This window comes from Microcaecilia unicolor, chromosome 11 (assembly GCF_901765095.1).
Source record: "Microcaecilia unicolor chromosome 11, aMicUni1.1, whole genome shotgun sequence".
Classification (NCBI taxonomy): domain Eukaryota; kingdom Metazoa; phylum Chordata; class Amphibia; order Gymnophiona; family Siphonopidae; genus Microcaecilia; species Microcaecilia unicolor.
In genome coordinates this window covers 175,602,317-175,660,560 of record NC_044041.1, presented here as the reverse complement: position 1 = coordinate 175,660,560, position 58,244 = coordinate 175,602,317, and the positions used below count along the sequence as shown (strand labels likewise).

The 58,244-nt window shown below is 43.6% G+C and overlaps 1 protein-coding gene across 1 annotated transcript; it reads right to left on the bottom strand.

Annotated features, from left to right (window-relative positions):
* Positions 1 to 7,465: 7,465 nt before the first annotated feature.
* LOC115481010 (calpain-12-like) lies at positions 7,466 to 56,492 on the bottom strand. Its single transcript, XM_030219996.1, has 14 exons — positions 56,343 to 56,492; positions 55,938 to 56,007; positions 53,487 to 53,605; positions 53,217 to 53,350; positions 50,371 to 50,539; positions 48,350 to 48,430; positions 45,145 to 45,230; positions 44,859 to 44,933; positions 40,378 to 40,538; positions 37,332 to 37,474; positions 32,390 to 32,468; positions 31,692 to 31,844; positions 30,117 to 30,175; positions 7,466 to 7,564 (listed from the first exon to the last, which is right to left on the bottom strand). The coding sequence occupies exons 1-14, from the start codon at positions 56,490 to 56,492 to the stop codon at positions 7,466 to 7,468; spliced, it is 1,578 nt and encodes a 525-aa protein (XP_030075856.1).
* Positions 56,493 to 58,244: the final 1,752 nt, after the last annotated feature.

Sequence of the window (58,244 nt, the reverse complement as noted above, 5' to 3'; positions counted from 1 at the left end):
CACACACACAAACACACACAAACGCAAACACACACACACACAAACGCAAACACACACACAAACACACACACACACACAAACACACACAAACACACAAATGCAAACGCAAACACACACACACACACACACAAACACCCACACAAACACACAAATGCAAACGCACACACACACACACACACAAACACCCACACAAACACACAAGTGCAAACGCAAACACACACACACACAAACACACACACAAACACACACACACAGAAACAAACACACACACACAGAAACACACACAAACGGAAACACACACAAACACCCACACAAACACACAAATGCAAACGCAAACACACACACACACACAAACGCAAACACACAAACATACACACACATACAAACACACATACACAAACATACACACACACAAACACACAAACATACACACACAAACATACACACACAAACATACACGCACAAACACAAACACAAACATACACACACACAAACGCAAACACACACACACACAAACGCAAACACAAACGCAAACACACACGCAACACACACACACACACAAACACACAAATGCAAACGCAAACACACACACACAAACGCAAACACACAAATGCAAACACACAAACATACACACACATACAAACACACATACACAAACATACACACACACAAACACGCAAACACACACAAATGCAAACACACAAACATACACACATACAAACACACATACACAAACATACAAACATACACACACACAAACATACACGCACAAACATACAAACACAAACACACAAACATACACACACACAAACATACACAAACACACACACACACAAACGCAAACACACACACACACAAACGCAAACACACACACACACACAAACGCAAACACACAAACATACACACACATACAAACACACATACACAAACATACACACACACAAACACACAAACATACACACACAAACATACACACACAAACATACACGCACAAACACAAACACAAACATACACACACACAAACGCAAACACACACACACACAAACGCAAACACACATGCAAACACACACGCAAACACACACACATACACAAACACACAAATGCAAACGCAAACACACACACACAAACGCAAACACACAAATGCAAACACAAACATACACACACATACAAACACACATACACAAACATACACACACACAAACACGCAAACACACACAAATGCAAACACACAAACATACACACATACAAACACACATACACAAACATACAAACATACACACACACAAACATACACGCACAAACATACAAACACAAACACACAAACATACACACACACACAAACATACACAAACACACACACACACAAACACACACAAACGCAAACACACACACACACAAACGCAAACACACACACAAACACACACAAACGCAAACACACACACACACAAACGCAAACACACACACAACACACACACACACACAAACACACACAAACACACAAATGCAAACGCAAACACACACACACACACACACAAACACCCACACAAACACACAAATGCAAACGCACACACACACACACACAAACACCCACACAAACACACAAATGCAAACGCAAACACACACACACACAAACACACACACAAACACACACACACAGAAACAAACACACACACACAGAAACACACACAAACGGAAACACACACAAACACCCACACAAACACACAAATGCAAACGCAAACACACACACACACACAAACGCAAACACACAAACATACACACACATACAAACACACATACACAAACATACACACACACAAACACACAAACATACACACACACAAACATACACAAACACACACACACACAAACACACACAAACGCAAACACACACACACACAAACACAAACGCAAACACACACGCAAACACACAGACAAACACACACACACACACAAACACACAAATGCAAACGCAAGCACACACACACAAACGCAAACACACAAACGCAAACACACAAACATACACACACACACATAAAAACACACATACACAAACACACAGAAACACACAAACACAAAACACAAACACACACACACACACACACAAACATACACACACACAAGCACAAACACACACACAAACATACACACACAAACACACACATACATACAAACACACACACAAACATACACACACACAAGCACAAACAAATACACACAAACACACACATACACACACACAAGCACACACACAAACACACACAGAAACACAAAAACACACAAACACAAACACACACACACAAACAAACACACACACACACAACCACACACACACAAACACCCACACAAACACACAAATGCAAACGCAAACACACACACAAACGCAAACACACAAACATACACACACACACATACAAACACACATACACAAACATACACACATGCAAACACACAAACATACACACACAAACACCCACACAAACACACAAACGCAAACACAAACACACACACACAAACACACACACAAACACACACACACAAACATACACACACACAAACATACACACACACACACACATAAAAACACACATACACAAACACACACAAAAACACACAAACACAAAAACACAAAACACAAACACACACACACACAAACACACACACAAACGCAATCACACAAACACAAACACACAAACACATACACACACAAACATACATACAAACACACACAAACACACACACACACAAACACAAATGCAAACACACACACACAAACACACACAAAAACACCCACACAAACACACAAATGCAAACACAAACACACAAACATACACACACACATAAAAACACACATACACAAACACACACAGAAACACACACACACAAACATACACACACACATAAAAACACACATACACAAACACACACAGAAACACACACACACAAACATACACACACACAAACAAACATACACACACACACACAAACACAAACACACACACACACAAACACACAAATGTACACACACACACACAAGCACACACACAAACATACACACAAACAAACATACACACACACAAGCACACACACACAAACACACACATACAAACACACACACAAACATACACACACACACAAACATACACACACACAAGCAGAAACAAATATACACAAACACACACACATACACACACACAAGCACACACACACAGAAACACAAACACAAAAACACAAACACAAACACACACAAACACACAAACACACACACACAAGCACACACACAAACACACAGAAATGCAAACACACACACACAAACGCAAATACACAAACATACACACAAACAAACACAAACACACACACACACACACAAACACACACACACAAACACACAAACATACACACAAACATACACACACAAACAAACATACACACACACAAGCACACACACAAACACACACATACATACAAACACACAAACAAACACACACAAACATACACACACACAAACAAACACACACAAACATACACACACACAAGCACACACACACAAACACACACATACAAACACACAAACACACACAAACACACACACACAAACACACACAAACAGCCTCGACGGTGCATCTCTAAGTGCCCCCTTCCGCCGCATCGCCACAACAACCCGTGCAACGGGGCATCAGAAAGCCCCTACCCCTTCCCTTCTCGCCGCATCACCCAACCCCTCCCCCGCCGCTTCACCAAGCCCCTCTCCCCCCCACACATCGACTGCATCGCCACCCGCGACCGCTAATACAAACTCTGTCTGGCGGCTGCTGCTGCTTCTATTCAGCAGCAGCAGCAGCCCGTACATAAAGAAAACAAACGAACAAAAAAAGCAACCTCCTAAAACGCACCTCCGTGGAGAACCATCTCACATTGGCTGACGTCTCTGCAGCTGCTCCTCCTCTCCCATCAACGTCAGTGCCCCTGCCGGAAGACCCCGGAGAAACGCCGAGACGTCAGAGGGGAGAGGAGGAGCGCATGTTGAGACTACAGCCAATGTGAGATACTTCTCAACGGAGGTGCGTTTTAGGAGGATTTTTTTTTGTTTGTTTTCTTTATGTACGGGCTGCTGCTGCTGAATAACAGAAGCAGCAGCCACCGGACACAGTTTGTATTAGCGGTTGCGGGTGGCGAGGGGGTTGGTGAGGGGGAAGGGGCATGGTGATGTGCCACGGTGGGGGGGGTGTCGGGTGATGCGCGAAGGGGGGGACAAGGCTTTCTTTGGGTGCTGTGCCGGCTGGGGGGGGAAGGGGGGGTCTCGCTGGACATGAGTGGCTGGAAGGAAGCGGGGGGAGGGGAGGGGAGGGTCGCTGCACATGGGTGGCTGCAGGGGGGGCAGGGAACAGGGAGATGGGGATGGGGCTCCACACACCACATGGGTGGGTGCCTGCAAGGGGGACAGGGGATACAGGATGGACACTGCAGGGCGGGCAGGGGGACAGAAGGATTGGTGGTCATCAGGGGGGACAGGTGGGTCGATGGACATGGCTGGCCACAGGGGGGGAACAGGGATAAAGGAGAGGAGCATCCTCAGACATGGGTGGCTGCACAGGAGAGGAGGGTCGCTGGACATTGGTTGCTGCAGGGGGGAAGGGGGACAGAAGGGTCAGTGGACATGGCTGGCTGCAGGGGGTACAGGGGAGAGAGGAGGGACGCTGCACATGCGTGCCTGCAGGGGGACAGGAGGGATGCTGAGGGGGGAGCCTGAGACCACATGGGTGGCTGCAGGGGGAGCAGTGGAGACAGGAAGGACGCAGCAGGGGGACAGGGTGGTTGATGGGCATGGGTGGCTGCAGGGGGAACACGGGGAGAGGAGGGTCACTGCACATGCCTGGCTGCAAGGGGGCAGGGGAGAGGGAGGGGGTGAGGGGGTTCCTCACACCACACACGCAATCACTCATTCTCTGTCTGTCACATACACTCTCACTCACACACTCACTGTCTTTGTCCCTCTCTCTCACACAGTGTCACACAGAAACACAAACACTGTCTCTCTCACATTCTCTCTCTGACACACACGCTCCATCTCTCACACACGCTCTTTCTGAAACATACTTTCCAAGGAAAACCTTGCTAGCGCCCATTTCATGTCTATTAGATTGTAAGCTCTTTGAGCAGGGACTGTCTCTCTTTGTTAAATTGTACAGCGCTGCGTAACCCTAGTAGCGCTCTAGAAATGTTAAGTAGTAGTAGTAGTAACAGAAACGGGGCTTTTTTACTAGTGTCTAATAAAGGATAGGCCTTGTGGAAAATGGCAAGTTTATTTCACCTTCAGTTACTTTGATGCCAGTTTACTGGCAAGATCACTTTCAGGTGTTGGATTATTAATAGTCAGCGACAAACACAGAAGAAAACAAACCTTCACACTGGTAAAGCCAAAGCACAAAGTAACAGTGAAGGAGACAAGATGGATGATGTAAAGAAACTTCCACTGGACTTGAAAAAGTTCACAGCAAAAGTTTGTTAATAAAACCTGGACTTGACACGAGTCGTGTTTTGACCGCTCTGGCCTGCCTCAGGAGTTCCTAAAACAGTACATAACACATATAGAGTAAAACAATGAAAATGTTAGCAAAAGACTAAAATTAAACAAATGACATTGAAAATTGAACTTAATGCAATAAAAAAACGCACTTAATGCAAAGCCAAGACACAGACTAGTTAGTTATTAGGAAAAACAAGTGCATATATAAAATGATAAAACAGTAATAAAGTAAAAAAAATAATAATTTAAATATAATATTTCAGAATGTATATTATGTATAGCCTAATTGATATACAGAAAATAAACATTTGTATATGTGTGTGTCAATTTAGGAATGACTTCTACATACAACCCAATTAATATACAGAAATTAAAATTATCTAGGAATGACATTATAAAATTCAAAACAAAATCTATGCAAAATAGAATTCATATTATACACCTGTCCTATATGAAATCCAAAGTGTGATCCATAATAGAGATATCAAGGGTATGGTTCCTAATGGAACAGTGTTTTATTTTAACACTAATAATTATAATTTTGAGAAGTGGTCATACCAAAAGTTAGATGTAAAAATGATAGGTGTTTGAAATGAGTTTATCTAGCAGATAAAGACTTTGGAACCGGCAGTTAACTGTTAATGTTCTCACGTTCCTAATTCACTGTTATTGTTCTCTGGTTTCTTATCAGTTCCTGTCATCATTATTGGCTCCTGTCACTCTTGCTTTTTAGACATATATTTTTCACAAATACAAATATAGATTAATTTATTTATATCTGTATATCTTTTTACATTTCTTTACAAATACAGATATATATTTTTATTCATACCTATGTATTTGTTTTTACCATTTTTTAAATACTCATCTAAGCATTTGTTTTTCTTTTTTCCTTTTTCCTTGCTAGTTGTACATATTGTTTGAAGATTGTGTGTTTTTTCCAGAAAACACTATAGCAATAATATACAGGTAGGTACCATATTTTACATTTTCACATTTCCACTATATACTTTATCAGTTTTTTCTTCTCCCACCTTTTATTTTTTAAATGAGTTAGTCAATGAGTCTTTAACAAAAATGTTTTACATCTAACTTTTGGTATGACCACTTCTCAGCGGGAAGAACACTCAGAGGGAGGGAGGGAGACCCTGAAACTCGGAGGGAGGGGGAGACCCTGAAACTCGAAGGGAGGGGACGACCCTGAAACTCAGAGGGAGGGAGGGAGGGAGGAGATGACCCTGGAACTCGGATGGAGGGAGGGGATGACCTTGGAACTCAGAGGGAGGGAGGGGGGATGACCCTGGAACTGGGAGGGAGGGAGGCATGGAAGGAGGGGGGGAGACCCCACACTCTCATTCTCACACACACACTCTCTCTCACAGACACACTCGCACCCAGTCTCACTCTCTCTCTGTCACATACACACACACTCGCACATTCACTCTCTCTTTCTCACAGAGTCACTCTCACACACACTCTCTAAAACATACACACTCCGAGGAAAACCTTGCTAGCACCCATTTCATTTGTGTCAGAAACTGGCCTTTTTTACTAGTTATATTTATATTATTATTATTTGTACTTTATTACTGTTTTATCATTTATATACGCACTTCTTTTTCCTATTATCCTGAGAAAGCAACTAGTCTGTGTCTTGGCTTTGCATTAAGTTCCTTTTTTTTAGATTGCATTAAGTTCAATTTTCAATGTCATTTGTTTAATTTTAGTCTTTTGCTAACATTTTAATTGTTTTACTCTATATGTGTTATGTACTGTTTTAGGGACTCCTGAGGCAGGCCAGAGTGGCCGAAACACGACTCGTGTCGAGTCCAGGTTTTATTAATAAACTTTTGCTGTGAACTTTTTCAAGTCCAGTGGAAGTTTCTTTACATCATCCATCTTGTCTCCTTCACTGTTACTTTATGCTTTGGCTTTTTATTATTAATAGTCAACCAGGAAGACAGCATTACCTAAATTCCCCTGCAGGATATTAATATGACTCATGCCCTGGCAGATAAACTGAGGGAAATCACAGATCTCCTACAGAAAGAAAAAGAAAGTGTGTTTAAGTTTCATTTTCGCTTTTGGGGAAAGAAAACCATTTATAAAAACAATAAGCCAAGTCGAAAATTTCAGGTATCATTTAAAGGTGAAACCTGCTAAACTACACCAGCCCCCTGAATCATTTGCACTAGTAACAGACCTATCTTAGTGAAAACCAAACCAACAAATTGTACATTAATCAATATTTTATTCTTAAAGTGGACTAGTGGGGGAGGAGGGGTCACTGCCAGTGCAGTGCACTGAAGATCCCCGGTTCACACTGGGAATAGATTACGCACCTGAGGCCTTTTCCACTTTACTTCTACTTTATCCAACTTACACCCCAAGGATGCTGGGCAAGCTGGAAAGCATTCATCTTCAAATAGTAATCCTCGCTGCAGATATTCCTTCTTGAGCTCCACATAGCGCTGTTTGAGCCGGTCGGGCATCATCGTGGTGAGGCTAGTAGTGTCCCTCAGGAGATGAACAATGATCCCTGCCTGAGCTTTGCTGATCTATTTTGATCCACACACGTTCCAGGTACCTTTATCTCCAAATGAACTGGGAGTGGCCCAGGCAAGGGTAAACTTGGGCAGGTCCTAAAAAAAAACCAGTTCATCCTTTGCTGTATTAGTTATAAATTAACTTATATATTTTTAAGCTCTTATCAGAGAGCTTGGATTAAAACCCACTTTTATGGCGTGATTGTTGTGGCAAAAGCTTCCCGGATTTGAGAGCTGTGGTTGCGGTGAGGTAGGCTCTGTGAAGGAGCTGAAGAGAGAGGGAGCTGCTGGTTTTGGGGCCTGGTTCAGGAGTATATGCCAACAACGCAAAACAGAAGAACAAAGTCACTCGCAAAAAGCAATATAGCAAACACAGCAAAGGTGACACCAAAATAGAAAAGGCTAGATGATTGTTCATTATCAAGCTTATTTTCGAAAGTGATCGCCGGCCATTTCCTGACATAAATCGGGAGATGGCCGGCGATTTCTTAAAAGCAGCTAAATCGGTATAATTGAAAGTGGCATTTTTGACAGCATCGCCGCTTTCCCCGTTGCTTCACCGGCGAAAGTTCAAGGGGGCGTGTCGGCAGCTTAGCGAAGGCGGGACATGGGCGGGCATGGGCGTGGCTATCAGATGGCCGGCTTTCGCCGATAATGAAAAAAAAAAAAGCGGCATTAAGCAGTATTTTGCCGGCTTTACTTGGTCCTTTTATTTTCACGACCAAGCCTCAAAAAGGTGCCCCAACTGACCAGATGACCACTGGAAGGAATCGGGGATGACCTCCCCGTACTACCCCAGTGGTCACCAACCCCCTCCCACCCGACAAAACACAATTATAAACATATTTTGGCAGCCTCTATGCCAGGCTGAAATGCCATACCCACCTCCATGACAGCAAAATGTGTTCTATCCTCTGACAGCCTTTCCCTGGTTGTGATGTGGCTCTCGGGTGAGTGTGACACCTTTTCTGTTATGTGCACTGCAGAGTCACATCAGCAATGCATTGTGGTGGGTGTAGGGTAGTGGGCTGTACTCCCATGGTGCTTTTCCCCCTGCTAACTGGGTCAGAGTGTGCCCTGTTTTGTTTCCGGTAGTCCATGAGGTAGTGGCCATTTTTGTAAGCCAGTTTTAGATCCCTTTCATATGTTACCCATGTTAGAGAACTTAGTTCTTACCTTGAATGTTGCTGAAAAAGGGCATTGTACACCATTCTGCCAGCTCTGAACTACTGCTAATCTCAGTACCAGGGAGACTCTTTGCCAGTGGGGCACAACCTCTGATCTGCAGTTAACTGTGAGTAAACGTGCTTTTTCAAATAAAGGACTTTTTCAAAGAGATTAGTCTTTAGGTGTCAACTGGTGTGCCAAGGTTATACAGCAGCAACAAGTCCTAGAGGCCTGCGTGTATGCAGGTCCCTGGAGCACTGTTAGTGGGTACCGCACTTAAGGCAGGCGCACCCATGCCCATCCCCTCCCTACCTGTAACACTTGTGCTGGTAATGGGAGCCCTCCAAAACCCACTGTACCCACATGTAGTTGCCCCCATCCTCTTTCAATCTTCAACTGTGCTCCACTGCCCCCACTCACCAGAATGTCCACTCAGGGCCGCCGAGAGACTGGGCCAGGCCCAGGACAAGGCCACGTCTAGCTCCATCTCTACCTGTTTTCAAATCCATGCTGAAAACCCACCTTTTCACTGCTGCGTTTGGCTCCTAGCCTCTACTCATTTGCCCTCCCTTGTTCCTTCCTTCCTTCTCACCCAGTACTTCCTTCACCCGTAATTGTCTTGTCTGTCTGTATTATTTAGATTGCAAGCTCTTTTGAGCAGGGACTGTCTCTTTGTGTCAGGTGTTCAGCGCTGTGTGCATCTGGTAGCGCTATACAAATGCTAATAATAATAATAATGTATATATTTTGACTTAAATCATCTTTTCAATTTTCAAATGGTATGTTGAAATTAAACATGAAAAAATGTAATAAAAAAAAAAAATTAGCGATTAGTGACAGCGCTTAAGTGAAAGCTGGCAGAGTCAGCACTTGGCCAGTTAAGTGCCGATATTCAGCACTTAACTGTCCAGGGTAACAGCATAAATGGGACCGCATAAAACCCAGTCCTATCTTTAGGCTGCAACTTATGGTCGCTTAAGATCTGATTATCAACTTAAGCAGTCATGTGTTAGCCAGTGCCACATAAACCAGATTTTCAATGCCGAAGCCTGGACGTGGCCCGACATTGAATATCTGAGAATAAAACCAACTGCGGCAAGCAAAATGCTGACTACTGCTGGTTAAATATTTACCCCAACGTTGCTAGTAATTTATATTAATATATTTCTGCTTATTCTCACAGAAAGATTACTATATCTCAGTGACTCACACCTGCCCAGTCATCCAAATGATATTTCAATCCTGATCCCTGTCATAAATTCAACAACTCTCTTAAACATTACCATGAAAATATTTCTTTCTCTCCCCACTGCCCAGACTCTTAGCATTGGGACTCTGGCTTTTTCTCATGCATACATGAGCATCCGCATCTGTGCCCAGGGCAACCGAGAGGGGGGGCAGGGGGAACGAAATTCCCCGGGCCTCCAAGGGGAGTCCAGTGCTGCAGTCCCCGATCTCACCTGCCCTTGGCTCCGTTGACTGTCCGCCACCAGGCCAGTTCCCCCGCATTGAAATCATCACAGCGCCTCACCTATCACCTCCGTGACTGAAAGTTCAGCAGCAGCGGCACATCGGGTTCACCTCCCTTCGGGCCTTCCCTCCCTGTGTCCTGCCCTCGTCTGATGTAACCTCCACAAGGGCGGGACACAGGGAGGGAATGCCCGAAGGGAGGCGAACCCGATCTGCTGCTGTGCTTTCAGTCACGTAGCAAGGTGACAGGTGAGGCACAGTGATGATTTCAATGTAGGGGGCCCAGTGGTAGATGGAGAGGGGCGGGTGGGGACTGCTGCGCAGCGGCGTCGACCTCGGGGGGGGGGCGGGAACGGGGCCCAGGGGACGGCCCTGTCTGTACCAACATTCCCCATCTTAGGCCCTAAGCCAGTCACTTGATTTCTGGCTCCTTTCTGGAGCTTGCTGCCACTTTTCTGTTCCAGCCTCCGATGCTGCCTCTTGTCAGGTTCGGCAGTATTTGTCATACATGCGCATATATTTATTATTATTCACTATTTTTTACGTTAAGGTTTGCTATATTTATTATATTATTTTTATTGTTTTAGACTCCTGAAGCAGGCCGTTGTGGCCGAAACACGATTTGTGTCGGATCTTTGGATGTTTTAATTAAAATTTGTGTGTTTTGTTTATTTATTTATTGCATTTGTATCCCACATTTTCCCACCTATTTGCAGGCTCAATGTGGCTTACAATTTCCGTCATGACTTATGCCATGTCAGAGTACAGATACAATTGGTAATATATATAGAAACATGGATGATGTGGAGGGGCATAATCGAACGTCGCCGGCAATCTATTTTGGCGGCGGCGCTACAGCGGGCCGGAGCCGTATTATCGAAAAAGATGTCCGGCCATCTTTTTTTCGATAATACGGTTTAGCCCAGCCAAATGCCAGAGTTCGCCAGGGTTCAGATGGCCGGTTTTGTTTTTCAGCGATAATGGAAAAAAATGCTGGCGATCTCCAACCTGGCGACATCTAAGGCATTTGGTTGTGGGAGGAGCCAGCATTTGTAGTGCACTGGTCCCCCTCACATGCCAGGGACACCAACTGGGCACCCTAGGGGTCAGTGCGGTGGACTTCAGACAACGCTCCCACATGCATAGCTCCCTTACTTTGGGTGCTGAGCCCCCCAACCCCCCCCCCCCCAAACCTACTACCCACAAATGCACAACACTACCGTAGCTGGTTGTGCCGTGGCTGGTTAAATAGCACTTAGCTGGCTAAGCGCTAATATTCAGCATGAGATAGTAAGTTATCTCTGCTGGATATTAGTGCTTACCCCTGGATTCTATACAGCACGCCTACAACTACAGGTGTATTTTATAACTACGCACGTAGATTAATTGTTTTAACAAACTGTTAAGCATTAACAGCTCTTAACAAGCAATAACGAGCAATAATTGGCAAAAATGAGAAGGGCGACGAAGACGATTAAGGGGATGGGACGACTTTCCTATGAGGAAAGGCTAAAGCAGCTGGTGCTCTTCAGCTTGGAGAAAAGGCGGCTGAGGGGTGATATGATAGAGATATATAAAATAATGGAACAGATAGATGTGGAGTGTCTGTTTATGCTTTCCAAAAATACTAGGACAAGGGGGCATGCGATGAAGCTGGAGTGCAGTAAGTTTAAAACAAATAAGAGAAAAGTTTTCTTTACTCAGCGTGTAATTCGACTCTGGAATTCGTTGCTGGAGAATGTGGTTAAGGCGGTTAGCTTAGCAGAGTTTAAGAAAGGTTTGGACGGCTTCCTGAAGGAAAAGGCCATAGAATGTTATTAAATAGACGTAGGGAAAAATCCACCATTCCTGGGACAAGCAGTACAAAATGCTTTGCTCTGTGGATCTTGTCGGGTGATTGTGACCTGGATGGGCCACTGTTGGAGACAGGGTGCTGGGCTAGATGGACCTTTGGTCTGTCCCAGTGTGGCGATGCTTATGTCTTAGATTGCTAAGCATATTCTACAATGTACTGCGCCTAAACTCTAACAAGAACAGGCAAAAAGGGGCATGGAAATGGGTGTTTTGTGAGTGTTCCAAAATGTACGTATGTTGTTATAAAATATGGGCTAGTGTGTGTAAATCTATCTGCAGGGATTTACACCAGCTTTTCGTTGGCGTAAATGGATGTGCATACATTCAGTCGCATAAACTACACCTAAGCATATTCATATTTAGAATACGCTTAGGTGTAATCGCCTACCATGTGTTAATTTTAGGCGCCATATATATAGAATTGGGTCCTTAACTCTTAGAGCCAGATTCTATATATGGCATCTGAAAAATCCATGCAGAATAAATTCCGCCTTAGCGTATTCTGTAAGTCATGCCTAAATTTAGGTGTGGTAGACAGAATATGCTCAGCTGCCATCCCAGGCCTAGAATTACGTGCATCCATTTACACCAAGGAAAATTATTATTATTATTAACATTTGTATAGCGCTACCAGACGCACGCAGCGCTGAACACAGAGAGACATAAAAATTCCAGCGTGTAGATTTAAGCGCATAGGACCAAATTCTATAATAGTATGCATAAATGTTGGAATGTCCATGAAATGCCCATTTCCCCAACCCGCCGGGGCATTTCAAGAGATTTGCAGCAGCATTATCTGGATAGTGCTGAGGCATTAGGAAGAATTTCAGCAGTACTATCTGAATAGTGGAGGGCATTTATAGGGATTTTCAGCAGCACTATCTGGATAGTGCTGGGAATTTATAGGGATTTTCAGCAGCACTATCTGGATAGTGCTAAGGCATTTAGAGAGATTTTCAGCAGTACTATCTGGATAGTGCCGGGAATTTTGATGGATTTTCAGAGCACTATCTGGGTAGTGCCGGGAATTTAGATGGATTTTCAGCAGCACTATCTGGGTATGTCTGGGAATTTAGATGGATTTTCAGAAGCACTATCTGGATAGTGCAGGGCATTTATAGTGTTTTTCAGAAGTACTATCTGGATCAAAGGCTTTCTAACCACCAGAACTTATCAAGTAAAATCAAAGTCAAACATATCACCACCGTGGAAAGCAGTCTGCAGAGTACCTCAAGGATCACCATTATCACCAATACTCTTGAACATGATGATGATTCCACTGGCACAGTCCATATCTAACCGAGGCCTTAATCCATTCATTTATGCAGATGATGTTACAATATACCTCCCCTTCAGACATGATCTGACAGAAATAACCAACAAAATCAACGATAGTCTGAACATCATGGACTCCTGGGCAAACTCATTCCAACTGAAACTGAACACCGAAAAAACACATTGCCTCATCCTCTCCTCTCCTCTCCATATAACAAATACAAACCCATAACCATAAATACTCCAGGACATACCCTCCCTACCTCGGACAGTTTGAAAATACTCGGTGTCACACTCGATCGCAACCTTACCCTCAAGAGCCAAGTAAACTCTGTAACAAAGAAAATGTTCTATTCAATGTGGAAGCTCAAACGATGAGCAACTTTTTGATACCTAATACAATCAATGGTCCTAAGCCATACAGATTATTGCAACGGAATCTACGCGGGCTGCAAAGAACAACTCATCAAAAAACTCTAGCCCGCCCAAACTACAGCAGCCAGGCTGATATCTAGCAAAACACACTTCGAAAGTGCCAAACCCCTCCGAGAAAAGTTGCATTGGCTCCCAATCAAAGAACGGATCTTCAAAATCTGCACCTTAGTCCACAAAATCACGTACGGCATAGCCCCAGGATACATGACAGACCTTATAGACTTACCAATAAGAAACAAAGTCAGATCCTCAAGATCCTACCTAAAACTACACTACCCAAATTGCAAAGGACTGAAATACAAAACAACTTACGCAGCTGGCTTCTCCTATATAAACGCACAACTATGGAATGGGCTCCCAAAAGCTGTGAAAACAATCCACGACCACTTGAACTTCAGGAAATCACTAAAAACCTACCTCTTCAAAAAGGCCTACCCCAACGACCCCACGTAACCCTCATCACCAACACAGCATGACTATGATCGAACAGGATATCATGCAATCTTCATCAATGCCGACCCTCCACTTATACCTGTCACATATTCAAAGCAGGAACTAGGTTTGTGAGCCCTTGGGCCACTGCCGAGGAGTGGCAGCGGCAGGCAAAACCACCCTACACCAGAGACAGGGCAGAACTCTGACAAACAGTTAGGCTTCACCTGCACATGGCCACCTTTCACCAGGAGTTGAGCCCCTGGCTGCAGGCGGCCGGCAGGACTTATAGGACAGGGCAGGAACAGGATCCCAACTAGGCTGAACAGGGACTGAGGGTCAGAGGGGAAAGGAATCTACAGGGGAAGCAAGGCAGGGAAAGGATAAGCTAAAGGACAGGACTAAAAGCTGAAGCAGCCACTAAAACAGGGAACAAAACACTGATTAACAAGACACAGAACTGAAAGCTGCAGAGCAGCCACTAAGACACAAGCAGACAAGGACTAAACACAAAACAATAACCCAGAGACAAGACTAGAAAACAAACCACAACCTAATCTAACTACACACAGACTAACTGAAAACAGACAATAATTTCAGGCAAGAACCCACACAAAGCAGAAGTGCAACAAGCACCAACAAACCAGGGCCTAAGGCGATGCAAAGGCAAAGCAGAAAGGTTTCAAAATAGCTAATAAACCCAGCAGCAGCTGAAGCTCAGCTGCAGCAATCACCAGGCAACTACGGGTGCTGTGTAGGTTCAAATAAGCAAGTCTGGCAGCCCGGAAGATCCGGACTGGACTGGGCTGAAATCTGGAATGGGTGATAATAACCAGACCGTTCATTGCAGCCACCAGGTCTGGCCACCAGGTGGCGAGAAGAAGGAGAGCCCGAAACATGGGCACAACCGTGACAATACCTCAAACGATCACTATACAACTTTGTATTTGTTGTCCACTGACTGGGCAAACACCTTTGATGGTACTATGTAAGCCACATTGAGCCTGCAAATAGGTGGGAAAATGTGGGGTACAAATGCAACAAACAAATAAATAAATAAAATGTATTGGAAATTTTCAGCAGCACTATTTGGATAGTGCAGAGCATTCAGAGTTTTTCAGCTGTACTGTTGAGATACTGCAGGGCATTTAGAATGATTTTCATCAACTCTATCTGGACAGTACTGCTGAAAATCAGCGGATAGTATATTCATGCATTTAACTTTGGCTACAAACTTTTAAGTCCCTTTGAAAATTGGATGCAGTGATTGACAGTTCAAGCATCAGTGGGCACAGATTTCTTTAATATCATGTAGAAACCTGAAGTTCTGATTTTGACAGAGACATTAGTTTCAGAATTGTAATGTAAAATGCGGTTCAATATTATTTTGTTTACCTGAAGGGGGAAGCTCATTTCAGGCGTGTGTGTGTGTGTGTGTGGGGGGGGGGGGGGGGGGGGGGGGGGCTCAGGGTAGCCCAGAAATAGTCCACAATGGCACTGAGACCAGTATATAAGATAAATTGTTTACAAATGTTTTGATGGTTGTGTATGATTATAGAATTCAGGTGCCCAGAGGTCCTAAAGTGGTGCTGTGACCTTCTTTGAGGAAGTTTGATATGTAAAACACTTTAAATTGGGAGTTTCTCTTTGGGGGGGTTAAGAGAGGTTTAAAAGTGCAGATTTTCACATAATTCTCAAAGCATGGCTATAAGGTGTTGTATGATGTTAAAAGTGAAAATGAAAGGTTTCTTTGGAATAAAGTTTACTGTTTTAACTGTGTTTGAGTTATACAGAGTTCACTTTGGCAAGCAGTTTCCAAAAGACATTTGTGTATCTTGATCTGATTGGCTGCACAGCTCACCACAGAAACCACCTAATTCTGGGAAATTCTGTCGAGCCTCAAGGAAGGCCTTGGACACTGAACAGGCGAGGTGGATGTCTAAGAGTCTGGCAACAGATATACAATAACGACTGGACAACACAAACGGACTCCATTCACTATCTTTCAGTCTGGGACAAAAGATGCAGGTACATACTAGACACAATAGCACCCCTACAAACAAGAACCTCACGCAGACACAACTCGGTACCGTGGTTCAATGAAGAATTTAAATAAAAACACAATCAAGAAGACTAGAACGCGTATGGAAAAAAATAAAAGATGAACACACACTCAACGCATGGAAACAGATAGAAAGGAAATACAAATATGCAATAAGACAGACCAAAAGGTCATATTACAAAACCAAAATCGGGCCGGACTGCAACAACACGAAGAAACTATACCATCTCGTGAATGAGTTACTAGACACAACACTGGTCACCACAACCAACACAGACATCCCATCTGTAGACAATCTTGCTAAATATTTCAACAAAAAAATTATTAATCTATGCAAAACCCTACCTCTGGACAACATGGAAATAGAAAACTTCATAAATGGGCTGGACCCCACCCCTGGCGAATACCCGGCGGACCGATTATGGACAAACTTCGCTCTCCTCAGTGCCAACATAGTTACTCAGGCAATCAAAAAATACTCCAAAAGCCATTGTCAATTGGTCATCTGCCCCAGCTACCTAATACAGTCTGCCCCCCACCGCTTCATAACAGATCTCACATCCCATCTAAATTTCATGCTTCAGCGGGGTATTTTGCCTAAAGAAAAAGGCTCACCCCAATACCAAAAGACATCAAGAAAAAAAAAAAAAACGACATCACCAACTACTGCCCAGTAGCATCCATCCCATTAGTAGTCAAACTCATGGAAGGACTGGTAACCAAACAACTCAACGACCACATAAACAAATTCACTATACTACATGAGTCACAATCAGGATTCCGATCACAACATAGCACCGAAACAGTACTACTCACTCTCATATCCAAATTCAAACAGGAGATAGCTACAGGCAAAAGCATTCTCCTCCTTCAATTTGACATGTCCAGCGCATTCGACATGGTTAACCATAATATCTTGCTAAGACTCCTAGACTATTTTAGAATCGGTGGTAACACTCTTAACTGGATTAAGGGCTTTCTAACCACCAGAACATACCAAGTGAAATCAAGCACCAACATATCGTCACCCTGGAAACCAGACTGCGGAGTACCACAACGATCCCCACTATCGCCGATCCTTTTCAACCTCATGATGGTCCCACTAGCCAAAGCCTTATCTACACATGGCCTTAATCCATTCATTTACGCTGATGACATCACACTATACATCCCCTACAAACATGATTTAGCAGAAATCACCAATAAAAACAAGTTCAGTTTAAACATTATGAACACATGGGCAAATGCATTCCAACTAAAACTCAACACAGAAAAAGCACACTGTCTCATCATCTCATCCCAATACAACGCATACAAACCCACAAACATTAACACCCCAGGATACACCCTCCCTATTTCAGACAGCCTGAAAATTCTCAGAGTAGCAATCGACCGAAACCTCCAACTAGAGTCCCAAGCTAAATTCACCATAAAGAAAATGTTTCTCTCAATGTGGAAACTAAAACGTGTGAAACCATTCTTCCCGAGGAAAATATTTTGCAACCTTGTACAATCAATGGTACTAAGCCACACAAACTATTGTAACGGAATCCATGCGGGATGCTACTACTACTACTACTATTTAGCATTTCTATAGTGCTACAAAGCGTACGCAGCGCTGCAAAGCAATCATAAAGAAACTTCAAACCGCCCAAAACACAGCAGCACGGCTTATATATGGAAAAACATGTTTTGACAGTGCCAAACCACTCCGAGAAAAACTGCATTGGCTTCCAATTAAGGAACGTATCGCATTCAAAATCTGCATGACAGTTCACAAAATCATCTACGGCGAGGCACCGGGATACATGACAGACCTCATCGACCTACCACCCAGAAACACCATAAAATCAGCTCGATCATACCTAAACCTCCATTACCCAAGCAGCAAAGGAATCAAATACAAATCCACCTATGCTTCCAGCTTTTCCTACCTGAGCGCACAATTGTGGAATGCGCTACCAAAAGTAGTAAAAACCACACTCGACCACATGAATTTCTAGAAAGCACTAAAAACAGAACTGTTCAGAAGGGCATACCCCACCGACCCAACATAAAAAACCTGGACATCTGCGACACAACCAAATATCGTAACGGACATATCCTAATTCTTCCTTTCCCTCTAAGTTCTCCCCAATTGTCTTTACCATACATGTATCTCACTCTACCATAATATCACCTTGATATGAATCGCAACTTGCATTTGTTCATACCGAAATCTGTTAACGCTGTTTATGGTACCATGTAAGCCACATTGAGCCTGCAAAAAGGTGGGAAAATGTGGGATACAAATGCAATAAATAAATTATACATAAAGGAATATTGTGGTAAATACATCTTAAAACTATAAACAATAAAGGTTAGCAGCACCTATTCCTGTGTTGGATCGTCGTTTGGCCAGCCTCTACTTTCCAGCTCACAGGAGCTACACCTCCCCCACATTGTTGCAGTTTTCATTTTTGGCAAATAAGTCATCTAAGAAGAAACAAACAAGCACACACCTTGGGAATGTGCCAAGTCAAATTTCATCAGCAAATCTGACTAGATTGATTTGGGGAGAAATTGCTGCCTGAGATGCATACAATAATACTTATTCCCAAGCATTCTATGACCTCACATAGTCCTGGTAAGAGGCAACACTTCCCTTCAGGGAATCCTCCTTCACCTGAATGCTCTTCATGACTGCTTTCTCCCTGTCACATCCACAAGTACTTCAGGCTGCAAGCAATGTTGACAACAATTCCACATTCCTACTGTTACCATAATTTTTAAAAGAGAGTTCTGAAATGCTACTATCAAGGCATCCAATCTGACCCTCTACACAGCAACTAGTTTTCTCTGAAGTGCCCTCACCACCACATTCTCCATGCTGCTCTTGTCAGCATTCCCTCAATTCCCCTTCCCTGCTAGGGAAGAAGGGCAGGTCTTCGCCCATTACACCTCCACACCAAAATAAGCTATCTGAATAGGAAGGTAACTCAACCTTTTTTTTTCTGAAATTGACTAAATTCATAGCTCTGACGTCTGAGAAACTGCCCTCCCCCTCCAAACCAGGATGATTTCCAGTCCATCCAAAGAACTCCCAAATAACCTCTTTCATTACCCACTGAGCAAATACTACAGGATCATCAGCTTGGTTTGTGGAAGACATCTTTATTCAGACAGTATCCAAATGGTTAGACTTGTTTTGGGGACATGATGACATTGTTCCCTCATCTGTCAAGTTTGGCTATTTTAGATTATTCTAATAGTTACCTCAGAGACAATTAAGTTTAATGTGACCCCAGGGAAGAACAGTAAGTTATTAGATATTGTGAGGCGGAAAGTTTACCAGAGTTCCATGTTGATGAGCCAGGATACATAAAATTTAATTACAAATGCTTCATTATTACCTTAACCTGATAATCCAGTTAGCAGAGCTCTGATCCTCATTCAAATACTCTATAGTTGCAGCTACCTAATCTCATTTCATCCATAAAAGACTGTATTTTCCATTTTATAAAAACCACCTATGACACTTATGATACTACTGCCACAAAAACAAAAAATAAAAATAGATTGCATACAAAGTCCTAAGAACAAATAAATAATCCTTTTTGAAACAAATTTCACCCACTCATGGGCTGCCTCAGGGGTCAGTGCTAAAATGATGTGCAAATAATAAATATGTGTCTAAAATTATAAAGCTATCAATACATAAAAACATATAAAATGTGAGGGATCCAGTGATCAAATTATGCAAATTTACAAAGCGCTAACAAATTGAAAAACTTTGTGTATGTAATGTATCAGAAAACTTACAATGGCACATCTGTACGATATAATGTGCAATATTCCTGTATCCATTCCAAAATGCATCACTGTGCATACGTGGTAAGCTGTGTTCAAATGGCATGTTAAAGAATTAATTGTAAAGGGTGCATATTATCTGTAGTGTATATATCCACATGCAACTAACCAGTGCATAATAACAACTTGAAATAGCCCAAATTACATACCTAGTTAGGAAGGAAATAAAAATTAACACCTAACATAAGAGCCTAAGAACATAAGCATTGTCATACTAGGACAGACCGAAGGTTCATCAAGCCCAGTATCCTGTTTCCAACAGTGGCCAATCCAGGTCACAGTACCTGGCAAAGATCCCAGAACAGCAAAACAGATTCTATGCTGCTTATCCTAGAATATGCAGAGGATTTCCCCAAGTCCATCTTAATAATGGTTTATGGACTTTTAGGAAATTATCCAAACCTCTTTTAAACCCTGCTAAGCTAACTGCTTTTACCACATTCTCTGGCAACGGATTCCAGAGTTTAATTACTCGTTGAGTGACAAAATATTTTCTCTGATTTGTTTTAAATTTACTACTTAGTAGCTTCTTTGTGTGCCCCCTAGTCCTTCAGTTCAGAGACCAAAGAGATTAGTTTCTGGGCTGTGTTTGTAGACTGTTGAACAGTAATAGGTCTTTTTGACCTCCTTCACCTAGGCATCATGTCTATGTAAAGCTCTACACCTCTGATCAAAGTCTGGTGTGTGGCACTTCCGGCAAATATACTCCACTCTCCTAAGCTGCTTTTTCAAAAACTTAAGCCCATTGTGGTACCATCCATTACCCCGCTTGGGATGGGGGAACTTGCACTGTAGTGGAGTCATATAATTTAGAGGTTCTTTTACCAAGCTGCAGCAAAAAGGGCCCTGTGCTAACCTCTCAGCTGTCAAGAAAATGCTCAGCACTACTACAAGAAACCAGGGAACATTTAATATAAGACACAACTTGAAACAGCAGCTAAAAGCCTAGGGGGCCCTGTTTACTAAGGTGTGCTAGTGTAGATGCCCATATTACTACTACTACAAATCATTTCTACAGTGCTACTAGACGTACGCAGCGCTTTACAGTTGAACATGAAGAAAAGACAGTCCCTGCTCAAAAGAGCTTACAATCTAAATCAGGACAGACAGACAGGACAAATAAGGGAAAAGGGTAGGACAGACAGGAAAAGGGAACTATTGAAGAGAGGAAGACAAGATAAGGGTTAAGAGTAGGTGACAAGTTAGGAATTGAAAGCAGCATCAAACAGGTAGAGGCCTTTAGCCCGGATTTGAAGGAGGCCCATATGGATATTATGGGTATCTCAGTGGTGATCCTAGGTCGGCTGCCACCCAGGATGGATTGCTGCTGCGCACCGCCCCCCCGGGTGCAGCGGCGTTCCCCCCCCCCCCCCCAGGGTGCAGCACGACACCCCCTCCCCGGCGCATCAAGCCCCCCCCCCCCCCACGGGTGCATTCTTGGCTCCATGCTCCCTCTGCACCGGATCAGGAAGTAACCTGTTCTGGGACAGAGGGAGCAGGGAACCAGTGGAGCCGACAGGCGCACGGCTGCTCTCTGCACCCTCCAGCAGCAGTGGCGTAGGAAGGGGGCGGTGGGGCGGTCCGCCCCGGGTGCACGCCACTGGGGGGGTGTCGGCTCTGCTGGTTCCCTGCTCCCTCTGCCCTAGAACAGGTTACTTCCTGTTCCGGGGCAGAGAGAGCAGGGAACCAGCGGAGCCGACGCAGCTCCAAGCGATGTGCACTCGAGGCGGACCAGCATTCCCGTCCGCCCCCCCCCCCCCCCCCGCTTTCGTATGGCAGTAAGAATGTGCTCCGAGGGGGGTGTGCAGCGTCGACCCTTCCCGGGTGTCAGCCGCCCTCATTACGGCACTGTCCAGCAGCATGCACCTGGGGTGGACCGCCCCCACCGCCCCGCCCTTGCTATGCAGCTGGGGTATCTACATGGTTAACATGCACTAAAAATGCTAGCACACCTATAGCGTGTCTTAGTAAACAGGGTTATAGCTGTTCCTTCTGAAATAAATAAATAAAATGTTTAGCAAGATTAGAGGAAGCAACTACTTCTGATCTTCAGCACAACTAAAAATAGGAAATGTTCACCTAGTTAGGATAAAATACATACCTCCTGGTGTATTTTTATATGTTGTTCTATGTTTTTTATGTATTGGTAGCTTTATAATTTTATTCACACTTATTTATTATTATTTGCATATTGTTTTAGCACTGACCCCTGAGGCAGCCCATGAGTGGGTGAAACGTGAACCACATTGAATGTTTCAATAAAAGGATTATTTTTTCTTGGGACCTTGTGTGCAATCTGCTGGGTTTTTTGCATCACTTTTGGTGCAGAGGTAAAGAGCGATTCCATACCCCAGATTAAAAACAACTCATCTACTCGTAGACCTTTCTGCATCTCCTAGAATTTACAACTAGGGCTGTATCAAATATTCATATTCATATTTGATACAGCCCCGAATACATTATTCATATTTGGCCGAATAGTGATTTAAATTTGAATACAAATAATCCAGGGCTCTACTGTGCTAAATCCTACTGAAATAAACACTTGATCTCTGATTTCATATTTTCATTATTTATGTTAAAGCTCTATGCCCATTATTTGTATTTGGCTGCTCAACGATCCTTAACAAAAAAAAGGGGGATTCCTTGAGCTAGTGGAGAGCACTGGACATGTAGCCACCTGGAGGACATCGCTAACAAGTATGGCTGCATTTCACTGCTGTCTATGGAAAATCCCTTTATAGGTAAGCAACTCTTTCTTCGATTTGCTTAAAATGTGTTACCTGTTTCATGGAACGTTCCTCTTAGTACTATTGGAAAGGGTAAGAAATTATTTCTTATTTACTTGTTCCATGTCTGTCATGTCTTCTCTCAGCCATCTCTTTAAGCTGAAGAGCACTAACCTGTAGGGGGAGCTGTTTCATCCCCTTTATCATTTTGTTTGCCCCTCTCTGAACTTTTCTAATTCTGTTATATCTTATTTGAGATGGAGTGACCTAAACTGCACACAGTTGTCATGGATTGATACAGAGGCATTACAATTTAAAAAAAAATATTTAATTCCTTTCTGAATAATTCCTACTAATCATTTCTATAGCGCTACAAGATGTATGCAGCACCATACACATTATATGCAGGTACTTTCTCTGTCCCTAGAGGGCTCACAATCTGAGTTTTTGTATCTGGAGAAATGGACTTGCCCAAGGTCACAAGGGGCTGCAGTGGGCATCGAACCCAGGTTGCCAGGATCAAAGCCCACTGCACTAACCATTAGGCCACTGCTGCACACTGAGGATCTCTGAGGGAGAGAAAGGGGTTTTGTAGAGTCTAGTAGGTGATATGGTAGACAGATTAGTTAGGTTGTATAGTCTTTACCTGCAGTCATTTGCTCTGTTTCTGAGTTGAGGATTTCAACATATTGTTCACAGTGATTCCAAGAGCCTTTTCCTGGTTGGTGACAACTAGCACCTAGCAATCATGTACATATCGTTAGGATTATTTTTCCTAATGTGCATCACTTTGCACTTTTCCACATTAAATTTTCTTTGCCATTTAAATACCCAATCCATTACAAAGTGCTGGGGTACGCCACTGTTTTTCACTGAGAAAACTGACCATTTAGATCTGTCATTGTGTACCTACAGTTATGATTTTCTCCAGAAGCATTCCTTTGTCTATCCACATTAAATTTCATGTGCCATTTACGATGCTAGTCTTGCAAGATCTGCTTGCAATTTAACAACCTTGAATAATTTTGTGTCAACTGCAAATTCAATCACCTCATTTGCTGATCCCTTTTCAGATCATTTATGAATATGTTTAAAGATAATCTGGCTTTGAAAGTATTTTGTCTGAAGAGGCCTACAACTGGGAAGAAGGGTTATTGAACTGTGGTGCTGAACACGTGTCACAACAAAAGAGGAAAAACAAATTTCTTCCACTAAACAACAACAGACAAGCAAAATAAAAATGGAAGTCACCAAAGTGTAAGTGTTGAAGACTGTAAATAAACATAAACAGTCCAATGATGATAATGTTCATGAAGTTTATTCATCCTTAGTTGCTATTCAAGTGATGCTGAGTGAGGCCACAGTTTTGCTGTGTTTTAAAAGGTGATAAAGTTATCTTTTTTGGTATTAACCTCTCTTAATTCGTCTATGCAAGGGTAATAGAAAAACCCCTGAAGAAGGCTTCCACGCTGAAACACAGCCTGTGTTGGGTCTTTTTCTTTGTATTCAGTTGAGGTTCTTCCATCTATGGATGAATAAACTTTATGAACATTATCATCCTTGGACTGTGTATGTTTATTTACAGTCTTGAACACTTGGTGACTTCCATTTTTGTTGTGCTGAACATGTGACCAGTACACAATTTTATTAAAGCTTTTCACAGTCCCAGGTCACCAATAGTCACAATAATTACCTCATTATAGGCTGCTTAGACTCTTAAATGATCATCAACATTAACTTCTATCATATTCTGTCTAATCTACAGTATTGGACTGGAAAGCAGTGCTAGAAGAATTAACAAAGGGTTTTGTTTTGTTTTTTTGTCAGACACAGACAACAGTTGAAAGTTGAATTTAAATCATTAATCTTAAAAATGTAAAGCTGCTTTACCCATTAGCAAAAGTCTCTGCTGATTACTGGAACCTAATTGATTATAGATACAGATATATATTTTTTTCAGTAGTAAGATTATGTAGCTGTACATGCTCAAGTGATGAAAACATTCAAGCAGTAAGGTCAATGGATGAGTTTTCCAACACTCAATGACACGTAGCGAGAGAGAACCTGACAGGGGACTGTGTTTCGGCTTGGAAAAGCCTGCCTCAGGGGTCTATGAACAATACATAAATATACAAAATCATAAAACAATATAAAGATGTAAATAAACAGATTAAAATCGTTAACACAAATGAAAGCAAGAACCATGCAAATGGTATATGTACATATCACTTTATAGGCAAACGTATAAAACAAATAGAAGGTGTCAATATAGCTATATATTTATACACGTATGCTTGCACATGCATACTCACACATATATTCACATATATCACCAGTTCGAGTTTGGTTTAATTATTAATTTTATTTATCTGCATGGTTCTTGCTGTCATTTGTGTTATTTTAACATGTAATGATTTTAATCTGTTTATTTATTTACTTTATATTGTGTTATGATTGTGCATATTTATGATTTTTTTTATATTTATGTATTGTTCATAGACCCCTGAGACAGGCTTTTCCGAGCCGAAACATGGTCCCATGTCTGGTCCTTTTGTTCTCCGGTAAACCATATTTTTTAACATCCGCTTTAGTTACGTGTCATTGAGTGTTGGAAGACTCATCTGTTGACCTTACTGCTTGACTGTTTTTATGGACTTGGTAAGGTTTCGTTCGTTCCTCCACTTCGGTGTTTTTTCTCTTTCTTGCTCAAGTGGTGGTCATTTGTTATCCAGACGTTTGGAGCTGCCTTTGCCATCAATTGCAGGTTGTTACACGGTTCCACTGGAACAGATGCAAGAGAGAAGCACTGATAAGGCAAATGTCCTTCATTTGCTTATACTGACTAGTGAAAGAACGCAAAATAAGGTGTTGTGATTAGTCTGATATAGACCAGAGCTGGGCATAATAGAGCAGGGGTTCTCAACCCAGTTCTCAGGACATGCCCAGCCACAATAACTATTGTTGCCAGAAGCATAGCCAGGTTTTGATGCCAACCTATTTTGTAAAATAAGTGCTGGTGCAAGGCAGAAGGCCTAAGCTGTATAGGCACCATTTAATTCTGATTGTTGCCCCCTGCTGGTCAGGTTGTACTTTGCTTGGCCTTGTGGATGGTGGATGGGTGGAGCCCCCCTCTTTTGTTACGTGTCTCATTTGTTGTCACTTCAGGATAGACTTCTATAACGATCTTTAATTTTATTCAAAAGAAAACTGCCAACACTCTCTTTGCACTTATACTTCAGGCAAGCCTCATATAACACCGGCCCCCATCCACTCCCTGGAACTATCTGGGCCAGCTGGCTTCACTATATTTTCAGTTCAGCCTTGGCACAGTCTCTAATCCAGACTAAAAGTGGATTAAACTTGACCCAGCTCTCTTTGGCATATCTTCTCGTAGGATAGATGCATGTAACTATCTGGAATTCAAACAGTCCTAGCTGAAGTCTGCAAACATAGGACCAGATGCAGTAAACTAAATGAGCCATTAACGAGCAAGTAGTAAACCGCGGCATGCACTAAAGGCTTCTCTGAGCCATTTTCCAATCATGGTAGCAGCTAACGAAAATGGAATGCAAATGAACAAATTAGTATTATAATGTGTAGAAACCGTATTGTAATGAGATGCGCTACCGTTTTCCGATTGCCTAACTGTGGAAAATCTAACAAGAGGTCTGTATCTCTCGTTGGGACTGTGCAGGATTGAAAAACTTCTATAAATGTAACAAAAATAAATTGGGGAAAAAAACGTTCAAGTGCTCGTCAGGGACGTCCTTTATGGACGTCCTTCACTCGAAACAACGCCCAAGTGCTCATCATAGATGTCCTTTATGGACATCCACTCAAAAAAAAAAAAACACCCTTAAGCCTTAGAGCTGGTTATTATTTGTCTTGTTTAATACTGTTGCATTTAAAATTGTGTTCCTGTAGATACTAATGGGCAGTGAGAGATGGTCCAGGAGGAAGTACCGGAGCCCAAGTTGTTTGATTTTTATTCCGGGCTACTTTTTTTGTTCTCTGAAACTTCAGATGCTTCCGTTCTCTACCCCAAATGTGCCTGCATGTTTCCGCTAGATAATAAAAAGGAGTTTTCATGATTTCTAGAGACACCAAAGGCAAATAGCGTTTAGCGCTCCGCTTCAAAAAAGACTTCCTTTTTTGGACGACTCCCCCCCCCCCCCCGCAATAATAAACGTCCTTTTTGGATGTCCTTCACTCAGCTGATGGACCTGGAAGTCTCTGAGCCAATCACAGCGTGTTTAGCTCAGCTAAATGCATTGTGATTGGCTCAGAGACTTCCAGGTCTCTCAGCTTAGTGAAGGATGTCCAAAAAGGACCAAAAAGGACGTCTTTTTGGATGGACGTCCTCAACTGCACTCTCCTGCTAGGATCGAGCCGCATCAGAGCCTTCCTGCAGCAGGCCGTGGAGGGGGTGAGCGGTGCGGCGTCTTCCTTTCGGGCAGCACAGAGAGGCGTATTTGGCATGCGCAGAGCAGCCAGCATAACGCTTGGTTGCTCTGCGCATGCTCGACCGGCCGACTGTTTACCGATGAAATAGAGAATGCAAGTGAGCTACAACGAGCAGCTCATTTGCATTCCTTTTCCTTGATGCATGCCCGTTCCTTACCGATTTGCTAAGGGAATCGGTAAGGGAAGGGCTTTAACGAGTCTTTAGTGCATCTCCCCCCTAGCCTCTTTCTCATTTCACAACACCAGCACAGGAGTCCCCAGCTTCCTTCTCAAGCACTCCGGCTCCACAGCAACCTCTATTCCAAGGCACTTTTTCCCAGCAGTAACTCCTTTAAATAACAGAGCCAGGATTACATAACCACCTCACCCAGGGGCCCTTTTACAAAGCCGTAGTAAAATGTTGCCTGTGGTAGTGTGGGCACATCTTTTAGGTGCACGCTGGGCCATTTTTTGCCGCGGCTGGGAAAAAGGTGATTTTTTTTTTAATGGGCCAGGAAATGGACCTGCGCTAATATTAAAAGTAGCGCGCACCTATTTACGGCCTGAGCTTTACCGCCACCCATTGACTTAGCGGTAAGGGCTCAGATGCTACCCATGTGGTAACCATGCAGTGCGCACCAATGTGGATATGCTTATGCCCCCGTGGTAGAAAACAGAAAACTATTTTTTACTGCAGGATTCGGCCTATGCCAAAATCAAAATTACCACCGGGCGCACATGCTACCTCGGTATAAGTGCCAAGTGGGTGCACACTACATGCACGGTAGCCCTCATGCACCTTTGTAAAAGGGCCCCCCAGTGAGGTCCACAGCCTTCAGGCTTCTACATAATGGCTTTTACCTTAAAGCCCAGCATGTGATTCCAAATACTTCCAGCATTCTCCAGTGCTTCTTTTCAACACAGTACTGGTTCAGCCCCTTTCACTGGCCTCTACCTTCCAGGGCTGAAGAAGATACAGGAGGAACTGTCCCACCCTTATTTCAGTTGACAAAAAGAGCCCTCCCACTTGACCATTTCCCAGAGCTGAAAAAAACATGACTTTTACTCAGTTCCTCAAAAGAAAAACAAAACCTTTCAGCTCTCCATTATTTCTTATCATCACAAAATCCATATCTTCTTCAACAGGGGCCAAACAACAGGTGTCCATAACTTACGAGAGTAGGGCTTTTGTCTCCCCTGAGAGCAGTTGCCTCTCTCCTGCTCCTTTGCAAACTCTCATTTTCAGTTTCCCTCCTTCCTAAAGTAGCTTCTGAGTCCCAGCCCTTACTTCCTTTCTTTCAGGAGCATAGGCTAGCCACACTTTACTCCTTTTGGTGGTTTTAGTCAGAGAGTGCAATTCCCAGCCTGCCCACAGAATCCTTCCCACAAGTTTGAGCTTCCAATGCCTGCTCTTCCCCCAGTGGAGTGGAGGAGTAGCTTAATGTATTGGCCTGAGAACCTGGGGGACTGGGTTTGATTCCCACTGCAGCTCCTTCTGATTCTGGGCAAGTCATTGTTAACCCTCCATTGCCCCAGGTACAAAATAAGTACCTCTATATGATATGTAAACTGCTTTGATTGTAACCATGGAAAGCAGTAGATCAAATCCCATCTCCAAACCCCTAGCTTTCCTCTGGGGTTCTAGCCTTGTATGCCTGCAGGTTTGCTTCCTTCCCTTCCCCCTTTTGACTTTCCCTGCCTTTCATGGGGAATATGCAGCTAATACCTTTTCCAGGACACCACCTCCTTGGAAAAACAGATCCTAAACATTAAACCCTCTCACCCATTGTAAGAGTGAGTTTGTTGTATGTTTCCCTCTGGCTCCTCCCATGGTTGGCGCTGGGGTTTCTCCCCCTTAGGACTACTTCATATTGTCACTTTCCCAAGGCTGCCTCCTGGTTCCTAGTTGTACTTTAACTGGTACACAGGCAGCTCCTGCCTTAATCCTGGGGGGAGGTTGACTACCTGCCCAAATCTACCTGAGCTGACACCAATCTCCCCTGAGATGAAGCTGTCTTCCTCAGCGTCCCTTCCCATGGGTTCCTATCTGTGATTGTTGCCTGATCCTGGGGATTCTGGGGACTCCTAGGCCCATTACCACCCAGTCTCTAGAGCCTCACCTAATGTGTCACATAATACATGAGATAAATTTTGCATTTTCTATCTCCATTGTATGCAAATCTATCTCATACATATTCATTGTGGATATCCTGAAAACCCAGCTGGCTAGTTGGGTCCTAAGAACTAGGTTGAGAACCCCTGTATTAGACTCATTCCCTGTTCTGAAGAGCATTTGAAATGGGGAAAGAAATGTTAGGAGCTGCACTCACCTGTTGACTTGTCACGGCCACCACACCACTGTTGTTTCTGTCCAGGGTTTTACATTTTCCTATAAAAACAAGATGAGTTTTGGGTGTGAAAGGTTTATGCATATACTGAGAATAAAGCAATGTGGTCTTTCTGGGAACTTAAAGATGTAGTAGGGTCATCTTCGACTCCTCTCTCTCCTTCTCTGCAAATATTCAACAGACTGCTAAAACCTGTCGTTTCCTATAATATCACCAAAATTTGTCTCTCTCCCCTTCTACCTGTTCACAATTCTGCTGTACAACTTATATTCCACCAGTGTCTCTATGCTTATATTAGCCCTCTCCTCAAGTCACATCATTGGCTCCCTATCCGTTTCCGCATACAGTTCAAACTCCTCTTATTGACTTACAAGTGCATTCACTCTGCAGCTCCTCAGTACCTCTCCACTCTTACTTCTCCTTACACTTCTCTCCGGGAACTCTTTTCACTGGGTAACTTTCTCTTGTCTGCACCCTTGTCCTCCACTGCCAACTCCAGACTCTGTTCCTTTTATCTTGCTGCACCATATGCCTGGAATAGACTTCCTGATCCAGTACATCAGGCTCCATCTCTGGCCATCTTCAAATCTAGGCTAAAAGCCCACATTTTTGATGCTGCTTTTAACCCTTATTCACTTGTTCAATACCCATGTTGTAATTCCCTTATCCCTTAATTGTCTGTCCTAATTAGTTTGTAAGCTCTGTCAGCAGGGACTGTCTCTTCATGTCCAGTGTACAGCGCTGTGTATGTCTGGTAGTGGGAATTGCTATAGAAATAAGTAGTAGTAGTAGTCTTTGGGATTCCGTAATGTTGTTACTCTTTGGGATTCTGCACAGAATCTTGCTACTCTTTGGGATTCCAGAATCTTGCTACCCTTTGTCCATATCCCTTATTTGTCCTGTTTGTCTATCCTAATTAGATTGTAAGCTCTGTCAGCAGGGACTGTCTCTTCATGTCCAGTGCACAGTGCTGTGTATGTCTAGTAGCATTATAGAAATGATAAGTAGTAGTAGTCTTTGGGATTCCGGAATCTTGTTACTCTTTGGGATTCTGCATAGAACCTTGTTACTCTTTTAGGATTCTGCACAGAATCTTGCTACTCTTTGGGATTCCGGAATCTTTCTACTCTTTGTCCTTATCCTTTATTTGTCCTGTTTGTCTATCCTAATTAGATTGTAAGCTCTGTCAAGTAGGGACTTTCTCTTCATGTCCAGTGTACAGTGCTGCACCTGTCTAGTAGCACTATAGAAATGATAAGTAGTAGTAGTAGTAGTAGAGATCTAGAGAATCCAACTGATGTAAAAGAGTCACTTCTAATTATTTGTGATTGAGTTTCAACATAAGTATCACTTCCAGCACCAAGGGGGATAGTGTGTTCACTAGTTGCAACAAGGAGGCAGTCTCATGCCAGAAGAGAGCATTCAACAGTTGCCAACTCAAATGACATTAAATTCAGTTGAATTTGTGACTGTTGGATGTTCTCTTGTGGCAACCCTGCTTGATTTTCCCAAGCCAAGCAAGACTAGCAGAGCACTGGATATGGCTCAGTTTGTCACTTATGACTTCACATAATCCCAGTTGTCCTAGGTTCAGGAAAATGCGTTCAAGCCAGCTCATACAAGACAGGAACTTATCAAAGGTGAGCTGCTGCCATCTGTCACCGTACTTGAGGACGATGTGTTCCATGAAACTATTATTCAAATGGATTCCTGTGGACAAGAAAGAGGAAAATGTAAAAACCTACATTTTCAGTTGCATGTGTGTGTGTGTGTGTGTGTAGCTATGCAATCTGCTTCAGAAGGCTTTTCCCCATTTCCCAGCTTCTTCTAACCTACCTCTGTGTGGATATCCTGAAAACCTGACTGGCTGAGGAACCACTGACATACCCTGTTGCAGGCAGGAGACAAGATGCAGTCCACAAGATGACTGATTTCCTCTCCAGCAGAACCCTATCTGATTTTCACCTGTAAATAATTGAAATTCCTCCACACACAAAGCATTCTGGGGCTTGCTTCTAATTTATGCTCATTCGTACAATGATTTTCAGGTATGAGGTGTTAAAAATGTAACCGCCTACCTCTACCCCCCCCCCCCCCAAACACTTTTGCTAAAAGTTTGTTGTTGAAACATTTTGAAAGTTGTTCCATTGAGACTTAAAATTTAAATTGCTTTGAATTTTACAGTCCTCTGCACCAACTACTAGGCTGTTCCTCAGACTTTTACAACTCCTCCTACTCCCTACCCTTGCCCTTACCTGTTCCCTCCAAAGCTGGTCGCAGTTCAGAGGTATTTATTGTCCCACTCTTGTCAACATCATACATGATGAAAGCTTGCTGAAAAAGAAAATGGAAATAGGTGACATTCTGAAGTGCCTCCTTCAGGCATTTGAAAATGCTCTGAATTCTACCAATAAGCTGCAGCTACTAAAACAACAACAAAAACCTGAGATAATGTGTAGGATGCACAAGAGGTTATGCTTCCTCGCTTATGGGTGTGGTTTTTTTTTTTTTAAATATATATTACGTATTGTGTTGACATTGTAAATAGTATACTAAACCTACTGATTAGGGGACAATATTGCTATACCAGAGTCATACACTCGATAACATAACACTCTAAGACTCCAGTATTATATTTTTAGAAAAACACCTTTTATTACACCAATGTGTCCTTATTTATCAATTGACGTTAATCATCTAATAAAACATTCATTCATCACCATTCATTTGCCACTCACCCATAATACCTAGTTCTTAAATTATAAATATCATTGATCAGCATAAATGTGCTTACAACTATCATATACATGGAACCCCATGCAATTTGATTAGTACAGTTCTCAAGTGTCCACCAAAAGAACACTAACACATGTCTTTGTAGGCAGTATTGGCTCCGTAAAGCACTGTTCAATTCAGTTGAGCCTTAAATCGTGCATCAAGCAACATAGCACTTATCTTGTATTCCTCAGACAATTTGTAGCTCCACTCGGCCCTTGTCTGATAAAATAGCCTCAGCGTTCAATACCTGAAAGGATCTATATTAGGGTATGTTTATACATATAAATAGCATGCAGAAATTCTTGATTTTGTTTCAGTTTTTTTGTTCTTTCCAGCCCAACAGATACTGAAAAGAAAGTATATGTAAGATGTCAAAACTGTTTTCTATCTGGGGGCAAAATAGCTCTTTGAAAAGAATGGGATCACCTGTGGCATGGGCCAAATCAGACTGGGAGTTCCAAAGAAATTTTATTTACTTATTAGTTACATTTGTATCCCACATTTTCCCACCTATTTGCAGGCTCAATGTGGCTTACATAGGACCGTAGAGGTGATCGCCAATACTGGTTTGAACAAATACAGAGTGATGTAGTGATAGAGCAAAGGTCAATGTGTGATAGGCACATTGGGAATCATAAGGAGGAAGAGTTAAATTATGTCCATTTCTAGCTTTGGTTTCGTTATGCCGCTGGGTTAAGGCATCTAGGTTGGATCGCTAGGGTATGCCTTTTTGAACAAGTTAGTTTTTAGTAGTTTCCGGAAGTTTAGGTGGTCATATATTGTTTTCAAGGCGTTTGGTAGTGCATTCCATAGTTGTGTACTTATGTAGAAGAAGCTAGACGCATAGGTGGATTTGTATTTGAGTCCTTTGCAGCTTGGGTGATGGAGATTTAGGTATGTTCTTGTCGATCTAAGTGTGTTTCTGGTTGATGGGTCTATGAGGTCTGTCATGTATCCCGGGGCTTCTCCGTAAAAGATTTTGTGAACCAGGGTGCAGATTTTGAACGCAATACGTTCTTTGATTGGTAAATAAGCCCCTCCCCCCAAATGACCCAATTAATTTCTATAAAAAATAGTTCCAGCTTCTGTAGCATAGAAACTGTGATCCAGTAAAATACAACAGTTTTCTAACAGTTAGAGAATTGTTCTTTTCAAACGGCCTCTTCTCTACTCTGTCGGACAGACATAAACACAGAGAGGAAAGAATTCCATGAGCCGTGCCACACATGCTTTCTCTACTTGTTATATTGTTTTGAAGGTGATGCCACTCATATTAGTACAAAGCCTTCCAACTGGCTACAAGTGATGGAACTGGCTCACTCAATTTTGGACCTCATTGTATGGAGACATTTGCAGAGAAGGTTAATCTGACATGGGACAGCTGCTTTTGATACTGTCAATCATGATTTACTTCTTGCCACACTGTCCTCATTTGGGTTCCAGGGTTCTGTCCTCTCCTGGTTCTTCTCCTATCTCTCCCACCGCACCTTCAGAGTACACTCTCATGGATCTTCCTCCACCCCCATCCCGCTCTCTGTTGGAGTTCCCCAGGGATCTGTCCTTGGACCCCTTCATTTTTCAATCTACACCTCTTCCCTGGGCTCACTGATCTCATCTCATGGTTTCCAGTATCATCTTTATGCTGATGACACCCAGCCATATCTCTCCACACCAGACATCACCGCGGAGACCCAGGCCAAGGTATCGGCCTGCTTATCCGACATTGCTGCATGGATGTCCAACCGCCACCTGAATCTGAACATGTCCAAGACCGAGCTTATCGTCTTGCCACCAAAACCCACTTCTCCTCTTCCTCCACTCTCTATCTCAGTTGATGGCACCCTCATCCTCCCCGTTTCATCTGCCCGCAACCTCGGAGTTATCTTCGACTCCTCCCTCTCCTTCTCTGCGCATATCCAGCAGATAGCCAAGACCTGTCGCTTCTTTCTCTTTAACATCAGCAAAATTCGCCCTTTCCTCTCTGAGCACACCACCCGTACTCTCGTCCACGCTCTCATTACCTCTCGCCTTGACTACTGCAACCTACTCCTCACTGGCCTCCCACTTAGCCATCTATCCCCCCTTCAATCTGTTCAGAACTCTGCTGCACGTCTTATATTCCGCCTGAACCGATATACTCATATCACCCCTCTTCTCAGGTCACTTCACTGGCTTCCAATCAGATACCGCATACAGTTCAAGCTTCTCCTTCTTACCTACAAATGCACTCAGTCTGCAGCCCCTCATTACCTCTCTACCCTCATTTCCCCTTACGTTCCCGCCCGTAACCTCCGCTCACAGGACAAATCCCTCCTCTCAGTACCCTTCTCCACCACCGCGAACTCCAGGCTCCGCTCATTCTGCCTCACCTCACCCTATGCTTGAAATAAACTTCCTGAGCCCTTACGCCAAGCCCCCTCCCTACCCATTTTCAAATCCTTGCTCAAAGCCCACCTCTTCAATGTTGCTTTCGGCACCTAACCTTTATACCTTTCAGGAAATCTAGACTGCCCCTATTTGACAGACTGTACATTTGTCCTTTAGATTGTAAGCTCTTTTGAGCAGGGACTGTCCTATGTTAAATTGTACAGCGCTGCGTAACCCTAGTAGCGCTTTAGAAATGTCAAGTAGTAGCAGCAGCAGTAGTAATTTCACCTGGCTGTCATTCAAGCTACAGAATGAGCTAAGGAGAATGCCAGATTCAGGGCCGCCGGGACCGGGCCCGGGACAAGGCTCCCCCACCCGAGGTCGCCGCCCAACTGAGGTCGCCGGGCCCCCCCCCTCCACCGGGCCCGGAACTAACCTTAAGCCTCCTTCTTTCACTTTGCGCAAGCCAGCAGGGCAGACCTCTCCTCCTTCCTTCCGTGCCCCGCCCTCGCGGACGTTACATCAGGCGAAGGCGGGACACTGAAGGAAGGAGTGGCCTGCCCTGCTTGCGTGAAGTGAAAGAAGGAGGCTTAAGGTTAGTTCCGGAGCGAGGCTGGCGGCCGGGCCACACTGCAGCGGTGGCGCCAGCCCCCCCCCTCCCCCGGAGGCCCGGGCCCAGGGACTTTTGTGTCCCCCCTGTCTCCCCCTCTCGGCGGCCCTGGCCAGATTAAAGCAACTCCTAAATTGGGGCCTTGAAAGGTATGATAGGGGAGGCTGAATGCAGTTATTTACCTCAGAAGCATTCACTGATGTTGTAAATGTGAGCAGGGACTGTCCTTCTATGTTAAACTGTACAGCGCTGCTTAACCCTAGTAGCGCTTTAGAAATGTTAAGTAGTAGTAGTAGTAGTCATTAATGCTAATGGGATACTTGATGCAAGGTTAACTCGTATCCATGAAACTTCACTATCATTATGTAAACTTGAGGCTATAAGAAGGGAGACTCCAGGGTTATATCCTACCTTGATAAGAACCATCCCTCTTTATTTATCTGTGAAAAAGAGAGAACAGGAGCCTGGTGAGTGAGTACAGTCACTCTTGTGAGATGTCCTAACTGACCAGAAGAGCCCAGTTTGTGATAAAACATATTACCCTCCCCCTCTTTTCCATCATCCTTTGTAATTACAATCCTTGCTGTTTACCTTCCTATACTTTGTTTGTTTACCGGATTGGCAATTGCCTTTACGGTCTGATGTTAGCCACATTGAGCCTGCTGGTGGGTGGGAAAATGTGGGGTATAAATGTTATAAATAAATAAACATTCCAGGGCCACCAATAGAGGGAGAGGGAGAGGGACAGGGAGCAACATGCCCCCTGTCTCAGCCTCCATGGGGGGGGGGGGGCAGTCCTGGCAGCCCAGGTGAGATCCAGCATCTTTCCCTCCCTTCCAACCTCCTCGGTCCTCTACTTGCCTGGAGTCATTGCGTGGCAGGCAGCAGTGATCGAGAGACATTACTCTGCTGGCTATGAGTCCTTCTTCCTACCACATCCTGCCTATGCGGAAACAGGAAGTTACTTCACAGGAGGCGGGATGCAACAGGAAGAAGGATCCATGCTGGTAGAGCAGTCTCTCTTGATTGCTGCTGCCTGGCATTCAATTACTCCAACCAAGTAGAGGATGGAGAGGTGATGGGGCAGCTGTGGCAGCAGTGGGTGGGGGGCTGTGGGGGCACTTAACATTGTTTGGCCAAGGCCTGGTTTTGTCTCTCGGTGGCCCTGAAACATTCCCTCTCTGTATCCCACATCATTTTTCAGTATGTCATTCCAAAGCTATAAACAAGTGCATTATCATAATACTACAGTTGGATTTCCAGCTTTCCAAAGAATAGATGGACCCTAGCATACTTAACCTAGGCTGATTCCTGCCCTCCCTGAGCAGCTCTCTGAAGTGAATTTCTATAAGTCAGCAGGCAGATGGAGCAGTAGACAGTTGCAACAAGCTTTTGCCACCTTGACAGCTTCCACAATAAAACAAAAGCATTCTCCTACCTACCTTGTAGGTTTCAAAGCCAATGGAATGGAACTTCCTGCCCTGTTGGGGTTTCTGCATGAGTGACACCAACAGGGTGCAGCTGTCCTCATCATTATCTTTTTCCTGCAGCGTCACCTGAAACTGTGGATTAGTCCAAAAAGTTTCTGAAAAGAAAAGGGTAGCAGTGGCGTACCAAGGGGGGGGGGGCAGTCTACCCCGGGTGTCAGTAGGTGGGGGGTGCTCCACTCCCGCTGCTCCCACCCTACCTTAAAAAAATGTTTTTTGAAGCATCATTGCAGGTAGCGCCTCGCGTCTGCCCTGCTTGTAAAAGAAGTAAATCTCTTCTCCTCGTTGGGCCTCACTGTGTCCCGCCCTCCTCTGAGGTAACTTCCTATTTCCGCGAGGGTGGGACACAGTGAGGCCCGATGACGTTGAAGAAGAGAAGAGATTTACTTCTTTTACAAGCAGGGCAGACGCAAGGCGCTGCCTGCAACAACGCTTCACAAATTTTTTTTTTAAAGGTACGGTGGTGGCAGGAGAGTCGGGTCGGGGTGGGGAGGGGGTTCTCAGATGGGATAGGGGTGTTGTGGGGGTTCTCAGATGGGGAGAGGGTTTTCAGATGGGAGAGGAGAGGGGTGTTGTGGGGGTACTCAGATGGGAGGACTGGGGTGGGGAGGGGGTTCTCAGATGGGGAGGGAAAGGGGTTCTCAGATGGGAGAAGGGGTGGGGTGGGGGTTCTCAGATGGGAGGAAGGGGCTCTCAAGTGGGGGAAGGGGGCTGGAACTGGGGTCTAAGAAGGGGTCATGACGGAAAATGGGGCATGCCTGGGTCAGGTGGGAGAATGGGTCGGGCTGAAAAGGGGGGCCCTAATGCAAGGCATGTGGATGAAGGGGGCTGAAACTGGGGGCTAAAAAGGAGGGTAGGTGGGATAAGGGGGCTAGTACTGGGACTGGGGGCTGAAAGGGGGCAGGGGCTGAAACTGTGGGGATTGGGGGCTGAAAAGGAGACAGGGAGAAGTGGCTGGGGCTGAAGCTCGGGACTGGTGAGAGAAAAGGGCTGGGGTTGAAACTGGGGGCTGAAAAGGGGACAGGGAGAAGTGGCTGGGGGCTGAAGCTCGGGACTGGTGGGAGAAAAGGACTGGGGCTGAAACTGGGGACTGGTGGGATAGTGGGGCTGGAACTGGGGGCTGAAAAAAAGGGGCAGAGAGAGGGGACAGATCCTGGATGGAAGGGGAAGTGAGAGGGAGGGCAGACCCTGGATGGATGGGAGAGGGAGGGCAAATGGTGGATTGAAGGGGCAGAGAGAAAGGGCAGACAGTGGATGGAAGGGATAGAAAGGGCAGACATTGGATGGAGGGGACAGCAGAGAGGGCAGACACTGGATGGCAGAGAGAGAGAGCAAAGACAGATGCTGGATGGAAGGAAGACAGTGAAAAGAAGATGAGGAAAGCAGAAACCAGAGACACAAACTGTAAATAAAATATATATATATTTTTTTTGCTTTAGGATAAAGTAGTATTGTAGCTGTGTTAATAAATGTTTATAATAGAACATGTAAACAAGGTAATCTTTTTATTGGACTAATTTTAATACATTTCGGCTAACTTTCGGAGAACAAAACCCCCTTCCTCAGGTTAGGATAGGATACTGTAACAGCACTATACTGTATTGACCTGAGGAAGGATGTTTTGGCCTCTGAAAGCTAAATGTATTAGTCCAATAAAATGGTATTTTATTTTCTATATTTGTTTTATTTCTATTTGTTAATTTGTGAAGTGGTGATTGGTACTTGTTAGTTTTTTCAAATTTACATCTGCTGTCTTTATGTTTTGCACAGTACTAGGGGACATTTTCTGTTTCTGTGGTGTTGCATTGTATGCAGAGTCTGGCATCTTGGGGGTTCAGTTTAATTTTTGTCTAAATAGAAAGTTTATTATTACTTATTCTATAGTGGATTAGGGTGTATCTGTGTTTGTGAAAAAGACATGGCTTTCAGTTGGCATTGACTGTGCAAGATCGACGATCTGTTATTCTGCCTGGTTTCGTTTTACAATAGGTGAATTTATGTTCTAGTGCTCACTGTAGTGTTTAAGATGCTTTCCTTTTCCTTGTGTGACTTGTAGAAATTACTGCTTATGGTATGCTAGAATTGCTCTATAGGTCCTGAGTGTTTTGTATTCTTGGCATGCCTAGTACTAGATTTTGGAGGGGGGTGTTAAAAAATGACCGGCCCCGGGTGTCAACTACCCTAGGTACGCCACTGAAGGGTAGGTGACTGTGGTGCCACTGCTGGGTTTAGATGTATCGTTCAGAGTGGAGGGGTAGTCTAGTGGTTAAAACACTGGGTCGAGACCTAGAGAAATCAATGTTCAAATTCTACTTCTCCCGGTGATAGTGCCTGAAACCATGGGCAATTCATTCACCCTCCTGCCTTAGGTAGAAAATTTAAATTTTTAGATTTACCCCAATCCCTCCACCCAGGACAGGGAAAATAACTGATTTTGAGCTCAGATTTGGAAAGGCAAATAAATCCAAATCCAAAATAAGACACATAGGCTTGTGGTTCTGCCCTAGGAAAAAATTTGGCTGTCAGGAACCAACAGGTACTCCATATTGTGACAGGAAAGAGAGAGCTGAGAATTATAAACAGTCTAAAAATCAACAAATCTCACCAGGAAATAACAATTGTTCTTAAGGATAGAATCAGTCAATCACTCAGAGCTTCATTGATCTAATTATTCCCAGCGCCCAAACTGTTTCCTATTCTATTCCCAAAAGCCTGCCTGAATAGATAGTTTTCAATGCAGCTCTAAATTTATTATAAGAACGTTCAAGGTGTAGGGGTGCTGGAAAGGATTTCCATAAGCACCAGAAGGCTTCCAGATCTGGGTACCTGGAAACATGTTGGCTATTTCCAAAGTTTAGAAAAGTGCTAAAGAGGTTGCTTTGTTCTTTACCATGATGGGTATTGCAGGATGAGTGTGGGTAGGTGGGATGTTCTGTGCAAGCTGGCATGAATGCTAACATGCTTCCTCACACCCCAGTATCATATTCTGAGACTTGTCTACCTGTGTTGTTGTGGCAACCTCCTGCATTGTGACCTTTGACCCAGGCCCCCTTGTAGTAGGTGCGGGTCCATTTTTCAGCTTGGTCATCCTGCACTGAGCTGGGCGTCAGATTACAGATGTCCAGCTCATCAAAGAATTTCTTGAAGTCATCCATCTGCATCCTTCAGCAAAAGGCCAGAGAGAAATATATAAGTAAGCAACACATGGACATGGCGAATACCACACAAATACAAGGAAGAGAACTGCTTCTCCTACTAACCTACAAATGCTCTCACTCTGCTGCCCCTCCTTACCTCTCCACCCTCATCTCCCCCTACATTCCTACCTGGAACCTCCTCTCACTGGACAAATCCCTCCTTTCTGCTCCCTTCTCCACCTCCGCGAACTCCAGACTCCGCTCTTTCTGCCTCGCTTCACCCTTTGCCTGGAATAGACTTCCTGAACTGATACGTCAGGCCCCATCCCTACCCATCTTCAAATCCTTGCTCAAAGCCCATCTTTTCAACTCTGCTTTTGGCACTTAACCTAATCATTACTCCTCTATTCAATACCACTACCAATCTGTCTGTATTACGCATTTGCATACCTTAATTGTCTTTAGCTGTTTAGATCTATTAGTCTATCCCTATGAACTATTGTGTAATCAGATGTTCTATGCTGTCCTAATTTGATTGTCTCTGTTGTTATGTCCTTTAGATTGTAAGCTCTTTTGAGCAAGGACTGTCTCTCTTCATGTTTGACTGTACAGCGCTGCGTAAGTCTGGTATCACTTTAGAAATGTTGAGTAGTAGTAGTAGTAGAACTGCCCTCTGTGAAAGAGTCATTTCATCGTGGATTGAAAAACCCCATTGAGGGGCCCTTTTACTAAAGCTTAGCACGCACTAATGGAATTAGCCTGCGCTAAATGCTAAGAACCCCATAGGTATAAAATGAGCTATTTAGCATGCACTCATTCCATTAGCATGTGCTATGTTTTAGTAACAGGGCCCCTTAGTTTACAAGAGAACCTACATCGATAAAAAAGAAAGAGGCTGGTAGCACTTTATAGACTAACCAAGGTATCTATGTGGGTTGTAAAAAACAACTAATGAAGAAACTTCAGACCGCACAGAATACAGCAGCAAGATTGATTTTTGGTAAATCAAAATCTGAATCTACCAAGCCCCTTCTGTCACGTCTCTGGTCGTGACCACCCTCAAACTTACCTTATTTCTGGGGGTCAGCATCTATGCTGGCTTCTGTCTGTTTCTGTGTTAGTCTTGTCTCTGTCTCTGTGTGCTGATTGCTTCACTAGACCTCACTCTGTGGGCTATGCCTCTCTGAGGAGCCAGCATCTAAGATGGCTCCCGCTTGTTTTGTGCCAGCTTCCAAGATGGCTCCTGCCTGTTCTTCCTATGTGTTCCAAGCCTCTCCTCGGTGTGAGTGTGTTCCCTGCTCCTGTCCTGCAGTAGGTGACATCATCAGTGAGATCCTTCATAAGGAAGTGCTGTGCTTGCATTCAGGGCTTTTGCATAGTAAGTAGTGTGTTATGCTAAAGGTCGTGGGGTTAGTGAGAGCAGTGTTGCACTGCTTCTTAGCCTTTCTCTGGGGCTCTTGCCCATCTGCTTTGTGCCTGTGGACTGCTAGTCCTTCTGTGTGGGCTTTTGACCTTCTGCTTTGTGTCTGTGGACTGCTAGTCCTTCCATTGCCTTGCTTTGTGTTTGGAGCCTGAAGCTTCAGCCATTTTCTCTCTGTCTGTGTTTGGAGCTGCTGAAGCTTCAGCCCTGACTCGGTTATCCTTGGGTTTTTCCTCTGCCTGCTGCCTGCCCATAGACTCTGTTAGCTCCTGGTTTATTCTATTATCTGCTGCCTGCCCAAAGACTCTGTTTGCTCCTGGTTTATTCTATTGTCCGCTGCCTGCCCTAAGACTCTGTTTGCTCCTGGTTTATTCTATTGTCCGCTGCCTGCCCAAAGACTCTGCCAGTTCTTGGTTGCTTCTTCTGTCTGCTTGCCAAGCTTGCTTCTATATCCCGAGTCCTGTTTCTGCCAAGCTTGCTTGTATTTCCTGAGTCCTGCTTCTGCCTAGCTAGTGTGTATATCCTGAGTGTATATCCTGAATCCTGTCTCTGCCTAGCTAGTGTGTATATCTTGAATCCTGTCTCTGCCTAGCTAGTGTGTATACCCTGAGTGTATATCCTGAATCCTGTTTCTGCCTAGCCTTTGTGTACGTTTTGTCCCCTTGGTCTGAATTGTGTTTCTGGCTTAGAGGCTGCATGCAGCTTTCAGTCTGAGTCTAGTATTTAGCCTAGTCTTCCTCGTGTATCCCGGACCCAGGGTGGGTCCTCTGGATCTTCAGTTCCTGCCTTAACCTGCAAGTCCTGCCGGCCACCTGCACTCCGGAGCTCAACTCTGGAGGAACGGTGGTCAAACGCAGGTGAAGTTGTTCCTGTTCTGTCTGTTCTAGTTGCCTGCCTCAGTACTACTCCAGTCTAGAGTTCCAGTCCTGCTCTTCTGTGTTTCCAGTTCCAGGGTGGTCTTGCCTGCCGCTCCTCGGCAGTGGCCCAAGGGCTCACGTATTCCGGTTCTGCCTCGAGAACCCGACACTTTCAAGAAAAATTACACTGGCTTCCCATCAAGGAATGTATTGCCTTTAAGGTTTGCACCTTGATCCATAGGATTATTTATGGTGAAGTTCCTGAATACATGTTAAATTTAATAGATCTACCACCCAGAAATAGTTCTAGTTTCTCCCGGTCCTATTTAATCTTACATTATCCAGATTGCAAGGGTCTCAAATACAAATCTACCTACGCATGCAGCTTCTCCTTCATAGGTACACAGTAATGGAATGCACTGCCTAAATTCTTGAAATCAACTCAGAATCATCTAAACTTCAGGAAATTATTGAAGACCACCCTGAACAAGAAGGCCTTCCTTCCAGATGTAACCTAGTTCACCTCTTCTCTTTTACAGCAAAATTTATGGACCCTCATTTGATCTTTTATTATCCTCTATTATCTCTGTTGTTTTATATGATACAATATGTTTTCGATTTCTATTTTACTATAACTTTGTTTAATGATATTTTACTGAACTGTAGCCTTCCCATGATATTGTGTAAGCCGCATTGAGCCTGCAACTGGTGGGAAAATGTGGGGTATAAATGTGTTAAAGAAATAAATAATATACTTTGTGGGGACAAATGTCCATGACGTCAGATGCAGAAAGCAAATGTTTCCTGTAGCAACTCAAGCAGTGAGACCCCTCTATACTCTTTATTTTGGCTGGTAGTTTCTTCCTTTTTGTTTTAGAGTTTCCAGCTCAATCGGAACCAGCCTCTATTGGGCTGCGGTGCCATGAGCCTTCATTTGCACTACCTCTACCTTATATCCCCTCTCCATATTCCGCCAGGCCAGCCATCACAGTGACTGTCCTGTCAGGGGCCAGGTGCACATTGGAAAAGTTGTGGGAAAGGAATCAATTCTGGCCACTGGGTGTCACTGTTGAGCAATGCCTGACATGCCCTTCCTTGAGGAACTGTGAGTGCTGCTTTCACAGCAAGCTTGAGTCTCAGCCAAGGGGGTGGGAGAAGAAGTTAAAGCTGACCCCAGAAATCAAACCGAAGTCCTCCGTGTGGCTAGCTTTTGAGCCAGCCCCAGAGTGCACCTTTGAAAGTCTAATCTCTTATCTCCCTTCCAGCCAATACCCCAGAGAATTTTGATGGAGTCTCCAATACCTTTGCCCCTCAACTGAACATTTTGCTGGTAATTCCTCTGGCATTTTCAGTCCCTGCAGTTGTGAAAACATGAAAGGTCAGCTAGAGATCAAACTAGTCTCCCCATCCCACCAGGAAAAAAAAAACGAGCAGAGTAGGACGCCCCTCACAGTGCTTATCTGAGGACATTCACTGTTTTTAGCCAATCCCTGCTTTTTTTTGTTGTTTCCTCTGGTATTTCTAGTACCTGGGAATTCATTTAAGATTTCTGAGACTCCAGTTTAATTCTAAGACTCCACTCTCTCCTCTCTCCCTCCACCATTGCACTCTGAGAGCCCCTAAAAATGCTGCCCCTACAGGTATTAACCCTATTCATTGTCTAGGCTATTACAAACAGTCCCTTAAGCGACAAATCAGAGCCAATGAGATAGCAGATGGGTTGACAGTTGGAATGTTTCACAGCTTTGTCTCACTTTTTGCCCCAATCTTTGTTTCTTTTTCTGAACCCAGAACTTTCCTCCTGCTCCTTGGTACTTCCAGCTTAGTTGCAGCCTTCATTTGCAACTAACCCAGGGATTTAACCCCTACTTTTATGCTGTCCCCCTCCCTCCCCCAAGACCCACCCCCCACAGGTCCAACTCACTTAGCCCAACTAATGCAATAACAGTCCTCAGCCAGGCTCCCTTTGGAATACAAAAATATGAACTCTGAGTCTGACCACTAGGGGTCACTGTTAACTTATGGCTGGCACTTCTCCCTTCCAGGAGCTGCCTCCATGTTTTCTTACCAGAACTCTCCATCTTCTGCCCTTGTATGCAGCTTTGCTCGGAGAGTATGATCCAAATGTATCCACAAGGGGGAGCTACAAGTAAATATATATCATGAGTGGCTGGTAACAAATGGATACCTGAGGACAGCACACATTAGACAAAGTCCCGAGATCGCTTACTCTACAATAATCATGAAATGAAATCTGACTAAAGCATGAAATGCTGGAACCTGACTCCAGAGATCTGCATATAGCCCACTTACTAACCGTTCCAGCACACTTGCTAGCACTGTAGCACACTCACTTGTCACTCCAGCGGCCATTCCATTCCACCTTTCCCCAAGGGTTCCTCAGCCGCAGTAAGCGCACCTTCCAACTGCCCAATTCAACCTACAGAGAAAACAGCAGAACCTCAGACAGAGCATGATCTTACTGCGATACAGCTAGGCTATGCCCTTTTCGCTATCACCTTGTAACATTTATTTAATTTGGCTTTTGCTCATGCTTTTTTTCAGTAGTAGCTCAAGGTGAGTTACAGTCAGGTACACTGGTTATTTCCCTGTTGGGTTCACAGTCTAATTTTGTACCTGGGGCAATGAAGGGTTAAGTAACTTGCCCAAGATCACAAGGAGCAGCAGTGGGATTTGAACCAAGCACCTCTGGATATCAAAACCAGTGCTCTAACCACTACTCCTCCACTCCTGGGTTTTGGGGAGGGACTGGATTCAAATGTGCTGATAGCTTCTCAAGACCAAATGGTGAGAGAGAATTCCGTTCTATTATTATTAATTAAAGTTGTGAAAACAAAGGAATCCCAGGATCACAGAAAAAGACGGGCAAAGAATTTTCATCGAATTGTTAGATTCTTCCTCCTCCTCCTTTTGCTAGAGGAAAGAATTCCAAGTTTATTAGCAAGCTTGAAATACCACCCTAGAGAGAGTCGAGTGGTTTACAATATAAAATCAATAAGTAATGGTGAAAACAGAAAGGCATTCCATTGAAGATAGGAGAGAAAAGATCAAGGGAGAGAAGAGAGGGAAGGCAGGAGAGATAGGTCAAACAAAAGTAGGAGAGGACACCATTACATAGCAGGAATCGGTCTGCCGTGTGATGGTGTCCCTAGTCCGAAAAGTAGGCTGTGTCTGCTTAAGAAATCTAGCTGGACTCAGATGGGAACACTGGACTCAAGTCTTCAGACTGGAAGAACTTTGTTTTAGACATCCTTGGGTTGGGGTGGGGAGGGGAGGGGTGTTAGCTTTAGCCTTGCTCCTGTCAAGCTCTGGAACACATAATCTTACAGTCTCATGATCAGCTTATGTTAGGAACCATACTGGGGTCGGCTTAATCACTAGGCAAGCAAGGCAGTTACCTGGAGTGGCTCTTTCTGGAGTAGTGGCAAACAGCAGCCACATTTAATGCAATACAATAGTTCTTGACAGGCACATGAATTACAAGCATCATCAGCATGAACTCTTACACACAGGGAAGGGGGTAATTTTCAAATGTCCAGTTTACAAGGGTAAATGCCTTTCATAAACTCTTCTCATTATATGTGTGTGTGTAACTATCTATGTATGTATGTATCTATCTACAGGGTGAGGCAAAAAAAGGAAAGAAAGAAACCAACCAACCCTCTACAGTTTTTTTTTTGCAGTTGTTTCAGCAACCACTTTGAATACTTATTTAGTCATCATACTTACATATTAGTGTTAAACAACATGTAATTATATTAAGCTATGTTGATGTTACTGACATTTTAGTGTTACTACCTAGCGATTTTTGTGTTTAAAATGTTTGATCTAAAACACAGTAAAATAGCGTCATTCAAATGATACAATTAACAATGTGTCAGAATTTCGAAGTCACTGTGAATGCCCAAAGTGTCCACCCCCAGCTTTAACACAGGCCTTCAGTGACAAGCTGTCCCAAATCACCTGCAGCGCTTCCTTGAGTTTGATGATTGTTTGCAGCTTCCGGTGTTGCTTGTGATAGGCCTCCAACGTTGCTCCTCAAACAAAAGTCAACATCACTGTGACATCATTAACAGTAAGCTGGTACCCCATTCGTTCAAATAATGGTAGTTTTATAGTGCAAACATTGTTGAACACACAAAAATCGCTGGGTGGTCACACTAAAAAGTCTGTAACATTCCACTCAGCACATAAACGTAGATAGTAACAACAAATAAAGTTGTACAATTTCACGTTGAAATTCCAAGTGGTTGTTGTGAGAAAACAGCAAAGAACTCTAGGGGGTTACTTATTTCTTGCCTCACCCTGTATATATAAAATTAAATTTAATATTTAAAAGTATGATGTCTAATTAGGCATTTTTATAGGTCATTCTGGGAGGCTTTGTGTTGGGTGATCATGATTGTTGACCTTGATAATTAAACTCAGGGTGGGAGCTAGGACTCTGAAAGTTATTGAGGAGGCGCAAAGCTAAAGGTTCACTTGCGCCATCTAATACCCTGGCATAGACCCTTGCCCAACTTGGCAATTACCTCATAGAGCACTGCAGGAAAGGAAGCCTCTTTCCTTCTTGTTCTGAGGGTCATATTAGGGTACAGGTTCTGTTGCACTGTCTAGAATTACTTGCTTATTTACAGTATTTGTTTATTGCATTTGTATCCCACATTATCCCACCTTTTTGCGGGCTCAATGTGGCTTACAATTTATCGTGGATATGGGAAATAGAGGGGAACATACATTTATTATAACAGAGAGTTTTGGATTAAATGATAGTAATAAAGCAAAAGACAGTAAAAAACATTTCTGGATAAGTCAGAGGTTATATAATTACATGTGTTGCTCTTTGTTGTATATCTTGTCGAAGAGATAGGTTTTCAATTGTTTGTGGAAGTTTGTCAGTTCATAGACAGTTCTCAAGTTGCATGGCAACGCGTTCCAGTGCTGCGTGCTCATATAGGAGAAGGTAGATGCGTGCATTAATTTGTATTTCAGGCCTTTGCAGTTTGGTGGGTGAAGGTTACCCCAAGATGCCCTGGCTTAGAGGTTACAGATTCACCCCAAATTGATTAAAAAACCTGATCGACTTCTGGCTTTACCCTGTTGTCTGGTTGTCTTATTGATTTCCCTTAGATAATAATGAGAACTGCAAGTCTATGCATACAACAGGGAAAAACCAGAAATGGATCAGTCTTTTTAATCAACTTGGGGTGAGCTGGTAACCCTAAGCCAGACTTAGCCAAGTTCAGTACTTGATGTCTGCATACTGGCCAGGTTTTCAAGATTTCCCTAGTGAATACGCATGAGTAAGATTTGCATACTGTGGAAGTAGCGGGCATGCAAATTTCTTCATGTATATTCATTACAGAAATCCTGAAAATCTAGCTGGTTTGCAACCCTCCAGAACTGGACTTGAACAAGCCTGCCCTAAGCCTTCCTCCAGGGAAACATTGTATGGGAAATGAAAAGGTGGTCTCCCTCAGTGGGGATGAGGAAAATAAAAACAGTATTATCCCATCTCTACTAACAGCACTTACTCACCTCATGTACTCCTGTGAAAGAGTAAGCATGTCCTTTTACTAACCCCTCTGGGTTTTTTTCCTCTATCTCCTGGCTGGAACTCTGCAACGGGAAGAACAAAAATCTGCATAGACGTTTATAAGAGTGAACAGAAATGTGGAGTCACCAGCTGGCTCCATTCTGCCAGGACACATTAATCCAGCCGTGATTTGACTTCCCCATTGCATGCAGGAGTTTGCAGTCAGGACTGGATTTAGGACTCTTGATGTTCTTAGGTACCTCTATGTTGTGGGGTGGGGGGGGGGTGGAGGGGAGAGTGCTAGAGTGCCTCTTCCTGGGTCCTCCATTCACATATTCTTCACCTCCAATGCCTCCTACCGGGTCCTCTCCTCCTCTCCCCTCACTTTCTCTGTCCTGTGGCTTCAAGGCCAGTCCTACCATTGAGCACCTGTGTTTTTTGCATGCTGCTCTGCTGTACAGCCCCTACTGATTTATAGAAAAGAGATCTCACAATGAGTCTCTGCTCTGCACATGGCCCTGTATCCCTCTCAAGCTGCCCCTGTGTGGCAGAAATAGAAAATAAAAAAAAGAACAGAGTCCTCACAGAATAAACAAAGGGTAAAAGAAGGGTGAGCCCAGGAAATACAATAATGTGGTGAAAAACACCTTCTGGTAAAGGCAAATATTTAATTAATTGTATAACAGTACTGTGTACCCATCCATAACTCAAGAGGCAATCATTCCATTGGAGAAGATTCAACGTGGTGAAAATCCCTACGTCAAGAAAAAAACAGCATATTTGTCATGATATACTCCCTGCAGAAAGCACATTTTCATCAAACTCTATTTATGCCTTGAGTTACATGTATGTACCTAGTACTTTTATTTCTTTCTGGTGGAAAATTAATTAAAATATTTGCCTTTACCAGAATAAGTTCTTCTACACATTATTGATTTGCTGGGTTCACCCTTCTTTTACCCTCACTGTTTTGTCATATAAAATGAACAGAAAACCAGAAAATAATATCTATTCTTTTCCAGTAACTACCAACAATAGCTCAGTGATAGTTCTACCTAGCCAGTACCTTGATACATAGTAACATAGTAGATGACGGCAGAAAAAGACCTGCATGGTCCATCCAGTCTGCCCAAGACAAACTCATATGTGTATACCTTACCTTGAATTTGTACCTGTCCTTTTCAGGGCACAGACCATATAAGTCTGCCCAGCAGTATTTCCCGCCTCCCAACCACCAGTCCCGCCTCCCATCACCGGCTCTGGTACAGACCGTATAAGTCTGCCCTCCCCTATCCTCGCCTCCCAACCACCACCCCCTCTTCCCCCCAACTGCTCCGCCACCCAATTTCAGCTAAGCTTCTGAGGATCCATTCCTTCTGCACAGGATTCCTCTATACATATCCCACGCATGTTTGAACTCAGTTACCGTTTTCATCTCCACCACCTCCCGTGGGAGGGCATTCCAAGCGTCCACCACCCTCTCCGTGAAAAAATACTTCCTGATATCTTTCCTGAGTCTGCCCCCTTCAATCTCATTTCATGTCCTCTCGTTCTACCGCCTTCCCATCTCCGGAAAAGATTCGTTTGCGGATTAATACCTTTCAAATATTTGAACGTCTGTATCATATCACCCCTGTTCCTCCTTTCCTCCAGGGTGTACATGTTCAGGTCAGCAAGATGTAGTCTATTGATCTTTATGGTACCTGTATGTCTGACAGCCCACATCAACCTGCTCAGGATCAGCATTATTACATTTTCTCTTATAATATGTGCCCATGTCCCTTGCAATGAGGATTCTTTGGAGTGAATCACATCAGAGTTTAATTGTGCAACCAGCAGTAGTTAATGAGTCCAATTCACTGGAGGGACTTAGCACTTTTCTCCCTTCTCCCTTTAAGAGAAGGATCTCAGGGCTTACAGTTAATTAGAGGAAATTCTTTATAAGGTCATGCAAGTTTCAGGATTTAAGGTCCCTCTCCAACTCAGACAACATAGCATGCAGTGACTTCCAGTCATTAGGTACCTCGATAGAAGCTCCCATGAGAGACCTCTTCTGGACAGCTCTCTGAATGATACCGAAGAAGTCTGGAGGAGGTGCTTTGGGGTTAATGTTCTCAACAATCCCCCCAGTGAAGTCCACAAATGCTTTGCTCATGGGCAGTTGAATCAGGGCACTATACGAGCCGTTCAGCCTGCATGAAAGGGTGGGAAGAACACTCTCTGTAACTCCCTTCCAACCTGACCCAAATCTAAGTGCAGCAGAACACCTTATAGGTTGGGGATGAGGACAAACCTCCCCTCTCCATCCCTGCACTCAAGCCTCCTTAGTTGCTGATGCTGTGCGAGGCAAAATTTGGTGGGGTCATGGCCCCGGTAGCCCAGTTTGATCTGCTGCCTGTGCCCAGTGGCAACCCTACCATTAGGCCACCCTGTCCTGAAATTACCCTTTTCTTGTTTTAGAAAAGAAGGCGGCGGCAGTGACTCCCATAGGCTGCTCTGACACCAGTCCTGGCCCCTTCTCTCTACTGCGGGTGGCCCCACCCACCTCTGAGGAACAGGAAATTACATCAGAGAGGTGGGCCGCCCGCAGTAGACAGAAGAAGCCAGGACTGGTGGCAGGGCAGCCTATGGGAGTCACTGCTGCATTCTTTTGAAAAACAAGAAAAGAATAGAAAAGGTCATTTGGGGGAAGGAGGATGGGGAGGGAAGGGCAGGGGGGTGGCAGCTCATTTTCTGCCTCAGGCAGCAGATTGACGGGCTGCCCCTGTGCCCAAACTGACAGCTCTAAGGCCCTATATTCAGAAATTAGAGGCCTTTTTATCAAGCAGCGGTAAAAAGGGCCCTGCGCCAGCAGCAGCGCGTGTTTTTCCCGCATACCAAGGCCCTTTTTATCACAGAGAGTATAAAGGCCGAAAAAAGAAATGGCTGTGTAGTTAGTTCGCATTGCCGTGCGGCCATTTCGGGGGACAGCACTTACCACCACCCATTGAGGTGCTGGTAAGGGCTTCTGCACTAACCTGGTGGTAACCCAGTGGTAAAAATACGGAAATAAATTTCCTAGTGCGGAAATGGTGCGCGCTGGGGTGGAATAACTGCCGGGTTGTTGCAGTAGCCCGGTGGTAGTTCCGAATTTGCGCGCAGCAAGCCTATTGTCTCGCACCAACCCTTTAATAAAAGGGCCCCATAGCCTTCTAAATGTGTGCCCTCTTTTCAGGCAAATTTAGAAGCACAAATTTTCAGCTGAAAATCCATCTTTGGGAGCTTAAAAATTATGTTCATAAATTTAGGCCTGACAGAGGAGTAGCGTGATCAACAAAACTCTCCTAATGATACCAGGGAGACGGAAGATGTCCTATACACTTTATTCCATAAATTAGATGATATTAAAAATGATGATTTGACACGGCACCATGTTTCGGCTAAAGTGCCTGCCTCAGGAGTCTGTGTACATATGAGAGAGCCCAAATGTAGGAAATGATGCTTCACAAAAATGCTGAGTGGATAAAGTCTTTATAAAGACTATCAGTCTCAAAAAACGCCAAAGTTGTATTCTGCCTGGACTGCGGTGCAAGTTGCTCTAAAAGCAATATTGATCCCACAACGCCAAAGCAGTGCAAATCGCTGACATTCGTTGGCCTAGATTTATGGGCCTAGTGTTAAAAATCAGTGCTAAGCTCCTAACTTCTTTTCCCTGCCCTCAATCCACCCTTGTTGCCACCCACTTTATGCTCCTAAAATTAAGAGTTTAGTGACATTTTGAGTAAAGATGTATGCTAGTCATTTGCGACCCAGTCCTCGGAGCACACCTAGTCCCATCAGGTTTTCAGGATATCCACAATGCATATTCATGAGTTAGATTTGCATGCAATTGAGGCAGTGTATGCAAATCTAGCTCGTGCATATTCATTGTGGATATCTTGAAAACCTGATGGGACTAGATGTGCCCCGAGGATTGGGTTAGGAATGGCTGACTTATGCACTCATCCCTAGTACATTTTTAAAGAGGCCAATTTTATGAGCACAGCTTTCAAAGTTAAGAGCATAAGTGCTTTGAATATCAGGCCCCTGGTATTCTGATAGATGCTGGCACTGAATATCTGGAGTTAATGCTGTGGCTATCAGGATAGTGGCAATAGTTTATTTCAACTTGCTAGTCCGCTCTAGCTGCTAATACAGTACGGAGTGGTGTACAGGCTAAAAAGATTGAAACAGGAAAGGAACTCCAATTAAAAATAGTAAAGGTTAACATTTACACCATACAGTTTAGACAGACAAGCAGGGAGAATAGCAAAGGAAGGTCTGTAGCTTTTGAAGCTTATGCCATCTAATCAGTCTGACTCTCTGAAACCTGCCTTCAGGATGGCCTTGAACGTTTTAAAGGAAGCTTCACTACGAAAGTGAAGCAGGACATTGTTACACGTATGTGGTGATAAAAAGAAGAAAACACTGTGCCTACTGGATTTGTAGTGAGCAGTCTTGGGGCCGGGAAGGACAAGACGATGGTCATCGAGAACGTGAAGGAAGCCACTATCTGAATAGCCAAGCTGAATACACGTAGGGCAGCCTTCTTTCTGTCTTACGTTTTGTGGATACTTATATGAATAGCGATGCTGGAAATTGCTGTTCTCTAGATAAGTGCTGGCTGTTCCCCAGTTCCACCCATGGATTGCCATAGCACTAACTGCATAGTGTCGTAGCAGTAGGAGGAAATATTCAATGACATTATCTGGGACTTATCCGGTTAGCAGGTCTTGCTAATCAGATAAGTCCTTTTTGAATATCAGCCCATAAGACTTTTGAAAGTCAAAAACATTTACATTCTGAGATCTCTACATGAACCTGCAAATAAACTAAAGAAACGGGACTCACTTGGCGTAAGCTTTCTCCAGCAGTGCAGTCCAGAACTCGTTCTGCTGGGCTGAATGCATAAAATGCAATTTTCCATCTTTCACTGGCAAGCGATCGTCAATGACCACATCCACCCAATTCCCAGACTGCCAAAACTGGAGGAGAGGAGATAAGAGGGAAGGTGCAAAAGCAGATCATTGAGTTGTTTGTACTGCTGCTTTCATTGTTGGGGGAGAAGGGAAGGGGACAGGAATTATCCATGAACACTTGATAGCCAGTAGGAAAGCTTACTTGGAAATGAAAGATACCGGCATAATCCTGTTGAAAACTCTGCCCTGTGGGAACTATTCTGGCCATAAGCTCAGGGTAGAGGCTAAGTGACGCAACAGCAGCAATGAACCCACAGTTTCCTGGAGAAAAATGGAAGAAGGTGGATGATTTGTGCATCGTCACAATCTTTGAACACCCACCGACAAGCGTGTGACCTATCACTACTGTCACCAGTAAATGTCTAATAAAGGATAGGCCTTGTGGAAAATGGCAGGTTTATTTCACCTTCAGTTACTTTGATGCCAGTTTACTAGCAAGATCACTTTCAGGTGTTGGATTATTAATAGTCAGCGACAAACACAGAAGAAAACAAACCTTCACACTGGTAAAGCCAAAGCACAAAGTAACAGTGAAGGAGACAAGATGGATGATGGAAAGAAACTTCCACTGGACTTGAAAAAGTTCACAGCAAAAGTTTGTTAATAAAACCTGGACTCGACATGAGTCGTGTTTCGACCACTCTGGCCTGCCTCAGGAGTTCTAAAACAGTACATAACACATATAGAGTAAAACAATGAAAATGTTAGCAAAAGACTAAAATTAAACAAATGACATTGAAAATTGAACTTAATGCAATAAAAAAACGCACTTAATGCAAAGCCAAGACACAGACTAGTTAGTTATTAGGAAAAACAAGTGCATATATAAAATGATAAAACAGTAATAAAGTAAAAAAAATAATAATTTAAATATAATATTTCAGAATGTATATTATGTATAGCCTAATTGATATACAGAAAATAAACATTTGTATATGTGTGTGTCAATTTAGGAATGACTTCTACATACAACCCAATTAATATACAGAAATTAAAATTATCTAGGAATGACATTATAAAATTCAAAACAAAATCTATGCAAAATAGAATTCATATTATACACCTGTCCTATATGAAATCCAAAGTGTGATCCATAATAGAGATATCAAGGGTATGGTTCATAATGGAACAGTGTTTCATTTTAACACTAATAATTATAATTTTGGGAAGTGGTCATACCAAAAGTTAGATGTAAAAATGATAGGTGTTTGGAATGAGTTTATCTAGCAGATAAAGACTTTGGAACCGGCAGTTAACTGTTAATGTTCTCACGTTCCTAATTAACTGTTATTGTTCTCTGGTTTCTTATCAGTTCCTGTCATCATTATTGGCTCCTGTCACTCTTGCTTTTTAGACATATATTTTTTCACAAATACAAATATAGATTAGTTTATTTATATCTGTATATCTTTTTTACATTTCTTTACAAATGCAGATATATATTTTTATTCATACTCACCTATGTATTTGTTTTTACCATTTTTTAAATATTCATCTAAGCATTTGTTTTTCTTTTTTCCTTTTTCCTTGCTAGCTGTACATATTGTTTGAAGATTGTGTGTTTTTTTCCAGAAAACACTATAGCAATAATATACAGGTAGGTACCATATTTTACATTTTCACATTTCCAGTATATACTTTATCAGTTTTTTCTTTCCCCAACCTTTTACTTTTTAAATGAGTTAGTCAATGAGTCTTTAACAAAAAGTTTTTACATCTAACTTTTGGTATGACCACTTCTCAGCGGGAAGAACACTCGGAGGGAGGGAGGGAGACCCTGAAACTCGGAGGGAGGGGGAGACCCTGAAACTCGGAGGGAGGGGACGACCCTGAAACTCAGAGGGAGGGAGGGAGGAGATGACCCTGGAACTCGGATGGAGGGAGGGGATGACCTTGGAACTCGGAGGGAGGGAGGGGGGATGACCCTGGAACTGGGAGGGAGGGAGGCATGGAAGGAGGGGGTGAGACCCCACACTCTCATTCTCACACACACACTCTCTCTCACAGACACACTCGCACCCAGTCTCACTCTCTCTCTGTCACACACACACACACACACTCGCACATTCACTCTCTCTTTCTCACAGAGTCACTCTCACACACACTCTCTAAAACATACACACTCCGAGGAAACCCTTGCTAGCACCCATTTCATTTGTGTCAGAAACTGGCCTTTTTTACTAGTTATATTTATATTATTATTATTTTTACTTTATTACTGTTTTATCATTTATATACACACTTCTTTTTCCTATTATCCTGAGAAAGCAACTAGTCTGTGTCTTGGCTTTGCATTAAGTTCCTTTTTTTAGATTGCATTAAGTTCAATTTTCAATGTCATTTGTTTAATTTTAGTCTTTTGCTAACATTTTAATTGTTTTACTCATGTGTTATGTACTGTTTTAGGGACTCCTGAGGCAGGCCAGAGTGGCCGAAACACGACTCGTGTCGAGTCCAGGTTTTATTAATAAACTTTTGCTGTGAACTTTTTCAAGTCCAGTAGAAGTTTCTTTACATCATCCATCTTGTCTCCTTCAGTTACTTTATGCTTTGGCTTTTTATTATTAATAGTCAACCAGGAAGACAGCATTACCTAACTTCCCCTGCAGGATATCAATATGACTCATGCCCTGGCAGATAAACTGAGGGAAATCACAGATCTCCTACAGAAAGAAAAAGAAAGAAAGAGTGTTTAAGTTTCATTTTCGCTTTTGGGGAAAGAAAACCATTTATAAAAACAATAAGCCAAGTCGAAAATTTCTAAAAACAATAAGCCAAGTCGAAAATTTCAGGTATCATTTAAAGGTGAAACCTGCTAAACTACACCAGCCCCCTGAATCATTTGCACTAGTAACAGACCTATCTTAGTGAAAACCAAACCAACAAATTGTACATTAATCAATATTTTATTCTTAAAGTGGACTAGTGGGGGAGGAGGGGTCACTGCCAGTGCAGTGCACTGAAGATCCCCGGTTCGCACTGGGAATAGAATACGCACCTGAGGCCTTTTCCACTTTACTTCTACTTTATCCAACTTACACCCCAAGGATGCTGGGCAAGCTGGAAAGCATTCATCTTCAAATAGTAATCCTCGCTGCAGATATTCCTTCTTGAGCTCCACATAGTGCTGTTTGAGCCGGTCGGGCATCACCGTGGTGAGGCTAGTAGTGTCCTTCAGGAGATGAACAATGATCCCTGCCTGAGCTTTGCTGATCTATTTTGATCCACACACGTTCCACGTACCTATATCTCCAAAAGAAATGGGAGTGGCCTAGGCAAGGGTAAACTTGGGCAGGTCCTAAAAAAACAGTTCATCCTTTGCTGTATTAGTTATAAATTAACTTATATATTTTTAAGCTCTTATCAGAGAGCTTGGATTAAAAATCCACTTTTATGGCGTGATTGTTGTGGCAAAAGCTTCCCGGATTTGAGAGCTGTGGTTGCGGTGACGAGGCAAGCTCTGTGAAGGAGCTGAAGAGAGAGGAAGCTGCTGGTTTTGGGGACTGGTTCAGGAGTATAAGCCAACAATGCAAAACAGAAGAACAAAGTCCCTCGCAAAAAGCAATATAGCAAACACAGCAAAGGTGATGCCAAAATAGAAAAGGCTAGATGATTGTTCATTGTATCATCCATGTTTCTATATATATTACCAATTGTATCTGTACTCTGACATGGCATAAGTCATGACGGAAATTGTAAGCCACATTGAGCCTGCAAATAGGTGGGAAAATGTGGGATACAAATGCAATAAATAAATAAACAAACACACAAATTTTAATTAAAACATCCAAAGATCCGACACAAATCATGTTTCGGCCACAACGGCCTGCTTCAGGAGTCTAAAACAATAAAAATAATATAATAAATATAGCAAACCTTAACGTAAAAAATAGTGAATAATAATAAATATATGTGCATGTATGACAAATGTTCCCGAACCCGACAAGAGGCAGCATCAGAGGTTGGAACAGAAAAGTGGCAGCAAGCTCCAGAAAGGAGCCAGAAATCAAGTGACTGGTTTAGGACCTAAGATGGGGAATGTTGGCACAGACAGGTGCCGCCGAGAGACTGGGCCGGGCCCAGGGCAGGGCCGCCCCCTGGGCCCCGCCCCTGCGCCCTCCTCCCCAAGGTCATCGCCACTGCACCGCAGTCCCCACCTGCCCCTCTCCGTCTGCCACCGGGCCGGGCCCCCCGCACTGAAATCTTTGCAGTGCCTTACCTGTCACCTGACTGAAAGCGCAGCAGCGGCAGATCGGGTTCGCCTCCCTTCGGGTGTTCCCTCCTTGTGTCCCGCCCTTGCGGAAGTTACATCAGACGAGGGCAGGACACAGGGAGGGAAGACCCGAAGGGAGGTGAATCCGATCTGCCGCTGCTGCTGAACTTTCAGTCACGGAGGTGACGGTCAACGGAGTCGAGGGCGGGTGAGATCGGGGACTGTGGCGCCGGGCCCCCCTTGGGGAATTTTGTCCCCCCTGCCCCCCCTCTCGGCGGCCCTGGGCACAGATGCGGATGCTCATGTATGCATGGGAAAAAGCCAGAGTCCCAATGCTACGAGTGTGGGCAGTGGGGAGAGAGAGAAATATTTTCATGGTAATGTTTAAGAGAGTTGTTGAATTTATGACAGGGATCAGGATATCATTTGGATGACTGGGCAGGTGTGAGTCACTGAGATATAGTAATCTTTCTGTGAGAATAAGCAGAAATATATTAATATAAATTACTAGCAATGTTGGGGTAAATGTTTAACCGGCAGCAGTCTGTCAAAATAACCAGAAAAATCTTAGAATGGAGAAACACTTGTATAGATGGAACCAAGGACCAAAGCGATACTCTAAATATAAGAATATATAAGATTCTTATAATTCTTTTATAATGCTTTTTTTAATATAATTTTTTGAAA

What these genes read in the sequence shown, in the direction of transcription:
- LOC115481010 (XM_030219996.1), bottom strand. Translation starts at nt 56,492, where the DNA reads ATGCCCGACCGGCTCAAACAGCACTATGTGGAGCTCAAGAAGGAATAT. An exon ending in TAAAGTGGAAAAGGCCTCAG is followed by an intron (nt 56,008 to 56,342) that starts GTGCGTATTCTA and finishes TTCTTTCTGTAG; the next exon opens with GAGATCTGTGATTTCCCTCA. An exon ending in AGGTTGCCACAACAACACAG is followed by an intron (nt 37,475 to 40,377) that starts GTAGACAAGTCT and finishes TTTTCTTTTCAG; the next exon opens with AAACTTTTTGGACTAATCCA.